The following is a 61,050-nucleotide window of genomic DNA, read 5'->3' on the forward strand; positions in this document are numbered from 1 at the left end:
ACCGAAACCAGTTAAGTGACTAACTTAAAGTTATTGGATTTTCAGTTATTGGATGTGTGTTTAATATGTAAAACCCTTTAGCCCAATTCATTATTATTTATGGGCTAATAATGGATTGATTTCCTATATAAGGGAAGACCCCCAAGGGTTTAGGGGATCATATCTTGAGCTAGTTTCTTGTTCCCTATTGACAAGAAACTTTTTTGCACCATCACCCCTAAGCCCCTTGGAAGACCTTCCTTTGCACTGCTTCTTCTTTGACAGATATCAAGTCGACAATGCTAAAGACAAGGATATGACTCTTCAATTAGGTTCTTTGTCATTTTTTTTTGTTTATTCTTATATATTATGTCATGTTTTTGAAAAATAAATCATGTCTTGTGTTTTCTCTGTAGGATCGGAAAAAACGTTAGGGAGGGGGGGGGGGGAGGGATAAATAGTGATCATTGAAAATCGAAAGAGAATTAAAACTAAGTTACATAGCGAAAGAGAGATAAACCAATACTAACAAACCGAGTTTTACTTGGTTCAGAGCTTTCGACGACTTCTACTCCAAGGCCCGCACTCATCGAGTGCTTTCGTTGGACAATTCACTATCAGTTTGTAAAAAGTTTACAAGAGTTAAGTACAAGAACTGGAAATAATAGGTACCAACAATAACAAAATGGGAAAGTCTTGGTCGTCGGTTGTTGAAGGAACTTCAAGTGTCGCAGGAGCATTTTCGGAGCACCGAGCAAGAGAGAAACTTGTCATCGTTGTTGTTTTGAAGTTCTGGGTCGAAGGTCTTTAAATAGGTCCATTTTGGGCGCCTGGAACTCCTCCGGGTGCCTGGACCACGTGGCTCGGCCAATCGACGCGCTCTATGTCAGCTTGTGAATAATTTTATGGTTCCAGGCGCTTAGACTGAGTCCGGGTACCCAGATCGCCTAGGCGCCCTAGGTGACCCTGCTCCAGCCGCCCAGACCAGCTCCGGGCGCCCAGAGTCTAGGTACCCAGATCCCTTCCGAGCGCCCGGATCCCTTTCGGGCACCCGGAGTCCTTTTCTTCAGCATTCTTCTCCCTACAAGAAAAGATTACTCCAAGCAATAAAAATTATATCTATCCTGCAAAACATAGTTATCACAACATAGCAGATAGGGTAGTAATTCGATCTTGTCTCCTCGAGACCAGAATCTAGTCAAGATCTCAACTTAGGTTTCCCAAATCTAGTCAAGGAGACATCATCAACCTAAATAATTAAGACACAGATTCCTTCTATAATCAACAACACACCATATAAATAGTACTATTTCTCAACTCATCGGGCCTATTGATTTAACGAATAAATCTCGTTCATTGATAAGTTAAAGAAATAAATACTAAGTATACGTGCTTGTTATTATATAGGAATTAAGAGGACGCACATCTATAATAACAGAGGTTTTGTTCTTTTATGTAGTCAGTACAAATCGAACAACCTCAAACGATCTTGCTCAATGCACACATAGTGTATTAGTGTAATTTTATAGCTAAAACAGACTAATATCAAATTATACTACAACTATTCCAATGGTTTGCCCCAATCTATCTTGGTTGTGAGCTACTATTTATAATTTATAAGGAATCAATAACATGATCTTCTGTATGGCACCAAACACTATGTTATCTACAATATAAATTAAATGGATAACTGCATTGACATATATATAAATATAAAATACAGACATTTGACCAAAGTGATTCTCATTTCAAAATATTTCAAAATAGATGTTCATACAAAAGCTAGGCTTATAGTTTACATCTCAACAGTATCCTCGTCGGATGAAGAACCACTGGTCGATGTTAGTTTTGAGGTACACCTCCATTCACTTCCTCAAATATGAATAGTCATCTCCGTTGAAGAGCGGGGCCGAATGGTGCTATATCCTTCGTTTTGGGTCATTTGATAAAAGGACCTTGCACACAAAAAGAAATAACCAGAAAACTCCCAAGGCTATGTCTTAGATTAGTAGTGTGGGAGATAAAGAAAGATATGGCTCGAATGGTATTGCACCAATATCGAGCAATTCGAAGAAATCATAATGAAAAATTATTTGAAGATGTATACCAATTCAGATGGATTCGAAAAAACTTAAAATCGGAAAAAAATGAAATGAAAGAAAGAAAAAAAATAATCCCCCTGCTCAATTGGTGGTCACACCAATTCAGAGTGAATAGAGTTCTAATACCACTTGTAAGATCGTTGCACCTGAGAGGGGGAGGGGGTGAATCACGTGTATTTAAAATATAATTTTAACTTTTTTAATCAAAGTGCAGCGGAAACTAGAAACAATAAAAACAAGCGATGAACACAAGGTCGGTTTACTTGGTTCGGAGCCTTTGACAACTGCTACTCAAGACCCACAATCCCTTGGACCATATCAATGGACAATCTACTAAAAACCATTTCTAGAACTGTCAGAAGAGTAAATCGAGTACAAAAATGAAGAGAAGTGTAACAACCCTACACTTCTCTTTTGCAAGTATAATTAAAAGCAAAAATAAATTGTTACCAACATTTTAGAAGTCGTGAACTTGATCAGGCTCATGTATTGGTGTCGGTCTACTGGCAACAGTTGGATGTCTCGGAGTAGTGGCACAATAGTAGTACAACGTGTTTGGAATAGCAGAAGAATTGTTGAAGCTTGTAGAAGAGTTGTGTTTAATGCATTGTTCGACAACTTCTTTTATAGGTGATTTGAGGTGTCTCCTTCCCTTAGAGGCGCCTTCGGTTGATCTGATTTCCATCGAAGGCAGCGGCTCTTATTTGCACAGAGGTGCCTCCTTCCCATTGGAGGCACTCAGTTCACCGAGGCTCTATCCTTCACAGTCGTAATCCTTATTAGCACGGGGAGGGGCCTTCTTCCTCATGAGGTGCCTCTGCGCCTCCAACCCAGAGGCTTTGGCTAGCTGCTTCGAGGTGCCCCCAAACCAATTTGAGGCACCTAGGGTGAACAATATCTTAGCCTTCTTTTGCTTCTAACTCCCGCAGAGATATATTAGTGCAAAAAAAACTAATAGAATCTGCAAAATAGAGTTAGCACAATAAGCATTATTAATTAGATCCTGTCCTCTAGATCAAGACCTAATCTTGGTCTCAACTTAAACTTCTAAAATGGAACTAAGCTGGACCAACATCTAAAGTCCTTAATTGGAACTCGTTCTCATGGATCACTCTCCTCTAGTGACTTACCTCACTTACCATGTAGAATCACTTGACTCTCATTTGACCCACTAGGTCTTCTCACCAGTTGTCATATTCGCAGACCCAACTGGATTTCAGTTAGCTGTAAGGTCCCGCAGACCCAGTCAGGCTTTCCATCAGATATCAGGTCATTTCTTAACCTATTTGGACTTTTCACTAGCTATCAAGTCAAACAGACCTAACTAGATTTTAGTCTGGTATTAGGTCCTCCAAACCCATCAAGTCCTGCACACTTGATAATAAGGTTATATAACACAATGTCTAACTTTAATGCATTTATCATTAATGAAAACCTAAGTTTGATCATTGGTACTTACTACACCAATAATATCTCACTTTTTAATGCAATGATAACTTGAGTTAAAGTTTACAAAATTTTCAAGAAAAAGAAATATAATCATGTTTTAAGAGAATACAATTAGTTTAACTTTTTATTTATTCTCTGGATCATTTTAGGGTTAAAATTTATAAGGAATTCTTTTTTTTTCTTACTTAAACTTTTACCCTCTTCCTTTAGTATTCATCAAAACTAGACATGTAACTAAGTTCCACTACATGTATAAAACATGTAAATGAACCAAGTAAACTTATAAAATAATAAAGGTTTAGGGAGAGTTTGCCGTTATTTTCAAAACGTTTTACAAGTATTGTTCATAAAATTTATAAATAGATCTTTGCAAAATATTTTTTTAACTATTTTTAAAGACATTTTTCAATGTAATTTTCCAAAGACTTTTCAAAGTGATTTTCAAAAGATCTTCCAAATAATTAATTTTGAAAGTAATGTTTTATAAAAAAAATTTCATGTAATTTTGAAATATTTTCAAAGTAATTTTTAAAATAAATTTTAAAGTAATTTCAAAGTATTTTAAAAATATTTTTAAAGAAACTTTTAAAGTAATTTCAATGTTTAAAGACTTTTAAAGCATTTTTTTAAGTAATTTTAAAGTATTCTTTAAAGATTATCAAAGCAATTTTTAGAGTTATTTCAAAACACTTTTTGGTCATAAAGCAATTTACAAAGGATTTTTCAAAGCAATAATTTTCAAGGACATTTTTAGAGTTATTTCAAAATACTTTTTTTTTGGTCATAAAGCAATTTGCAAAGTATTTTTCAAAGCAATATTTTTCAAAGCAATTTCTAGAATTATTTCCTCAAAATATTTCAAGTAATGTTCATAAATACTTGGAAAATGATTTTCAAAACACTTTTCAAAATAATTAATTTTTAAATCAATGGTTTTCAAAGTAAACAGATTTCAAAAGTCTTCAAATATTTTCAAAGTGATTTAAATTTTTTTAAAAACATCTTTTAAAAAAAATAAAGGTAATTTTAACTAGCTTTTAAAATAAATACTCCCCCTTAATTTGATATCAAAAAATAATCATCTAAAAATTTATTCTTAAATGTCTAACCTTTAGTTACTAACTAACTACCATAAGATAGTAGTGTTCACTTGGTTAGTCAAGTTAAGTACGTCTATATAGCTTTTTGTTCACTTAAAAGGAATACTTAACTTAATCAATATATTTTGGTATTTAATGCTGAGACTTATATTGATGTACTAAAATAAGCATCTGAAGTCCAGTCAATATTCTATGCATTTCACACCTTTCTATATTTTTTTAATCCACAAACAAGATAGTCCTAATGTACTTGTGAGATGTTGGTTACCTAAAAACTATAGAATCATGCTAACTAAGGGAAAACCTAAGCTAAGTCGATAACATATTTTGAAACTAGAAAAATGGGGTTTTTTAAAAAATAGGGGTAGAATTTGAAAATTGTTTATTAGTAAAAAAGAAGTAACAAAATTAAATTCTAATCTATCATGCACATTCCTAGCTATCAGAGTAAACTACTAAATTCGGATTCAAAGAGTGGTTTAGTAAGGATGTCAGCTAGATTTGACTTGAACTCAATGTAGTTGAGTTCAATATTTACTTTAACAACATGATCCTTGATAAAGTGATATTTAATTTCAATATGTTTGATTCTTGAATGATGCACTATATTTTTTGTTAGGTTAATTGAGCTGATGTTATCAATAAATATTTTTACATTTTTATAATTTAGATCGCAGTCTTTTAAAATGTACATTATCCATAATAATTGGGCTACACACTCACCTATTACTATATAGTTTACTTCAGTAGTAGATAAAGCAACACAATGTTATTTTCTACTAAATTAGTTGATAAGTGATGCTCCAAGAAGTTGTCATCCACTACTTATACTTTTTCAATTTAATTTATGTCCGACATAATCTGAGTCAAAATAACTTATATATTCAAAACTAGGTGTTGTACGGTACCAAATTCCTACATTGAGTGTGCCTTTTAAATCATTACAAGAAAATTGTTTATTTGCAGCGCGCTATTAACTGCACACATTAAAAGCACACCGTTAATAGTATTATTAATGGTGTGCATGTTGATGTGCGTTGTTAATAGTATAAATTTGAAGAAAAAATAATTATGTTTAGGTATTAACGATGCACATTAAAAGAATGCCATTAATACTATTTAATAATGGTGTGCATGATAACATACGTGGTAAATATTTAATAATAATAACGACATATAAAAATAGATATACCATGAATGTTTTCATTTATTATCAACCGTACGTGGTGCGCTGGGAATGAAACTATAATAAAATGAGATCTACCTCGATAAAAAACTAAGCCATGTAAAAAGTGCCAAATAACAGGTTAAAAAATGCAACATAAAAAAACAAAATAAGTTAAACAAACGCAACATAAAAGAAACAGAGCAACTTAAAAAAAAAAACTGCATAAAAAAATGCCAAGTTTATTTCTCTTGGTTAAAAAAATATGCGCAGAAAAAATTAAATAAAAAAAACACGGAGTAGATTAAAAAAATACCACATAGGTTAAAAAAAATACTGACCTAGCTTAGTTAAAAAAAAGGGTAAAGAAGATTAAATAAAAAAACAGAGCATTAAAAAAATGGCGTGTTATTGCCACCAAATAGCAAGTTAATTAACAAAAACAAGTAAAAAAACACGGAGCATTAAAAAAAACTCAACGTAGGTTAAAAAAAAACGCCAAACTCGTGTTCGGCATTCCCTTGCCGCACGTTTTGTCTCCGCAACATAGTTCTCTACCTCTCCGTATTGCTTCTTCATACTCATCGTCGTCGGCCACAGGACTCCTCTCTGCTTCTCCACGCTCATCGTCGTCGGCCGTAGAACTCTCCATCTCTCCACATTGCAAGACTACAGTACAAATAAACAAATCTTCTCCTGACCACTTCACACTCCATATCAAGTTAAAAGTTCAAAGTCAAAGATAATCTTAATCTCTAAGTCTATTTGGGCTACACTGCTTGACACTAACTTTTGTGCTTCTGATCTAAAATTTATAATTTGTGTTTCTGATCTAAAATTGTAATCTCTGATGAGTAATTTGTACTTCCAATTTCACAATCTGACAATTAGACTGTTTCATTATTGAGTGATATCATTTGACTTTTTCTGAGTAATAGTTTAGCAATTGGTCCATCATTTGGTGTTTAAGCTTATCTAACTTTTTGGTTCTTCTTGATTGCATGTTGAATTTTGTGACTATTTTTACATTGTATTCTCAGCTTGATGTGACATGATTTTTCAGAGGCTCTACTATATCATGCGTGTTTTGTTAAATTGTTTTTGGGATTTTTTTATATCAAAAGTTCTAGCTGATGTATTTAGAAGCCGGCTGCCTTTGGTTCCTGATCTCCTCATCAGTTCCTTATCTTTTTGTCCTTAACTGCCGATCCTATCTAAGAGATGAAGAGATAGCGTGTTGATGATGATGACTTGATCATTGACGTAGAGAATATCTTTTAGCTTTGAGAAGACAATTTCCTTCGGATCTTACGTACAATCAGATGATTCAACAAAACGTTAGTGACTAAAAATTAAGGAAATGATCCCTGACAAGGCCCTCTGACCCTTAAGTCAGTACGATCTCTAGTGAGTGAGATAAAGAACGGTAGTGGATCTGCGAGAGCGTAGGTTTTAGATGCAAATGATGCGTACCTCACCAACGGAAAGGATCCCTCTTTATATACCACCTCTCACAACCTTCGTGATCATGAGATGACCTCATGCGTTAGAGTTTGTCAGGTGATGAAAAAAGTACAGTCTAGATGATATGCAGTAACAGTTCAAGGAATATTTTTTTTACCCTCAGATGTATCTCTTTTGTCGTTTATGGCTTAAACCCTTGATGAAATTGTCGAATAAGTATGATGTCATAACTAACTTTCGCAAGAAGTACCCAAGGAATATTCCCCGACAACCCTGATAGGCTGTTAAAATATTATCTACTACTTGTTTGTTGAGTATATTTTGGCCGGTCCTTAAGCTAACTTGCTTGTTTAGCTGATGTACTTTGCGCTGAATATTCCTTGGCTTGTCCTTAAGCTGACCTCTTTTATTGAACCATTCAATTATACTCTGTATTTTCCTATGTCAGATTAAGCTGCTCAATTACATTTTACTCCACATTAATATACTTGTTGGAGAATGATAGATTATATCGGGTTCCGCATAAATCCATTTGATGAGTGTTGTATGCTCGATCATGCTTGACCGGGCATATGTGCGCTTTGGTCGGGCATACCTTCAACCCGGTCGGTCTTTATCTAACCGATCACGCATATGGGAACTGATAAGGCTAAGCAACTTTATCTCAGCGGGGCATTATCCGACCAGTTACACATATGGAAACTGATGAGACTAAGCGTCTTTATCTTGGCTGGGTGTTATCCGACCGGTTACACATATGAGAATTGATGAGGCTAAGCGTCTTTATCTTGGCTGGTCTTTATCTGACCGGTCACACGTATGGGAACTGATGAGGCTAAGCGCCTTTATCTTGTCCGGTCTTTATCCAATCGGTCACGCATATAGGAACTGATGAGGCTAAGTGCCTTTGTCTCGATCGATCTTTATTTGATCGGTCACGAATATGAGAACTGATGAGGATAAGTGTCTTTATCTTGGCCAGGCGTTATTCGACTGGTTGCATATATGAGAACTGATGAGGTTGGGCACCTTTATCTCGGTCGGGCATTATCAGACCTGTCAGAGCATACTGTTGGAACCCCAAGGTGTTTTGATGTGATCAAACAAGTTAAGTTAGGTCCTGTTTTGTTTAACCCTTGTGTCTAAGTATGCAGGAGCTTAGGAACACAAGAAGTCGAGCGACTAGCGAGAAGGACGGCACGGGGAGAGAGCCGATGGGCTCGGTGCGTTCGAGGGACGAGGTGACCGCGGAAGAGTACACTGGTGGACGAGAAGAAGTACGCGACATTCGAGGGACGAGAAACCGGGGAGGAAGGCTGCTCAAAGAGAAGGTCGGAAGTTGGGTTCGGGTGAGCCCTATTCCAGATGGTCGAGATCATCCAAGCTAGCGGAGCCGGAGCGGAAGACCTGGACCAAAGCGAGCAACACCAGAGCAGAAGCCCCGGACCAGAAAGTCAACTGGGTTGACTTAGTGGTCCGGGCGCTCGGATTCATTCCAGACGTTCGGACCATCCTAGTGCTCGGAACCATTCCTGGAGCCTGGAGTCAGATTTTTGACCAGATCGTGTCAAGCACGATCCGTTGCATTGGGGATAAAGTTTTATCCCCCCCAGGTCGCCCGGAACCCCTTCGGGGCGCCCGGACCAAGGCTATAAATATAGCCTTGGTTCAAAAGCTTTTAATCAATCACAAGTAATTCAATTCTAGCACTTGTACACTCCATTTTAGAGTTAAGCTTCTATTTCTTGAGCCTCAATGTTGTAAGAGGCTTCTCCGCCCAGAGGAGACTTTTTAGTACGCTTTTCATCTACCTTGGATTAACAACCTCTCCGGTTGTAACCAAGTAAATTGTGAGCCTTGTTTTCTTTATTCTATTTTGTTTACTTTGTTTATGCAAGTGTTTTAGTTGAAAATTCGAGAAAGGTCAAATTTATTTTTTCAGGGCAATTCACCTCTCCCCTCTTGTCGGCCTCCAAAGGGACCAACAAGTGGTATCAGAGCAAGGACGCTTCAGAAGGACTAACCGTCGACCGAAGCAAGGAACCAATGGTCGGACCAAGCATCGTTCCACCAAAATTCGAGGGGGACTTCGCACACTGGAAGAGTCGTATGGAGGTATTTCTGAAAACCGATTTCGAAATTCGTTTAATAATAAAGTACGATTTTGTAGCTCCGACAAATCAAAATGGAGAGGAAAAAGAAGAGAATCTTTGGACGAAGAAGGAGCAGAATGATTCCGTAGCAAATAATTGAGCGGAGTATCACTTGCTGAGCGTGCTGCCATCTCAAGAAGTCTACCGCATCGGAAGCTACTCGTCGGCCAAAGAATTCTGGAAAAAATTTTTGGAGCTTCATGAAGGCACATCCGAAGCCAAACTCGCAAGGAGAGATATACTTCGGAAAAAACTAACGAACATCCGTCTGGAAAGAGGTGAGAAAGTAGTCGATCTACATGCAAAGGTAAAAGAGTTAATTACTGGACTCAAGAATCTCGGTGAAACGGTAACCAACCGGGACACCATACGCTATGCATTCAACGCTTTTCCCAGAACTCCAGAATGGACGTCAATCATCGACGCCTACTACATTTCGAAGGACCTGGAGGTAAGTACACTCGAGGAGTTATTTTCTATTCTTGAATTACATGAAACCAGATGTGCAGGAACAACAAAGGAATCAAGTCAGATAATGGCGCTAAATGCAATCAAGAAGGATGAACCCGAGTCAGACTCAGAAGAAGATCAAGAAGCATATATGGTAAGAAATTTTAAAAAAGTTCTTTCGATCTAATAAATTTAAAGAAATGCAGAATAAGAAGAATCCAAGAAATAGAAGAAGGGTTTGTTGCTACCAGTGTCAAAAGGAAACTTAAAAGAGGCTACCCAGAACTCAAGAAGGACAAAGTGAAGATACCCAAGAAGCACAAGAATCTAAAAGCTACTTGGGACGACACTTCATCATCTGAATTTGAAGTACAAGAATATGCCGGACTAGCACTGATGGCGAGCTATGAAGGACAAAGTACATCGAAACCCAGCATCGATGAAGGGGGAGCGACCTCAAATGAATGCAGCGAAGCAGGAGGAGAGTCAGGCTTCAAGTCTGATATGGTAAGTGAGGTATGTCTCTTACCTCCTGATCAATTTTATTTCGGTATTAAGGCTATGGCAAAGTCTATGTATAAATTAAAAAGTGAAAATACTAAATTTAAAAATAAAAACTTAGAAATAAAAAGAACTTTAGCAAAATCATGTCTGATAGAGGATTTTGATAAAAATTAAACTTGAAAAATGAAAAATTAAAAGAAGATAAGAAAAATTGAAAAACTCTACCTGTTCAAATTTTTCTGCTTTTAGAAATTATAAGGGATTAAACTGGTACTATAGGTTTCATAAAAGTCAGATTAGAAAAATATCAAAAGATTATGTATCTAGAAAATACCTAATTAACCCTGTAGGATGGAATCTATATTGGGTTCCAAAGTTGTGTTTAACTTGAACTATTAATTAAATTTAGTGCTTTTCAGCGAGAAAATTAAATAGTGAATTTCTTTATAAGGCTTTGTCTAAGGAAGTGGTTGTTGCTCCAATAACCAAGAAGTTCTAGTGTCTCGCCACGACCTGGAAGCCAATATATTGAAATAAAATATTTAATTAACTTTCTGACAAAGCATTAAGGTTGAAATCTAATAATGCTTTAAAAAGTCTTTTAAACATTTTTTCTTAGAAAATATTTTCAAACGGTTTGACCTTATGAAACAAGGCTACATCTGCTCGAATACTTTTAATGATAAGATCTCTTATCGGGCACTCCGTCTATTTGACCTGGCTATCGGCGGGACGCTTGATCAGCTGAAGGAAGGCGGCTACCTCCCCTCAAGGTCATCAGTCGAGACAAGTTGACTGAGTCACTGTCAGACGATGTTTTAGATTTTTTGGAGTGAGCTTGTGAGTTTTGCTTCTGTACAATTTTCTCAAAGTATCAATGAATGCACATTCGTCGAGCAAACTGCTATTTTTCTTTGTCTCTTTTCTGGTCGCTCGGCTTTTTCGACTTGTATTGCCGCATAAACTGTAAGTGTGGCCTTGTGTTTCTCCGATTGGCAACGGATTATCTTTTTCTTAAGCGGTCAATCAGTTCCGGCTTTAAGCTCTCTGCTCGACCATTTCGTGGTATAGTTTTAAGGTCGTTGCTCAACCGCTGATGAAGACATAAGTTTAAGGTCGCCGCTCAACTGCTGATGAAAACATGAGTTTAAGGTCATTGCTCGACCGCTGATGAAAACATGAGTTTAAGGTCGTCGCTCGACCGCTGGTGAAGACATGAGTTTAAGGTTGTCGCTCGACCGCTGATGAAGACATGAATTTAAGGTCGTCGCTCGACTGCTGATGAAGGCATGAGTTTAAGGTCGCCGCTTGACCATTGGTGAAAACAAGAGTTTAAGGTCGTCACTCGACCGTTGGTGAAGACAAGGGTTTAAGGTCGCTGCTCGACCGTTGATAAGTGAAAAACTTCGATTTTATTCTTGTTTGTCCTGCATACAGAAGGTAAATACCCAAATACATCTTCATTTGCTCTCGCACCTCTCATCCGGGTCTGTAGGATTGGAGGTGATTCACGCTCCACGGCCACTCAAGTCGTCTGTCGTCTTCGTCCTCCAAGTAGTAGGCCCCCGAACGGAGCTTCTGTATGACCTTGTAAGGTCCTATCCATGGAGCTTCGAGTTTGGTGACGTCGATGTCCGGCTTTTTATTTTTCCACACTAGATCACCGACCTGGAAGGACCTTGAGATCACCCTTCGGTTGTAGTTCTGCTTTATCCGCTATCGGTATGCAATAAGCCGAACAACAGCCTTGTCTCGTGCCTCGTCGACCAAGTCTAGCTCTATCAATCTCTATTCGTCGTTCTCCTTGTCATAGTGTTGAACTCAGTCGGACTCCACCCCAACTTCCACCGGGACTAGTGGTTCACTACCGTACACCAGATGGAATGGTGTCACACTAGTCACCTCCTTTGGGGTCGTGCACATGGCCCACAGGACGCTTGGGAGTTCATCGACCTAGCTGCCTCCTGCGTGGTCGAGTCGAGCTCTCAATCCTCTGAGTATCTCCCGATTGGCGACTTCCGTTTGACCATTGCTTTGGGGGTAGGCCACTAAGATGAAGGCTTGCTGGATTCCGTAACCTTCGCACCATTCTTTGAGCTTCCGACCAGCAAATTGCCTCTCGTTATCTGAGACAAGCCGGCGGGGGATGCCGAACCAACACAGGATGTTTTGCCAGATGAATTTGATAACCATTTGCTCACTTATTCTTACTAGCTGCTCGGCCTCCACCCACTTTGAGAAGTAGTCCGCAACGACGAGCAAGAACCTCCATTGGCTGGTCGCCATGGGGAATGGATGTCTTCATCTCCTCGATTGGTCGATGCGGGATGTTGTGGTACCTTTGACAGGATAGACAGGTGACAACTATCCGAGTGGCATCCTCTTGGAGAGTTGGCCAAAAAAAATCTAGCAGGAGGATCTTTCGAGTCAGGGAACGACCACCTGGATGGCTTTCGCAGGATCCTTGATGCATTTCCTATAGGATGTACTATGTGCCCTCTGATCAAATGCACTTGAGTAAGGGTCTGGAGAAGGCACTCTTATAAAGTTAATCTCCGATCAAGGTGAACCATCCGACCCTTTTTTTAATAGTTGCGTTGCTTCTTGGTCGGTCAGTATGGTACCCGCTCGGAGGAATTCAATCAGTGGTGATCTCCAGTCACTTGAGTAAACTACTCTCTCCATCCGGTCGATGTTCGCCACTAGGAAGACCTGTTCGATCGGCTGGTTGATCACGACTAGTGATAGTGAACTGGCTAACTTAGTCAATTCATCTGCTACTTGATTGTCCAACAGGGGGATCTTTTGTATAATGACCTCCTAAAAATTTACCTTTACCTTCTCGAAGGCTTCTACATACAACTTGAGTCGGGAGCTACTAATCTCAAAAGTCCCTAACAGCTGCTGGGCGGCCAACTGAGAATCTGAGTGAATGAGGACTTTTGTGGCTCCGACATGTCATGCTGCCTGTAAGTCGGCTATCAAGGCTTAATATTCAGCTTCGTTGTTAGTGGCCCGATAATCCAGCCGAACGGAGAGCTGTATTCGATCTTCCCTTGGTGAGATCAATAGTATGCCGATCTCGCCCCCTTGACGAGTGGAAAAACCATCCACATATATTCTCCAGGTTGCTTCTAGTTCCGCGTTCTGGACTTCTGTGACAAAATCAACTAAGGCATGTTCTTTGATCGCCGTTCGAGGTTGATATTGACTATCAAACTTGCTTAATTCTGTGGTCCATTTGATCAGCCGCTCGGACGTCTTTGGGTTGAGGAGGACTTTTCCTAAGGTACTATTGGTCTTGACGATGATCGAGTGAACAAGAAATTAAGGGCAGAGTCTCCGAGCGGCAAGCACTAGTGCGTAAGTTAACTTTTCCAAACTAGTATAGCGAAATTCGACATCTTTCAATATATGACTTAAAAAATATACAGGCTGTTGTTCGCGGTCATTCTGCTTGACTAATGCCGAGCCGACCGCATGCTCGGTGGATGACAGATAGATCCAGAGAGGCTCTCCTACGCTCAGCTTAGCTAGCACAGGCAAAGAGTTAAGATACTCCTTAAGCTCTTCCAAATCCCGGTTGCACTCTGCATCCCATTGGAATTTTGTAGCTCGACGCTGTTGAGATGTATACTATAAAGCCTAGCTTTTGTGTGAATATTTATTTTGAAATGAGAATTACTTTGGTCAAATGTTTATATTTTATATTTATATATATGTTAATGCAGTTGTCCATTTAATTTATATTATAGATAACATAGTGTGTGGTGCCACACAGAAGATCATGTTATCAGTTCCTTATAAATTATAAATAGTAGCTCACAACCAAGATGGATTGGGATAAATCATTGGAACGGTTGTAGTGTAATTTGGTATTAGTCTGTCTTGACTATAAAATTACACTAGTACACTATATGTGTATTGAGCAGGACCGTTTGAGGTTGTTTGATTTATAATGACTACATAAAATAACAGAACCTCTATTATTATGGATGTACGTCCTCTTATAATCCATATATAATAACAAGCACGTATACTTAGTATTTATTTCTTTAACTTATCGATGTGTGAGATTTATTCGTTAAATCAATAGACCCGATGAGTTGGGAGATAGTACTATTTATATGGTGTGTTGTTGATTATAGAAGGAATCTGTGTCCTAATTATTTATGCTGATGATGTCCCCTTGAGGAGCTCATAAGGATTATCATGTAAACCCTGCAGATGGACTTAGTCCGGCATGATAATAAAGTTGAGTGGTACTACTCTTGGAATCAGATGTTAATTAATTGAGTTGTCAATAACTCATTTAATTAACAGACATACGATATCTTAAACGCAGGGAGATTAACACACTCATGATAAGAAGGAGCACATATTGTAATATGGGATTGGTGCAACAGTTCAATAATAACCCTTTAGTGGTATGGGTTATTATTGATAGACTTGAGTTGGGTATTCGGGCCGAACACAGAAAGCCCAAGCCCATCAAGAGGTCTAAACAAATTCCTCCTCTAAGTCCCTGTTGTAGCCTCTATATAAATTCTCGCATCCACCCCAGCAGAATTCTGTTAATTCTTTCTTTCCTTATAGCCGGCGGCAAGGGTTATAAAAAGGAGTAGGTGGCGGCCCCTAAACCTAACTTTCCATAATTCTCGTTCACCCATTGCAAGGGTCGGATGCACCCCTTGCCTAGAATCCCCTAGAGTCGACGACTTGGAAACAAAGAGGGAGCCTTGCTAGGGTCGGCGCCCCTTGCTTAGAATCCTTTGTGGTCGGCGGCTTGGAGGAGAGGAAGAAGAGGAGAAGGCGCCCCATCCTAGAGCTCCTTTTGGTGGCCGGCGGTTTGGAAACAAAGAAGAGAAGTAGGGTGATTTTTGTCTTGGTAGATCAACTCCCACACGACGTCCAAGAAGAGAAGAGGAATACAACAGAAGATCAAGAGGTCTTTGGCTATAAGGAAAGGTAAAACTAGTTCTTTAATTTCGTTGCGTAATTAGTTTAGTTTTCTTTGTATGGATCCTGAATACCAACACAAGAGGCCAGCGATCTTGTGCTTCGATCAAGGTGTACTTTGATCAATCAAGAACTTGCTTGATTGATCAAACACATGTCTGATCGGACATGTGGATTGCTAGGAAAAGTTCTGTACTTGTATAATTTTGGTACAGGGGAAATTAAAATAGAACAGAACTCCAGCGCCTTCAGGCGCAGCACTTTGAAGAATGGCAAACTTCGATTGGACATCTTATAGATGAACTTTGAGAGTACGGTGATCCGTCCGGTCAGTCGTTGGACCTCCTTCATATTGCGAGGTAGATGCGTGTCTTGCAGGACCTTCACCTTACTTGGATTTGCCTCGATCCCCCGCTCGGTTACGATATACCCGAGAAAACAATCGCTCCTCGTGCCGAATAGGCATTTGCTAGGGTTCAGCTTCATTCCATAGATTCTTAGTATTTGGCTTGTTTCCTCAACGTCCATACAGAGGTCGGCCGCTCGGAGTGATTTTATCAGTATGTCATCGATATAGACCTCCATGTTATGGCCGATTTGCTTATGGAACACTTTATTCATCAGCCTTTGATAGGTTGCTCCAGCATTCTTCATTCCGAACGGTATGACGTTGTAGCAATAGGTTCCATCGGTCGTGATGAAACTGACATTCTCTTGATTTTCTCGGGCGAGCGGCACTTGATGGTTGTCCTGGTATGCATCGAGCATGCATATTAATTCGCAGTCTACTGTGGAGTCCACCATTTGATCTATCTGAGGCAGCGGATAGAAGTCCTTCGGGCATTCCTTATTTAAGTCACGAAAGTCGATGCAGACCCATCATTTATTGCCTGACTTAGAGACTAGTACCATGTTGCGAGCCAACTTGGGAATTGGACTTCCCGTATATGGCCTGCCTCCAATAATTTCTCTATCTCCGCTCGGATGATCAAATTCTATTTCAGGTTAAAGTCTCTCTTTTTCTGTTTAACTGGTCGAGAGTCCGGTCAGACATGTAGCTCGTGCTGAGCCACTCTTGGAGAAAAGCAAGACAATTCATGTGTTAACCAGGCGAACACGTCATAGTTTCATCTGATGCAGGCGACCAATTCTATTTTCTTCTCGCTTTCCAGATCGGTGGCAATAAAGGTTGTTGCCTCTGCTCGATTAGAATGTATCTGGACCTTCTCCTTTTCATCGTAGAATAGAGCAGGAGACTTCTCCGTGATAGTGTTCACCTCCAGGCGAGGTGTCTTCCAAGCGGCTCGTGCTTTTGTTCTGACTATCTCGACGTAACAACACCGAGCAGCCAACTGATCACCTCTGACCTCGCCCACCTTGTCACCCACCGGTTGTTAGGATGTATACTAAAAGCCTAGCTTTTGGTATAAACATTTATCTAGAAATAAGAATCACATTGGTCAAATGACTACATTTATGATAAATGTAGTTGTTCAATTAATTTATATTGTAGATAACATGGTGTGTGGTGTCACACACAGAAGATCATGTTATCAGTACCTTATAAATTATAAATAGTAGCTCACGACCAAGATGGAAAGGAACAGACCATTAGAAGGTCGTAGTGTAATTAGGTATTAGTTTATCTTAACTATATAATTACACTAGTACACTTAGAGTGTATTGAGTAGGACCATTAGAGGTCGTTTCTTTTATACTGACTTTATAAAGGAACAAAGACCTCGGTTATTATGGAAGTGTGTGCTCTTAATCCTAATATAATAACAAGCATATATATTTGATATTTATTTCTTTAATTTATCAATGGGTGAGATTTAGTTCGATAAATCAATAAGCCCGATAAGTTGGGAAATGATATCACTTATAGTGTGTGTTGTTGATTATAGAAGGAAACTGTGTCCTAGTAATCTAGGTTGAGAATGTCCTCAAGAGGAGCTCATAAGGATTGTCATGTTAAGCCCTGCATGTGGACTTAGTCCGACATGACGATGAAGTTGAGTGGTACTACTCTTGGAGCTAGATATTAATTAAGTGAGTTGTCAGTAACTTACTTAATTAGTGGACATTTGTTATCTTAAACACAGGGAGACTGACACACTCATAATAAGAAGGAGCCCAAAATGTAATTTGGGATTGGTGCGGTAGTTCAATAATAGTTCTTTAGTGGAATGAATTATTATTGATGAAATTAAGTTGTGTGTTCGGGGCGAACACGGGATGCTTAATTTCATCGGGAGACCAAAACAAATTCCTCCTCTCGGTCTCTATCGTAGCCTCTAGTATATAGAGATTTATACCCACTGCATACCCACCTTCTTACCCATCCAATAGGGCCGGCCAAGCTAGCTTGGAACCCAAGCTAGGGCCGGCCAAGACCAAGTGGATGAGCCATGTAGGTGGCCGGCCAAAGCTTGGGTCCCAAGCTTAGGTGGCCGGCCACTAGAATATTAAAGAGGATTTTTATTAAAATTATTTCTTATGTGGATATCATGATTTTAAAAATTAAAAATTTCCTTTTATAGCTTTCTACAAAAGATTAAGAGAAGAGATTAATCTCTTTCCTTATTTGTAGTTTAAAAAGGATGGTTTTAATTTTTGGTAAAAACTTTCCTTATTTGTAAATCATCTACATGTTTAAAAGAGAGTTTAAAATTTAAAATCTTTCCTTATTTGTTGATTAAAGGAGGATTTTAAATTTTAAGAAAACTTTCCTTTTTAACCATGTTCATGATTTAAAAGAGAGTTTAAAATTAAATATTCTCTTTTATAAGTTTCTGCAAAAGATTAAGAAAAGATTTGATATCTTTCCTTATTTGTAGATTAAAAGAGATTTTAATTTATAGAGATAACTTTCTTTTTATCCACATGTTTAAAAGAAAGATTTTAATTTATTAAATTTCCTTTTTATAAACCAATCATGAAGGGATAAAATTATTGGAGAAATTTTTATAAATTTCCGGAAGCAAATAAGGAAGTTTTAATTGGTGTTTAAAATTTTATTTGCTTGGAGATATTATTTGTTATGGCCGGCCATTGTAATTTGAAAAGAGAAAATTATTTTAATTAAATAAATTTTCCTTTTCAATGGCAAAAGTATTAAGGAAGTTTTTATTAAATTTTCCTTATTTGCCAAGACCAAGGATTATAAAAGAGGGGTAAAGGAGGCTTCAATAGATTGACTCTATTCTATTTTTCTCCCTCTTTTCCTTGGTGTGGTGGTCGGCCCTTCCCTTTCTCTTCTCGCCTCTTGTTGTGGCCGAAATCTATCATCTCTTGGAGCTTGGAGGATGTGGTCGGATCAAGGAAGGAGAAGAAGGAGAGAAAGCATGCATCCCTTGGAGCTTGGTTGGTGGAAAATTCTTCATCCTTTGGAAGTTCTTGTGCTTGGTCGAAACTTGAAGGAAGAAGGAAGAAGGTGCCTAGGTGGTTCTCATCTTGGAAGATCGTTGCCCACACAACGTCCGAGGTTAGAAGAGGAATACGGTAGAAGATCAAGAGATCTTTCTAAAAGGTATAACTAGTAATTTTTCTTTCCGCATCATACTAGTTATTTTTGGAAATAATACTAAATACAAGAGGCATACGATTCTAGTGTTTCGAATTTGTTTTTGATATAGTGTTCTTTTGTTTTTCTTTTCCTTGTGATTTGATTGTTCTTTTCGGTTGACCTAAAGTTATTTTAGGAAATTAAATATTAGCTTTCCTTAAAAGGTTTTGTCTAGTCGGTGGTGGTTGCTCCCATATCCAAGAAGGCTATGTGCCTCGCCACGTCAGTACTGGGAACCAATTTTGAAAATTAATATTTAATGGAATTAATAACTTAGGTGATTTGGATCAAACGTGTTAAGTTCCGCAGGAGATCCAAGTCAAAACCTAAAAGAACAAATAGATTAAGTTTTGGATCAAACGTGTTAAGTTCCGCAGGCGATCCAAAATTTAATTTAAAAGAACACATGGTAGCTATGAAAAGGTTCAGACCTTTGTACAAAATTTTTGTACAGTGGAACCTCTAGGTTTTCCGAGTAGCAACCAACACCGGTAACTTGATATTTTGGCAAAAAGTGGATACCACCGCTCGAAAATCATTCAGTGCTGGTCGGTCCAGAATGGCGTTGTAGGTTTAAGGCACATCCACCACAATGAAATTGGTCATCCGTGTCATCTTCAGCGGTTCTTCCCTGAGCGAGACGGTCAAGCGCAGTTGGCTGATCGGCAATACTTCATTGTCGATGAACTCGTAGAGTGGAGTCATCATGGACAGTAAGTCGTTCCGGTCAATTTGTAGCTGGTCAAATGCTTTCTTAAAGATGATGCCCACTGAGATTCCTGTGTCAACAAAGGTATGGTGAATAACTTAATTAACTATTACTGCTCGGATAATCAGGGCGTCGTCATGGGGGATCTCTACCCCCTCCAAATCTTTTAAACTGAAGCTGATCTCAAGTCCCTCGATCTTCTCCTTACTGCAGCCTACTGCATGAATTTGAAGTCGCCGAGCATGCAACTTTCTCGCTCTATTGAAATCACCGTCGGTCGGCCCTCCGGCGATCATTTCTATCTCTCTCCGAGTTGCGTTGCTCCTATTTTCTTCCTCCCGAGCCGAGGGTTGTCTTCGTTCGGCTTGCTCCCCAACTTGACTCGGATTGCTTCGTTGTTAAGCTGGATTGCGACATAGTTCGACCTCTGTCCTTTCACCTTCCCTCCGCCCAACTGATCAGCGCCTATATCTCCGATCGGGTGACGGTGTTTGATGATACCGCCTTCTCGGGCCAGTCTATTAGCTAGGTAACAGTCCCGAGTATTATGAGTCATCCACTGATGAAAGGAGCAAAACATTGGTGTCCATATTTTGCCCCTGGAGGTGCTTGGGCGTCTGAATCCAACATGTTGCACGACATGCGTCCTCCACTCATGTTGTTGAGTTCCTCCTGATCAGGGCCCTTTAGGAGGTTGATGGATGCTCGATTGACGCCGCTTGGACACCGTCGTTGGTTCAGCGTGTACCTCTTTATTCTTGATAGCCTGGACTTCTTCTACATTGATGTATTCATTGGCCCTTTTCTGTAGATGGTCAAAGTCCTTCGACGGCTTCCGGATGAGTGACCGGAAGAATTCTCCATCAGCAAGCCCCTGAGTGAAAGTGCTTACCAATACATCCGAGGAGATCATCGGAATGTCCATTGCCACCTGATTGAAGCACTGGATATATATCCTCAAGGCCTCTCGCGACCCTTGCTTCAGTGAGAATAAGTTCACGCTTGTCTTCTAGTGGCGGCAACTGCTAGCAAAATGATGTAAGAAGGCCGCTCAGAAGTCTTTGAAGCTATGCATCGAGCCGGTCGGCAAACGCTTGAACCAGTGTTGCACTGATTCGGACAACGTGGTAAGGAAAACTTGACATTTTACCCCATCCGTGCATTGGTGTAGCGTTGCCACGTTATCAAACTTGGTCAAGTGGTCATCGGGATCGGTCGTCCCATTATATTCTCCAATCGTCAATGGGGTGTAGTGCTTTGGCAGAAGGTCATTTAGAATCTCCTCTAAAAACTGTCGGTTGACTTGTTCGGGCGAGTCATCCTCCCTAGGTTTCCTTTGCTTGTGTTTCGAATGGGTGCCTCATCAGAGGATGATCCCCGATCTCTATCATCCTGGCCTCTCCCTTCTGCCTAGGTCCAAAACGGGCTCGTCGTAGGGGGGCTGGCACATGAGGTTCTTCCCTATAGGTGTCGATCGGCCTCTTTCCATTTGGGTCCCGATTGGAAATATGTCCCATTCGGTTTTCTTGTTCAGCCCGGTGACCTTCCGCGGAAGCTGCAGGCTCTTGTACTCTTCGTTTGATCGACGCATATTGCTGCTATTCCAATATCTTCGCCACTTGAGTCTGTATTAATGAGTCAAGATCCTCTCGCATCAACGTCATTGTGGTGAGTCGTCCAGCGTCTTCCATCTTCTTACTCGGATATAGGCTCTGTTCCCACATACGACGCCAAAATGATCCTATCCGAAGGCACGAAGCTAGAAAGCCGGGGAGGTGGGATTTCCGCTGACAGGATGAAGACCTCACTATCTGTAAAACAAAACCAAGACCAGGGAAGGGGTCCCTACGTTGGCCCTCCAACGCTCAAGTCAGAAATAGGAGAGGAAAAAGTGAGTAGTAAGGATCAAGAATTTTTCTCATGCCTTTCATCATACCTGGCATCCCCTTTTTATACCTTTTCGGGCGACTTTCTATATTCTCCTATTTAATATTATTGATTACCGACAAAAGATATCTTTGTCTTGTATTCATTCCATTTAATGATAAATAGAGTGTTTTATTTGGTTTTCTCCTCCCATTAATTATTCGTTATTTCCTCTCCTATCATTTTATCGATTCATTATATATAATGTCAATGCCTTTCTTCAAAGCTGGACAGGTGCCCCGCTCGTCTCGGGCTCCCGACCCACTTATCTTATTTTCTTGCCGACCGGTTAACTGTACTCGCTTACTTAGATGGCAGATCAAACAAGGGAACTTCCGATCGGCCGATGAACTACTTCCCCGATGCAGCTAAGCTTCGCTCAAGCCCTGGTATTGACCGCCTTAACTCTGACCTACACCGTGATGATTAACTCATGCCGGGTAGGCTCTTATCACCGTATCATAAGGGCTTAATTTAGGGTTAAGGACCAAGTAAATAACATGATATTAGGGTTAAGACCAACTCTTTATCTAAAAAATAATTAATTAATTAACATTGAATCTGAGATGAATATGATTCTATAAAAAAAAAAAATCACAGACAATATAAATAAATAAATAAAAATATACATAAAAACATCATGACTGTCAAAATTATAAATAAGCCAACTCGTTATCTAGAATTAACGGCACAGAAACACATAAAGTCAAAACAATGTCGACATATTAATGCTATTCCTCTTTTATTAATATTTTACCCGTCACCTAACTTTTATCAATTACCAAAAACAGGTATATCACTGAGGATAAATTTGATTCAAGTTTTAGTACATTTGATTCAAGTTATCATGTATAATTTTGATTATGTGATTATTAAATAATCACATAATTAAGATTATGGAGAATAAAATATAATCAAATATTGTTTGGTTCAACATAAGTTATGCAACAAAAACTTATTTGTTTGAAAATTTTAATGAATAACCTAGTTTAATATTTTACTATATTATCCTTAGTTACAAAACCAACTATATATATATTATTATTTTTATTTTTATTTTTATTTATTACTATTATTATTATTATTTAAACTTTATATTTTTTTTTTATTTTTTTCATGCTTTTCTTTATTTTTATGTTTTTTTTTATTTTTTTATTTCTTTTCGTTTTTTTATTTTTTTACAAAAAAATATTTTTTTATTTTTATGTTTTTTTATTTTTTTCCCTATTTTTTATGTTTTTATTTTTTTGTATTTTTATATATATATTTTTGTACATTTTTTATTATTTTTTAAAAAAAATTACATTTTTTTCTATTTTTTATGTTTTTTCTCATTTTTTACGTTTTTTTCCTAAAGCATCAAAAACTTATTTGTTTGAATATTTTAATGAATAACCTATTTTAATATTTTACTATATTATCCTTAGTTACAAAACCAACTATATATATATATTATTATTTTTATTTTTCTTTATTTTTATTATTATTGTTATTATTATTATTTAAACTTTATGTTTTTTGTTTTTTGTTTTTTGTTTTTTGTTTTTTGTTTTTTATGTTTTTCTTTTTTCCCTATTTTTTATGTTTTTTATTTTTTCCTATTTTTTAATATTTTTTACATTTTTTATTATTTTTTAAAAAAATTTACATTTTTTCTATTTTTTATGTTTTTTTTCTCATTTTTTTAACTTTTTTTCCTATTTTTTTTTATTATTTTTTTTTAAGTTTTTAATTTTATTTTTTATATTTTTCCTTTTTCCTTTACATTTTTATTTTTTATCACATTTTTCTCTTATTCGAGGGTATTTTGCGTACAAAAATTTCGTTAACCCCGGAATTAAGAAAAATCTCAGTTTTCCGAAGTTTTCTGATTCCGGGTTACATGTCCCTTTTACTGAGAATGATCGATTACATAGTAGGGTTTTGTTGATAACCTTGGATAGATAATCAAGGTTATCAAGGATAACCCTGAACTAAACGCACGCTAAAAATAAAGCCCTAAACTTTTTTTTATAGCACCAGCCATATATAGATTTTCTTGGTTTTTTTTATAAATTAATTAGTTAAATTAATATATTAATATTGTTCTATTAGGATAAAAAAACAAATTTACACTTTTAATTTAAAAAAAAAATATTCAAAAATATGCTCTAATTGAGGATCTTAACTCATCACAATGTTCACTTTATTCCATCTTTATATAATAACTGTTTAAAAAAATATAAATCCAGTTAATCATAGGTGATTACGATTCTATATAATTTTTTCATCAATAATCAGAATAAATCAAGAAGTACTCACAGTGGACAATAGACGAAGTTTATTTTAGAAGTTCAACATCTATTAATTATGCACCCTTTTAAAGAAAAAATTGAGAGTAGCTTGTTTATAATATCCCTTAATTGGTGTAATGGTCGACTAGTTATATCCCAGAAGTAAAAAAGGATCCTAATCACCCAACGTCACCACACTAGTTCAAACTTTGAAGAAAAAAATAATAATTTAATCGGTGAAATTGTTAATGGGTGCAATCGAGCTACGAAGATTTTCGCTATCACTGATCTCCATCCATGGGCGGAGCTAGCACAGGCCCAGTGTGGGCAGCTGCCCACACTGAGTCAGGACCCACTTAAAAAATATTATTAACACAACTTAGGAAAAAAAATAGATGATGCAGATGACACAAAAAAAGAATAAGCGCTTGTTCATTTTGTCTTGTTACAACAATATTTGATGCATGTTAATAACATTTTTTGCAATCCCAAATTCTTTATAAAATTTCATTGCACTTCAAATACATTATTGAACAAAAACATTAATTTTTTACATTTTTTTTCTATTGCAGGACCTAGACACCGAAACCACCCTTAATTTTATGATTCTCTCATCTAGTATTTGTTTTTTTCCTAACTAAACAGCATAACAAACATATGTAGTATGCCGAAAGCAAGATACATGTTAATACACTTCTTTTCTTGTTGTGTTTTCCATACAAGTATAAGAAAAAAAATTAGGCAGATGATGCAAAAAAAAAAAAATTAGCCAGATGATGCAAAAAGTTTTTAGTAAGATACACGACAACATGACTTGTAATGTGGAGAGCTTTAGTTGTATTGGGTTGCTGTCGAAACTGGACGAGGCACCCTCCGCAACATGTCCGTCAATGGTAGTTGCAATTGCCTACACTAAATTGATATCCTAGCTCCGCCCTTGTCTCCATCGACGTTGGCAGTGATGCTTTTACCAATTCATGAATCAATTAATCGATGAGGGCAGTTGAACTTAATAACAAATTAAAAGAGATAATGGATCGTAAAACTCTTTGTTAAAGGGCAAAGTATGCAACGCCATACATAATTCACGTCACAACATGTGCACTAACCAAACTGCTAAAATTAGGAAGAGTCTCTAAGCCCACTTGGCAAGAAGTGACATCAATCTTGCTCCCAGTAGTAAGGCAAAATTGATCATGACCTGAAGTTTTACGTTACTCTGCACTTTAGGGTTCATAAAATCAGCAGTAAGGAGATCGACAAGCGCCATGTAGATCAAAATTCCAGCAGCTACAGAATCTAGTATTCCTTGAGTGATCAAGGACGAGGGACTATTCTCATTGTAAACGGACGATATTCCAATGCCTATCACGACCCCGGCCGACGTCGTGAGAGAAAAGAAGAGTCCCATTGTTAGCATTGATCTCACCTTGAACCTTGCCTGTGTATATATATGATGAAATACAGTGTGGATTAATGTTGTCACCTTAACATTATAATAGAAAAAAATGAAACACAAACAAAAGTAGTATACTTATTGCATGATTCAATCAAACATTGATACTTGTAAATAATTGCTCTCTTATAACATTTGATTGAACCAACCAATTTACCACTTTATAACTCAAAAATTATAATGGGTTGAACTAGTTCGAGCCAATATAATCCCTTCTGGGTTTGAAAACATTGGAACTCAAAGCCAAGAACTAGATGATAAATCATAATGGTAAGTAGGCATGCTATTATTAATTCATTACTATTTTTATACACTATGAATTTTAATAGTAAACTTGCAAACAAACATAATGGATGAACAATTATTGCATCTACCAATCATAGAAATGAAAAAATGCATTCACTATGAGTTTAATTCATTTCAACAAAAGTAAAGAACTAGATGTGCAAGTTAGGCTCACTATTTTTTTCATGGTACGATTGATTGGTCATCACATTTAAGCTATGGAGTTTAATGGTAAATTCAACTTTTAAATGAATTATAAGGAAAATAAATAAATTGATTACACAGGTAACTAAACATTCATAGCTGAGAACAATGTGTACCTGAGAAATGCATCCTCCGAGTCCCATGCCCTCGAGGAACTGGTGAAAAATTAGGGCAACCAAGAGAGGTTTTAGGGTTGATGGAGAGTTAGATACACCCAATGAAATCCCTATGATCATGGAATGTACTAGAATTCCCAACTCCAGAACCTGTCCATTAGTTTTAAAAAAAATAATCAAATTATTAAGAAAGATATGGAAATAATATAATTTTGAAAAATGAATGTAATTGCAAGCGATAATTCGATGGCGAATTAGTTGAGTCTTTGATGATGAGTCATCCGTCCGCTTCTCTTCGCCGTAGTCGCATCCCTACATATGTGAAGCATAGGTAATTAAAGAATAGTTAGGTAATTAAACTTACTTGAAACTCTAGTACCGATGGAAAAATAAAGAGTGGAGAAAATATTTTTAGGGCCGACGACAATGAATATCGGTGGAGAAATAAAGGGTGGGGGAAATTTTTTAAGGGCCGATGACAATGAATATCGGTGGAGAAATAAAGGGTGGGGGAAATCTTTTTAGGACCGGCAGCAATGAATATAGGTGGAGAAATAAAGGGTGGGGGAAATCTTTTTAGGGTCGGCAGCAATGAATATAATGAATATCCCACATTGTGTTCTAGGTGAGCATTTTTATATAATGTGGAGGCATTAATTTTATCTAAATTCTATCACTATGTCATATAAATCTTATTATATTTATATTCAATTTGATATTGGATAAAATTTCCTATATATATCCATATCTATATCATATATATATATACATAGTAATATTTAATTCACATATTAAAATTTATCATACATATGTTTTTTATATAATTTATATTACATATTACATATACATATTTATAAAATATATTTATGATACTACAGTCATCATATAAAATATGGATATCCATATTTTATTTCCACATATTATAATTTATTAGACATACCTTTATATTACATATTAGTTATATATTTTATTTCTATATTCATCTTTAAAATTTCTATATATTAAATTTTATTCCTAAATGCTAAGTTCTTTAATTTCTATATATAATTTTATATAAAACCTCATACTAAATTTTTATCTCTATCCTTTATCCACATCATAATTATATAATTTTCCATATATGCATATATAATATATAATTTGTATGTGATGAAATCTTGAAATTCATTGGTTATGTGTTTACACGTGAGGCATGTAAGTTGGCATATAAATTCATTGATGGAGAGGCATGTAAGTTGGTATATAAATTCATATATTTTTATTTACTTACTAATTACATAATTCTATTTAATATATATATATATATATATACATGATAATATTTTTAATTCATATTTGAGTTTATTAATACTAAGTCATTAATTTAATATTGAATCAAATTATATATTTCCATATTATAGTTTTCATATTATTTAATTTAATTTAATATTTCATTAATTAACATATTATAGTTTTCTAAAAAATACACGTTCATTACATTTACTTTATATATATAATATATTATTTATATTAGTTATTAATTTAATATTGAATCAAATCTCTTATATATGAACATTTACTTTATATATATAATATATTATTTATATTAATTATTAATTTAATATTGAATCAAATCTCTTATATCTGTCCATATATATCTTATACATAATTTAGATATATCCATATCTTCAATTAAAATCTCATATATATATATATATATATATATTTATATATATATATGAGGATTGATATGCTGTGCGTCTGTACAGTGCGTGACTATGCGCACAGCATATCAATCGATGTTTTTTTATTTTTTTTATTAATTTTTAAATTAAAAAATTTCACATTTCCTTATATAAATTTCTAATACCTTAATATATCCCCTTAACATATTACAATACTCAATAAATGCTTAAATTAATTTTATTTTAATTTTTTTAAAAAACCAAACACTATAACCTAATTGGGAAGCCTAAACCCCAGAGGTAAAATCTAAAAAAAAAAATAGCTTTAACACTATAACCAAAGCCTGAACCCTAGAAATAAACTCTTAAAAAAATATTTTATTTTTTATTTATTTTTAATTCATAAATTTAAAAAAAAAACAGTTGTTATCATGCGCGGCGTGCACAGTCGCGCACTGTGACATCGCGCAGGATAACAAATCCTTTTATATATATATATATATATATATATATATATATATATATATTCTTATTTCTATTATTTATGCTATATACTTTATATTTCCTATATATATATATATATATATATATATATATAATATTCTCATATTAAATGTTTTAGTTATTATCTACACATTTCTTATATACATATTATATTACATACAATATTAAACATTTATAATTCCTATATACATATATTATAATTTCTTATATACACGTTTTATATCATATATTTTATATTATACATAATATATTATTATATATAATTGATTAATCCATAATTATATGTTAACTTAATTAATTTAAATCTATCTATATTAATAAATTATTAATTCAATTGAACGAACCCTCTTAATTAACCATTGGTTTGTGGATGAGGATATTATAGTATGTATTTGAATATGGATTGTTTTGTCTCTGATTGTAACTCAAGATGGCATCACATTGCTCAAGTTGATTAATTTGTACAGAAATAACTCCTAAAGGACATGAGTCTTGAATATGTGTTTGAATTTTCTGGATCTTTTCTGAATTATCCATTCTTTGAGTTAACACCTTTAATTCTTGCTTCATTTCGTTTTGACTTAAAATGAGCTCTTCAATCATTTACTCCAATATAGAAATTTGATTGTTCTGAGAAGGTTATTGTTGAAAATTTTGTTGCCCAGGCTGGAAACTTGGTCTAGCCCCGATAGATGTCCTTGTTCTTGATTATTTCTATAAGAGAATTTTGGATGATTCTTCCACCCAGGATTGTATGGGTAACGTCCCTAGTTTTTTTTCCTTTTTTTTTATAATACATAAACTGTTGACGCCACATACTTATACTTCCATAGCGATTCTTGGTTCAAATAATATTACATAAATGACTTGAAGAAAAATAAACATAACTAAATATGGAATTAATCTAGAAGACCTTCGGGTTGTACTTCCCTTATTCCGAGCTGGCTCACTGGTCAATGCCTCCTATCTCATTCGTCTCATTGTCTGGAAAAAAAAAAGATATAAACTGTGAGTCGAGAGACTCAACATGTTCAAAATAATATTATGCATTAGTTAGCGTCTATAATCTAGTGTACTAAGGGAAAGCACATCAAAGGTAACTTAAGACCTCTCTACTTACATACTATGAACACAAGCATAGGCAATGACATAAGCATGACAACATAAAGGTAAGCATGGTAGATGAACTAAGCATAATGATAAACTAGATCATGAGCATGTCCATAGGCACAGGCATAACATGAACATAATAATAAACATTATCATAAACGTAGACCAAAACATGAACATAAACATAAACGTAAACATAACATAAACATAAACGTAAACATAAGCATACGCATAAACATAAATATGACTTGAACATACTTACATGCGTACTTATAAACATACTGTTGTGGTGGCCTAGTTGCACTTACCAGTACTATGACATAAGTTGTTGATCAGACAACTACCCTAGCGCTAGGTCGGTAGGGGTCCGAACTTAGGACCGGAGTCCCTCTTTATTTTGGCGCCCTCACCGGGTTTAGGTCCCCGGATCATACTACTATCTTAGAACATATCTTGTTTGATTCTGACGCGCTCACCGTGCTTAGGTCCTTGGATCATACCACCATCCCAGAACATATCTTGTTTGATTCTAGCGCGCTCACTGGGCTTAGGTCCCCGGATCATATCACCATCCCAGAATATGATTTGGCAAGCTCCCCTGGCTTAGATCCCCGGTTCATGACTTAACCCATAACAAGATTTGGTATGCTTTCCCGAGCTTAGGTCCTCGAGTACAACTAACCACATGTATCTCATAAGCATAGACATAAGTGTAATTATAAACATAAGGATGATCACTATACAGCCATGAATATAAACATGTACATGCGCATAATAAGTAAGAAGGTTCATTTCAGGAACAATTAAAGTTATCATGATGAGAAGAGGAAACATTAGCCTAACTATACTAAATACAACCCTTTTTCTAAACTAGAATCCGAAAGTCACAGGTAGCATATAAAATTGATGACAAGTAAGAATAAACATAAACTTTCCTATATTAGAAATCTAAAAATACATGTAACATGTAAAATTATCATAATATCAAGTAAGAAGAAAACATAAGCTTTCCTAATTTAGTATTTCCAAAAATACATGTAGTATGAAAAATTATCATGATATCAAATAAGAAAAAAATATAAGCTTTCTTTTAGAATTTCTAAAAATATATGTAGCATGTAAAATTATCATGATATCAAGCAAGAAGAAAACATAAGTTTTCCTAATTTAAAATTCCAAAAATACATGTAGCATGAAAAATTATCATAAGTGGGATCATTCATCAGTATTCAAGGTTATCATAATAAGAAACAAGAAGCAACATGAACTTACCTAATCTAGAGATTCGAAACCTAACTCAAAAACGTAAAATGAGTAGGAATAAAAAAATAAATCTAGATACTGGACAAAACAATTGTGTAAATCCAAGCTGGGGAAAATATTACATGAAAGTAATTATTCCATTTAACAAAGCAAATCACAAGCGGGTTACTCACTTATTACTTTATTCAATTTGTTTTAAAGACATGCATGAAAACAAACCTGATTTACAAATTTTAAACTAATCTTTTCTTTATGGTGAGTGACACATCTCCTTGTTGGCTAAGCATTAAAATTTAATTTAAGACAAGGTTGATTTATAACAAATCATAATTACGAAAGTTATGATATATATTTTGAATTATAATTCTAAATATGAAATTGTGCACATTTATCTCTCGGTAATAGAGGTAAAGAAGAAACATTAAGATGTTTTTAAAAAAAATTACTTGTACATACTCTGCACTTTGACATGGTATTTACCTATTATAAACCCTCTTCAAAAACTTAAAGCCAACCCATACAAGCATATCTATTCTTTTATAGAGCACTATTAACACACTTAAGCATAAAGCACATATGCATATAATTTCATAAAATATCATAAACAGTATAAAATCTAGAAGCCAAAACCATACATGCACTTACTCACCCTTAACATATTAAAGTATAGCAACAAATATGTATATTATCATTAAAACATGATTGAACCTATCCCTATAGTCCATGATTAAATTATACTATAATAGCTTAATCAAACATTTATCATATATATAAGAAAAAACCATAACAAGCATGGTCATGAGACATTGTTGTCCGTATGTATCATCAAGTAATTTTCCACACCTACTACAAGTCTATAAATGGCGTACAAATCTTAAAAAGAAACTCAAGAAGAGAACTTAAACTAGGACATCAAATATCAATCCTTAGTATCCAAAATTCATAAATCATAGAAATTAACTAGAGCATTATAAGTTAGAGAACATGCCTTAAGTACTTAGCTATTATTCCTTGTCTTACCTTGAAACTCTAGTACCGGTGGAGAAACAAAGGGCGGGGAAAATCTTTTTAGGACCGGCGGCATGTATATTGGCATATAAATTCATATATTTTTATTTACTTACTAGTTAGATTTCTAAATGATAAGTCCTATATATTATTCTTATAGATCTTGATATAAATCTATATCATGGTTATATAATTTTATTTAATAAATCCATATATATATTAGCTATACATGATAATATTTTTAATTCATATTAGAATTTATTAATACTAAATTATTAATTTGATATTGAATCAAATTATATATTTTCATATCATGTATACATAATAATTAACATATTATAATTTTCTAAAATATACAAGTTCATTACATTTACTTTATATAAATAATATATCATTTATGAGGAGTGATCTCCTGCGAGTTCGCACAGTCGTGCAGTGCACGACTGTGCACGCAGGAGATCACTCAGTTTTTTTTTTTAATTTTTTTAATATTTTAAATTAAAAAAATCAATTAAAAAAATTAACATTTTCTCATATAAATTTCTAATATATTAATATATCTCCTCAACATATTATAATACTCAATAAATACTTAAATTTATTTTATTTTAAATTTTTTTAAACCAAACACTATAATCTAATTAGGAAGCCTGAACCTTAGAGATAAAATCTAAAAAAATAGCTTAAAAATTATAATCCAAAGTCTGAATCCTAGAAATAAAAATTTTAAAAAATATTTTAATTATTTTTTTTAATTCAAAAATTAAAAAAATTAAAACAGTGATATCTTCTACGTACGCACAATCGTGCACTGTGCGCACAAGGACGCGCAAGATATCAAAATTTTATCATTTATATTAATCATTAATTTAATATTGAATCAAATCTCTTATATCTGTCCATATATATCATATACATAATTTTATGTTCATATATATATCATATACATAGTTTTATGTTGAAAATATATTCATATCTCCAATTAAAATTTGGAGATAGGACGATAACTATAACAGGCGCCATGTGGATGAGAAGGAAATATTAAACTTGGAGAGAAATCAACTTTGCCTCCTATTTGTTTTTAAATTTTATTTCAATTTCATATGTTTGTAAAATTGGAACGTTACCTCTCAAATCTATTCCATTTCCTAGCCAAAGTGTTTTTGCAAATATTATAATAGGAGAAATGAAATTTCCAAAAACTTAGAGGGTCGGAGAGTGAGATTTCTGATTTACACGTAAACTTTAAAAGTATGTGATGTAATTAATACGTTTTAACAGAATTTCAAGTTTGTATATAGAACCATGCAAGTTTATTTTTGAGACTTAATATTTCTTTAAAATTTTATAAGGGCTAATTAAGAAAATTCAGTTTCGCAAAAGTTAAAAGGGCATCTATAATTATAAAAAAATTAAAAAAAATAATACCTTACTATATTTTTCATACAAGATATCCCTATTCTAGTACTATTACAGCAACTAAAATAAATTAAAAATAAAAATTTGATTAAAAAAACTATACATAGGGTATTTTTTATATCAATTTTCTACCAAATTGGTTAAAATTAGTCAAATTTATTAAAATCATTTAAACACGGTCAAAGTTATCATAAAATTGTTGTAATAATTAATTAGCCATTATAACATTGTAATAATATTGTTAAAGGATTTTGATAAGTTTGAGTAATTGTAATTATGTTGGTAAAAAAATTTTGATATAAAAGTCACTATGTTTAACATTATTAACCAAGTTGAATTATTATTTTTATATATTATAATAGTGGTACCAAAGTGAATATAACACCTATTAATACCAGACGAATAATAGGGAGAGAAAAAGAAATAATATGAGAGCGATAATAAATTTTATTGTTCATTAATATTTATCTTAAGGACAGTACCATATATAATATTTATGAAGTATTTTGTCAATTAATTAATTAATAAATAATAAAATTATTCTAAGAATTATTATAATAATTATAAAGATTTATTTTAATAATTCTAATATTAATTTGATTTGATGATTTGATTCGGATAATGACTTAGTAAAGATATTAGTAATTTAATATTCAATAAAAATATAAAAGATGAATAACTGTTAAGTTGTTACACGTTCATAAATAAAATAAAAATTAATTTTTATATATTTAATATGAGTATGAAAGATAAGATTAGCTGTAAGATATATTACTACAAAATAAAGGTATTTGAATATGAAAAATATGATAAAGTGTCATTTTTATAAAAAAAATAATAATCTTTTTGACTATTATAATTAAAGACATTCTTTTGATTTTGGCCATGATTTTTTTATACTTTTATTATTATTATTATTATTTGGCTTGTTTTAAAAAAATATATATTTATTCAACATTATAAAAAAAATTAAGATTAAAAAATGAAAAGGATTTTTTTTAAAAAAATCCTTCAAAATAATACTCCATACCAAAGATACTTTTATTCCAGCCAAATAATGTTAGTACGATATTAAAATAATAGCCTACGGATGTAGTCAAGTCGGTACTAGGCAGGATTTATCAGCATGAGGCATACTTCAATCCTGACATATCTAAATATCATTTTAGATTATCTTATATCCACTATTTAGAAAAATCACTTGGCTAAAGTTGAAAGCCCTTATAATTTATCCCTATAAGATCATAAGAAATCGTTAAGATAATGATTTCACTTTTATACCACCAGTTATAATGTATAATAGTTAATTAATGATTCTTATTTTGATTAAATTCAAATAATTTTAATTAAGTTGATAAAATATTTTTTTATATAACAGTTTTTTTATATAATTTTTTAAACCAAATTAAATTAATTTATTTTTATACGTTAGAGTAGCTATTTAATAATTATTAGCTGATATATTAGATTGGATATCCTTTAATTTTGTTTTTTTAATTGACGATTATGATAATTAGGTAAATTTTGCAAACTTATAATATGACAACTAAATTTGATATTAGGAAAAGAGAGGTGAAAAAAAAATCATCTATTTTTTTCTTCCAAACCATAGCTCTCTACTTTGATTTTTTTTTATTATTTTTTTTTAATGAAAGGGTCCTATCTTTTAACCAACACATATATAATTATTCTTATTATTATATCTTATATATATATTTACCATCTAAATCCTGCACTAGTGGAGAGGTGTAGCCCCTATGATTTTATAATTATTATAACGTAAATGATAGAGGAATAGAATTATATCAGTATTATAGTAACTATAAAATTTTAGTTTATATATATAACATACCTATTTAGAATTCAGTAAAATAAAGAGAAATAATAATAAAAATAATATAATAAAGAACAGTTAGATAATTAAACTTATACATGAATTATTAATGAGGTGTAGCGCTCTTTTAATAAAAACTTAAAGTGATATGTTCTGATTTGAAAAAAAAAAACATATAAGAGTATAGTGAAAGACCCGGGAGAGTTTAACTTAATATCAATAACATTAGCGGAATAAATTATTTTAGGGGAAGAGCATACTAAGATGATCTCATCTAAGGCATGAAGTTGGAAAGTCAAAGAGGTGTCTGAGGCATGAAGTTGGAAAGTCAAAGAGGTGACAATTCTACTAACAAGATGAAAACTTTGCTATCTACAAAACAAATCTAAGACCAGGGAAAGAGTCCGTGGTATTGATCTTCCGACGCTTAAGTAAGAAACAGGAGAGGAAAAAGTGAGTACTAAGGATCAAGAATTTTTCTCATGTCTTTCATCATATATGCCATCCCTTTTTTATACCTTTTCAGGCGACCTTCCATATTCTCCTGTTTAATGTTATTGATTACCGATAAAGGATGTCTTTGTCTTGTCTTCTTCTCATTTAATGATAGATAGAGTGTTTTATTTGATTTTCTCCTCCCATTAATTATCCGTTGTTTCCTCTCCTATCATTTTATTGATTCATTGTATATAATGCCAACGCCCTTCTTTTGAGTCGGACGGGTGCCCCTCTCAGCTCGGGCTCCCAGCCCGCTTATCTTATTTTCCTGCCGACCGGGTTAACTGTACTCACTTACTCAGATGGCCGATCGGACAAGAGAACCTCTGATCGGCCAATGAACCGCTTCCCCGATGCAGTTGAGCCTCGCTTAAGCGCTGGTGCTGACCGCCTTGACTCTGACCTACACCATGGCGATTGACTCGTGTCATGTAGGCTCTTATCGCCGTATCACAAGTCTCCCCTTCAAGTCTAGTCGAAGGAGGCTGCAAGTTTGACTGACTGGACAAGATGTGTCTTAGGCGACTATAAATCCCGTGTGACCCAAATGCTATAGTATCCGAAGAGACTATGCTTGATCTATAATTACTAGGTGACCCACAAGCCAATGCCACTCAGCTGCATTTTGCTGTTGTTGGGTTCAGCTTGGTGGCTCGTTCATTGTGCTGATCGGGATCATTCCTTGTGTCGATCGGGCTCGTTCCTGGTGCCGATCGATAAGATGAGCAACAATACTTGACAAATTATCTTCCGTTATGTATTTCCTAGGGCGAGTCTGGTCGCGACTAACGTCATCCAAATTCCTTGAAGATCATACAAATCCTTGCTAATTATGAACAAGCACGCGGTCATACCTGTTGGAGCACTTACAATGGTCCGTGGGACCATGTGTTTTGGTGTTTGGACAAAGGGTTTAAGTTAGGTTCACTCTTGTTATTTGATATGTGTACTTGAGTTGTGCAAGACTGCAGGATATACATGTGACTCAGGTTGACGGCTTCGGGTCCGGTGAAGGATGGAGCATCCGAGGGACCGTGGACAAGGCAGCGAGGACAAGGGCCGAGGGAAACGACTTTGAGGCATACGCGAAGAATGACATTGGGGACGAGCCGCGGGCTTGAATGCATCTGAGGGACGAGAGCCAAAGGAAGTAGGCTTGAAGGTAAGAGGTCAAGGCTGCAAAGAAGCATCAAGTGAGTCATAAGGGTGAGGGTACGAGTGCACGAGAGATTGTACTCGGAGTAAAATCCTAGTTTTAGGGTTTTACTGCAGTGTTACTATAGCAGTAATGTAGCGCTACTGTAGCAGTCGAGTGCATGTTTTAGCAGTCGACTGATGTAGTCGACCGCGCAGTCGACTAGGTGCGAACAGAATGGTTCTGTTCGTTCAGTCAGTGTGGATTAGTCGACCGCATGTTTTGGCAGTCGACTGCACTAGTCGACTGCAAGTTTTAGCAGTCGACTGGTATCGAGCTGTTGGGATGTAATGGTCAAATTTCCACAGAGGGCAGTCGACTGCATGTTTTGGCAGTTGACTGGTAGGCGGGGTTTTCAACCCGTGACCTATATAACCAAAGCTTGGGAGCTTGGTTATAGTTGACGAAATAGAGGTGGTTAATCTCTATTAGTAGTCTACCTGTGCCCTAGCTTGTAAAGAGTCCTTGGTGAGAGTTGTGGTGAGGTTTCTCCACCCACAAGGAGCTACGTGAGCTAGCCGGAGGTCTTCCGAGGAGTAATCCACCGACGGATAGGGATCGTCCACCTCAAGGACACGACGTGGAGTGGGAGCTTTATCTCCGAACCACATAAATGATCATGTAGCTTGATTTGCATTCTTTCTTGTCTTTAGTTTAAATTTCCTTTAGCTTGTTTGTTTTAGTATTATTCCGCTGCGTAAGCTAACATCGTAGGAGAAGCGATCAATTTGGGGGCGCCATCTATCCAACCCCCTTCAAGCCGGCCGGCCGATCCCCTACAAGTGGTATCAGAGCGAGGCCGCTCTCTGTCAGACTAACCGCCGAGGAAGCAAAGATGACCGGCTTGATAGAACCGTCAAAGTTTGATAGCGGAGTCTTATGGGACTTCACATATTGGATGATGAAGATGGAGGTCTTCTTCAACACGGATTGACACACCATGATGGTGATCAAAGAGCCGTTCGAAGTTCTGAAGGACAAGAAGGGAAAGAGACTCCGACCGCGTCATTGGACGGAGGAGCAAACCTCACGGTCAAAGGCAAATTCAAAGGTAATATCGATTTTAATTGATATTTTACCTAATGACATGATGAGTCGTATAGGTGAATATGAGAACGCCCATGATTTATGTAGCAAGATAAAGAAGGTTCCATGGGAAGAACCTTTGTCTACACAAGAGGAGGAAAAATCCGAAGAAACGGATGAAGAAGCTCAAGTAGAGAAGGATCAATCGGATGTTGAGACCAATTCAACATCAAAAGAAGAAGAGGAAGTGAATTTGGTCACATTTGAGGAAAAGGATAAAGAAAGGTCATCCATAAGTGTGGATGAGAAAGATATAGCATCTACATCCTCAAAGGTTGAAGAATAATCCAAGACAAGTGAAGAAGAAGAAATCTTGGAAGAAGTCAACATAGTGAGCACCTCCACCGAAGCAAAGTCAAAAGATCACATTGTGTGCTTCGGATGCAATGAAAGGGGGCATTACAAAAGTAGATGTCCAATGGGTAAGAAGGTAACTCCTAAACCCACTCAAATTATTTTAGATACTAATTCGGGTTGTAGGAATGATGGTGCTAAGAAGAAGAAGGAGAAGAAACACATCATATATTTCACATGTGGAGAGAAGGGTCACTACCACACCAAATGCCCCAAAAAAGGGAAAATCAAGAAGCTTGCACAATTGAAGAAATGGGAGAAAGAGAAGAAGAAGAAAAGATTAAGTCAAGGGGGAGCTTCAAGGGTAAGGGAGATATACCCTAATTTGAATTGTTATTCAAATTTTCATTCTTCCAAGCATGCTAGGAAAAATAATGATTATCATTATATAGCAATGAAAAATTTTGGGTTCAAGTATCATGATAGAAGTAGGGTTAATGTAGATCCAAACCCTAAGACACCTACTCATGATAAAATTAGAAATGGTAGACCTAAGGAGATCCAAGACATTAATCCCAACAAAGGGAGACATATGTCTAGAAAGGGTAGGTCTAGGAATGTCCATAGTGGACATGTTGACTATAGGTTTAGGAACCTAGAAAGGGAAAATCAAGTTTTGAAGGCAAAACTTGATAAGTTGGAGAAAATCCTAGAAAGATTCAATGTTGGATCTAAGGGTTTAGGTATGATGTTGGGTAACCAAAGACCCAACAATCATAGATCGGGTTTGGGATACCGATATAGTGTCTCCAATGCTAAAGGAAAGTGATATGCTAGGGTTGCATATGACTATAGCAAGGAGAAGCCAATAAATGATAAGGGAAAGTCATTTAATGACAAGGTTAAATTAACCAAGGATAATGTGTCCAAGGTTAAGAAAGTCATTTGTAGGTCAAGTGTCACCGGAGGTGCACCGATGTGGCCTAGCTATTGTGGATGAGCCACCTAGAGAGGTGGTTAAGGTTAAGAGCTCTAGGGGGAGCTCTAAGAGTCAATTTGGGATCCATGGCCAATGGATCTCAAGTGGGGTTTACTTGGGAGTCTAGGTTGGGTCATGGATTGTGCCAAGTAATTTGGAGACAGACTTGAATCTAAAACCTAGGGATTTGGCACAATTGGGTTGTGTTTCATACAAAGAAATATGACATTGGGGGCATATAGCATGATAATTGATTTTGGATGTATAGATGTCATACAAACCAATGCTAAGGATGCATTGTGGGTTAGTATGGGCAAATACATCTAGAGGAAGCCAAAACTAGGACTTTAGGTCAAGGTTCTATTGAACCATTTAAGCTAGTTTTCGATTTTGTGTCAATCTTGGGATTGGTGATAGATACATTTTTTAATGTATTTTTCTCAAGTAGACATGGGTAAAACAGACCTCTCCACAAAATTTAGGGATTTTTGGAGGTCTGTGAAATTATTGGTGCATTTCTGAAATTGGGTCAGAAATGCTGAAAAAGTGTGGCAGTCGACTGCTAGTTTTAGCAGTCGACTGCACCAGTCGACTGCATGTTTTAGCAGTCGACTCACATCGAACAGAAGTATTCTGTTCGCTCAGCTAATAGCGACCAGTCGACTGGTACTTCTTGCAGTCGACTGGTACTTCTTGCAGTCGACTGGTACTTCTTGCAGTCGACTGATATCAGTCTGAAATTATTTTCAGCATTGGATTTTGACCGAGTCAACTCGTACAAGTGTATAAAATCCATGGGGGATTAATACATGAGTTTAGGATCAATTTGGATGACAAGTTTTCAACAATTGGGATATTGTTGGAGAACTTTTTGGATGTTAGGCAAAAGGGGAGAAGTAAGGTTAAGTTGGGAAAACCTTAGTGTCTTTGCGTAGGGTGAGCCTTATAGGTTCTTAAAAAGTCCTGTGATAAAATCCTAGCTCAATTGGGATCTTAGGTGAAGGGGGAGCCTTAAGATAGGTCCTTAAAAAGTCTGTGGTAAAATCCTAGCTCAATGGGGAGCATAGGTGTAGGGGGAGCCTTGGGATAGGTTCCAATGCATGATGCATTGTTTCAGCGGTGTAAGTCCAAGTGTGTAGCCTTGGCAACGTAAGTCCATTCGGTGGTGTAAGTTCAAATGTGTAGCCTTAGCAACGTAAGTCCATTTGTTTTAGCATGTTTATTTGCTATTATGCCCTAACTTAAACGTATTGCCAAACATCAAAAAGGGGGAGATTGTTGGTGTTAGGACCAAAAGTAGCTAGAGGGGGGGTGAATAGCTCGTCGCGTTCGCTCGGTGCGCTTCGTTGCTTGGCGTTGCTTGTTTCTTCTTGGATGTGCAGCGGAAAATACAGAAACAAACACCAAACGCTAACACTAGGATTTTACTTGGTATCCACCTCCAAAGGAGGTGACTAATCCAAGGATCCACACCACGCACGCACCCTCCACTATGAAACACTCCTTTTCGGTAACTACCGAGGGCGGAGAAGCCCTACAAGACTCTCAGTACAAGAAGAAGAAAGGGAAATACAAGTTAAGCAAAAGCTTACAAGATGTGTAGTAAAAACCCTAACCCTAACTTCTTCCTCTTGCAATAGATCCGCCTCTTGACTTGGAAAGCCTCCAAGAACCTTCAAGAACTGGCGATCACATGCTTGTAGAGAGCTGTGGAGGAGCTGGAATGAATCTGAGAAGAGCTCGTGAAGAGATGCCGAAGACCACGCTCGGGCCTTTAAACGCCGACGGTCGGATCCCGATCGATTCAAATGTTCCGAATCGATCGGGAGGCTGGATCGATCACGGATCGATCCAGCGCTTATTACGCGAAAGCGCTGGATCGATCCACGGATCGATCCGGCTATTCCAATCGATCCGTCGATCGGTGATCGATCGGGACCTCTGATCGATCCACGGATCGATCCGAGCTTCTGACCGGGAAGAATGCGGATCGATCCACATCTGGATCGATCCGGATCGATCCAGACTTGGTTTTGCCCAAAACCAAGTCCCAAACCTCTAACCAACATCCGGTCAACCTTGACTGTTGGTACATCATGCCTCGCATCTGGTCACTTGACTGCCGGACTCCCCACCAAGTGTCGGTCAATCCCTTTGACCCACTTGGACTTTTACTCGTCGTGCAAGTATCCGGTCACTCCATTGACCTACTTGGACTTACCAGATGTCCGGTCAACCTTGACCCATCTGGACTTCCTTCCTTGCCAAGTATCCGGTCAATCCCTTTGACCTACTTGGACCTCCCAACACCGGATGTCCGATCATCCTTGATCCATCTGGATTTCTTCCTTGCCCGGCTTCACTCACGGGACTTTCACCTAGCTTCACTCACTAGGGTTTTCCATCCGCTAGCTTCACTCACTAGGACTTTCACCGGCTTCACTCACGATTTTCCTACCTAGCTTCACTCACTAGGACTTTCACCTGGCTTCACTCACCAGGATTTCCTTCTGCCTAGCTTCACTCACTAGGACTTTCACCTGGCTTCACTCACCAGGATTTCCTTCTGCCTAGCTTCACTCACTAGGACTTCCTTCTGCCTAACTTGCCAGTTAGGACTTCCCAGTCAAGTATCCAGTCAACCTTGACCTACTTGACTCTTCTTCAATCAATATCTTATTGTCAAACATCTAAACCCTAACCAAGACTCAGCTTGGTTAACCAGGTCACCCTTGACCTGAGGGATATTGCACCAACAATCTCCCCCTTTTTGATGTTTGACAATACCACAATAACACTTACAATCCCACATGTAAGTTAGGCTAATCCTATAGCCTCCTTCTTCATGCCACTAGGTAATGAACCCATAAATTAAGCTTTTCATTCTCCCCCTAAGAGGGCAAACTCCCTCTAGGTAATGAAAACCTAACTTACTTCCTTTCATTCTCCCCCTATTGGCACACATCAACCCCTTACAAAAAAACATCAACCCGTCTTTGGACACACATCAACCTATGCTCCAATTTTGGGCACACTTCAACAACTCCATTTGTTGAAGACTCTCCCCCTGAAGAGTTGCTCATCGTGATCACAATTTCACTCATGTGATCAACTCAATATTGAAGGTCTCATACCCTTCATTATCCTTAACTTCTCCCTCAATGTTGACAAATACCCAACCTTGAGCATTTTCAACCACTTGAGTTGCCACTTGAAATGATGAGGATATCCACTCCCCATTTATCCCCATTTCAAGTTTAAATGCTCAACCTTGAGCAAGTTCACAACAGAAGGTTAACCACCTTCCAAGGTTCATGAAAAATAATTTTCATGTCTTTAAAGAGTCCCTCCCCCTAAAGACATGGTGGTAACTTCTGTCATTGCACCAACAATGACTTGGAATCCCTAAACCTTTAGGAAACCCAGATTTAGAAGTTTTGAGGTTCAAATGTTCAAAATTTGAAACAAACCTCAACCTAAACTTCAATGAAGTCTTCCTTTACCATTCCATCCTTGTTTTCAACACGAAAACACCCTTTTTATGTATACAAATGTATTTTAAGGGTTTGGAATGGTTACCTAAACTAAAATAGGTTCAAAGTGCTGAAATCAGGCTTTCCTAGCCAAAATCAGCAACTTAGATCGATTGGAGTTGGGTTCCAATCGATTGAACCTTTCTGAATCGATCCACTGATCGATTCAGACTACCTGGATCGATCGGCTGATCGATCCAGAAGCCGGCTATAGATTTGCCAATCGATCCATGGATCGATTCAGGCACTCAATCGATCCATGGATCGATCAGACTCGATAGTTGCTGAAATTCCATTTCGGTCAACTTCGAAACCCTAGAAAATTCTACAAAATCCAAAAATTATGAAATTTCGTGTAGGCGTTGTTTAGGGCATATATTATCAAGGAAAAATAGTTTTCTATGAAAATACATCATATTTTCAAAGATTGACACAAACTTGAAAACTTACAAAAACTTTAGTGTTTTCTTCAAGTTTGTGTCTAACTATTCAATGGTGATTACTATCAAAAGATAGCCTTCACCAAGGTTTTCCAAAAACATTTTAAAAACATTTTCAAAACCAATATCCCATCATGTTCCTTGGGCATAATGCACATGACTTGTACATTAGCTTTTCCAATGATGGGAAAACACATAACTATGTGTTTTGATGAACCTAAAACTCAAAAGAATGCACTAAATCAACATTTTGAGTTTTGTTCATCTTCCTAACATCTCACTTGTATCTGATGTGCACTAAAACACATACAAGTCATCTTATAGTCCTTGTGAGATGTAAGATTTTGGTTTTGCCCTATTCTAGGGATCATGCATATCTATCTAGGCATTTTAGATATATACTAGACATCCACCAAGGATGGCACTTGTTAATAATTGTTGTTAAATGCCTTTTGTCCTTAATTACAAGGAATTGAACTAATGCATGATAATGTTATGGCATACATCAAAAGGAAATAACTTTCAAAAGAAAATATCCTATAACTACATGATGTATGAATGTCATGACATGGTATTTTTGTATTTTTCATAATAAGTCATGAATGCAAAAGTAGACATGATGTCATGGCATATGATGGGCAAACAATCATGGCAAGATTTAGCATAAATAAAGTATACCTAGATTAACTATCTAAGTATCCTTAAAACCTTAGCTAAACTTACAACTTAAACCTAGATTGCCCTAAAGTGCTTCAAGAAACTGTCAAAGCCTAAATTGGCATTTCTAATTCCCTTGATTAATTTATGCCAGTCGAAATTAAGCATATCCTCAAATGTTGGCATATTTCATTTTTCCACAAGAGTAGCACTTCAACATAAGGCTTCAATTTCCTTTAATTTTCTAAGAACATATCAAAATCCCAACTTGGTAGCTCTTATGAATTTCCCAATATGTGCCTTTTAAGATTAAAATCAAAATTTTCACCACTAGGCACATTTTACTCTTTCAAGGAGTAAATAATAGTTCCATTTCATTTTCAAAGGTTAACAAAAACCTTGAAAATGCTCCTTGAGTGTCAATTTCCTCAAAGTTGGGTTAACTACCCTTCTAATTGGAGTTGACACTCTCTAACCCATTTATGGGGTAGAGAAGATGCTCCTAGGAACCCAACACCTATTGGTGCTCCTTGGATGCTCTAGGTACTCACTAGGGATAACTTCCCTAGATACCTTCCTAGTGACCTTGTTGGGCTTCTTAGAAGCCTTGGTCACATTTTCTAGGTCAACCCTAGGGATAGCCTCCCTTGTGACCTTGTTAGTGACTTTCTTAGACTTCTTAGAAGTCTTAGTCACTTTGGTTGCAAAAATACTCTTAGGGATGACTTCCCTAGTATCCTTGACTTGACCACTAAACCTAGGGTTTGTTCCATAACTATATGGAACCCTATGATAACTAGGCACATCCTTCTTAGCCTTTGGTTTGTATCCCAAACCTCTATGGCTATTTGATGGCTTTGACTTTCCTAGCCCTAGGTTTTGCTCATTTTGCCCTTTTAGGATATTTTCCATCCTTTTTAGGGTCTTTTCCATTTTATCAAGTCTTGATCTCAAGACTTGATTTTCTATCATTAAATCCTTAGAATTTGGTTTTTCATTAAGTCCATGAGCATTTTGGTTTCTAGGCTTGTATCTAAAATCCTTAGAGTTATTGCCTAGACTTTTACCTACATTCCTAACCCTAGGAGTGATAGTCTTAGCATGTAGGGCCACATGCTTTTCTTTAAAGCCCTCATGCTTTCTATTCTTATGGTAAATTGCATTAAAATGATAAAAGTTAGACCTATCATGTTTTTTACCATAATGTAAAGGAGTAGGCTCAATAAATGTTACCTTCTTCTTTACCTTGGAGGCTCCCCCTTGACTAGTGCCTCCTTGAGCCTTGATCTTCTTCTTCCCCTTGGGGCATTGACTACGATAATGCCCCTTTTGATTGCAAGAGAAGCATATAATATGCTCCTTGCTCTTCTTTGTGTTGGGGATGGTCTCCTTGGGCTTCACCTTGCCCTTTTGTGCCACTTGGCCCTTTTTCTTGGCTAATTTAGGGCACTTGCTCTTGTAGTGCCCATGTTCCCTACATTCAAAGCATATAATATGATTTTTATTATTAATTGAAATATTTATACCTTTGCTTGTAGGGGTGGCATCTTTTTCTTTGGATCCGGAGGTAGAGACTTCCTCTTGATCGGACCTTGATTCTCCTCCATTTGATTTTTCTTGACTTGTGGAGGTAGAATCTTCTTCCTCCTCTTCATCTCTTGACCCGGATGTAGAAGCTTCTCCTTCTTCTTGATCCGGCGTCACCAAGGATTGCTCCCCCTCAATCCTAGAGGTGGAGGCTTCATCATCTTGAATATTAAACAAGGAGTATGCTTTCTCCTTGTTCCCTTCGTTGCATTCCCTTGAGGATGAAGCTTCTTGGATTTCTTCTTCTTCGGAGGTTGAGCATTTTTCAACCTCGGAATCCTCCTCTTGGTCTTGCTCCAAAGAGTCACCCTCTCTGGATTCTTCTTGATCTTGTACAGTGGAGGGGATCTCTTCATGAAGCTTGGCCAATTTACTCCAAAGCTCCTTGGCATCTTCGAATTCTCCAACTTGAGCCAAGATGTGGCTAGGCAATAAGTTGACCAAAAGCTTGGTCACTTTGTCATTTGCCTCGCCCCTTTGAATTTGCTCCGAGCTCCATCTGCTTTTCTTTAGAAGCTTGCCCTTGGAGTTCGTTGGAGCTTTGAAGCCTTCCATTAGAGCAAACCATTGCTCTATCTCCATCATAAGAAAGTTTTCGATTCTTGATCTCCAAGAATCAAAACTCGTAGAAGTGTATGGTGGAGCTACCCTTGTGTCAAATCCAAGTCCATCTTGGAATTGCATCTTGAAGTTGAGCTTGATAAAGTCTTGAACTTGAAGAATTTGCTACAACTTCTTCACCCTCTAGCTTTTCTTGATATGCTTGACCCTTCCGGCGATGATTCCGGTGAAGAGCGGCCTCGCTCTGATACCACTTGTTAGGACCAAAAGTAGCTAGAGGGGGGGGTGAATAGCTCGTCGCGTTCGCTCGGTGCGCTTCGTTGCTTGGCGTTGCTTGTTTCTTCTTGGATGTGCAGCGGAAAATACAGAAACAAACACCAAACGCTAACACTAGGATTTTACTTGGTATCCACCTCCAAAGGAGGTGACTAATCCAAGGATCCACACCACGCACGCACCCTCCACTATGAAACACTCCTTTTCGGTAACTACCGAGGGCGGAGAAGCCCTACAAGACTCTCAGTACAAGAAGAAGAAAGGGAAATACAAGTTAAGCAAAAGCTTACAAGATGTGCAGTAAAAACCCTAACCCTAACTTCTTCCTCTTGCAATAGATCCGCCTCTTGACTTGGAAAGCCTCCAAGAACCTTCAAGAACTGGCGATCACGTGCTTGTAGAGAGCTGTGGAGGAGCTGGAATGAATCTGAGAAGAGCTCGTGAAGAGATGCCGAAGACCACGCTCGCCTGCGGCTTTAAACCCGACGCAACGGTCGGATCCCGATCGATTCGAATCGATGGAGGCTGGATCGATCACGGATCGATCCAGGCGCCTGCTCGAAAGCGCTGGATCGATCCACGGATCGATCCGGCGCTTATCAGCAGCATCGTCCCGATCGATCGGTGATCGATCGGGACCTGAATCGATCCACGGATCGATCCGAGCTTCTGTCGTGAACAGAAGGATTGGGGATCGATCCACGGATCGATCGAACGGGTTTTGCCCAAACCAAGTCCCAAACCTCTAACCAACATCCGGTCAACCTTGACCTGTTGGTACATCATGCCTCGCATCTGGTCACTCCCTTGACCTGCTAGGACTCCCCACCAAGTGTCCGGTCAATCCCTTTGACCCACTTGGACTTTTACTCGTCGTGCCAAGTATCCGGTCACTCCATTGACCTACTTGGACTTCCACCAGATGTCTGGTCAACCTTGACCCATCTGGACTTCCTTCCTTGCCAAGTATCCAGTCAATCCTTTGACCTACTTGGACTTCCCAACACCAGATGTCCGATCATCCTTGATCCATCTGGATTTCCTTCCTTGCCTGGCTTCACTCACCAGGACTTTCACCTAGCTTCACTCACTAGGGTTTTCCATCTGCCTAGCTTCACTCACTAGGACTTTCACCTAGCTTCACTCACTAGGGTTTTCCTTCTGCCTAGCTTCACTCACTAGGACTTTCACCTGGCTTCACTCACCAGGATTTCCTTCTGCCTAGCTTCACTCACTAGGACTTTCACCTGGCTTCACTTACCAGGATTTCCTTCTGCCTAGCTTCACTCACTAGGACTTCCTTCTGCCTAACTTGCCAGTTAGGACTTCCCAGTCAAGTATCCAGTCATCCTTGACCTACTTGACTCTTCTTCAATCAATATCTTATTGTCAAACATCTAAACCCTAACCAAGACTCAGCTTGGTTAACCAGGTCACCCTTGACCTGAGGGATATTGCACCAACAGTTGGAGCACTCCCAATGGTCCGTGGGACCATGTGTTTTGGTGTTTGGGCAAAGGGTTTAAGTTAGGTTCACTCTTGTTATTTGATATGTGTACTTGAGTTGTACAGGACTGCAGGATACACATGTGACTCAGATTGACGGCTTCGGGTCCGGTGAAGGATGGAGCATCCGAGGGACCGTGGACAAGGCAGCGAGGACAAGGGCCAAGGGAAGCGACTTTGAGGCATACGCGAAGGATGACATTGGGGATGAGCCGCGGGATTGAATGCATCCGAGGGACGAGAGCCAAAGGAAGTAGGCTTGAAGGCAAGAGGTCAAGGCTGCAAAGAAGCATCAAGTGAGTCATAAGGGTGAGGGTACGAGTGCACGAGAGATTGTACTCGGAGTAAAATCCTAGTTTTAGGGTTTTACTGTAGCATTAATGTAGCAGTAATGTAGCGCTACTGCAGCAGTCGAGTGTATGTTTTAGCAGTCGACTGATGCAGTCGACCGCGCAGTCGACTAGGTGCAAACAAAATGGTTCTGTTCGTTCTGTCAGTGTGGATCAGTCGATCGCATGTTTTGGCAGCCGACTGCACCAGTCGACTGTAAGTTTTAGCAGTCGACTTGTATCGAGCCGTTGGGATGTAATGGTCGAATTTCTACAGAGGCAGTCGACTGCATGTTTTGGCAGTCGACTGGTAGGCGGGGTTTTCAACCCGTGACCTATATAACCAAAGCTTGGGAGCTTGGTTATAGTTGACGAAATAGAGGTGGTTAATCTCTATTAGTAGTCTACCTGTGCCCTAGCTTGTAAAGAGTCCTTGGTGAGAGTTATGGTGAGGTTTCTCCACCCACAAGGAGCTATGTGAGCTAGCCGGAGGTCTTCCGGGGAGTAATCCACCGACGGATAGAGATCGTCCACCTCAAGGACACGCCGTGGAGTAGGAGCTTTATCTCCGAACCACGTAAATGATCGTGTAGCTTGGTTTGCATTCTTTCTTGTCTTTAGTTTAAATTTCCTTTAGCTTGTTTGTTTTAGTATTATTCCGCTGTGTAAGCTAACATCGTAGGAGAAGCGATCAATTTGGGGGTGCCGTCTATCCAACCCCCTTCAAGCCGACCGACCGATCCCCTACAATACCCTTTTAATTAATTGCATTAAATGTTATCCGGTGATCGCAAGACACGTGTCCCTTGTTGCCGCCACATGCTCGATGTGACAGGCGGACATTCACTTGTAACGAGATGTGTGACTTTTGTAACCTTGGATTAGACGGCTGAGGTCGATTGGCTACGAGGTTTATAAACTTCGCATGCTTCATCCTCTTCCTCACTTTTGCGTCTTCGTCTTCGTCTATGAGCATCTTGGTGACACCGCGCTCTTCGATCCTTCTCCAATAATCTTCACGTTCTCTCTATTAAGCCATCATCTCCTTATAATCGAAGCTGTTCATCGCTCTTAGTGTTCTCTTTTCCAGTCGAGTTTCTTCGTGTCCTCTGTGATTTCTAATGGCAAGCTCTTTTCAATCTCCAGTCTCCGTCCCCGGGCTCTGGTATACGTCCATTAAGTCCCGGTTCGACGAAGACGATGCTGAGAATTTGAGAGCTACCTTTGAGATCCCATTCGAGTATCAAATTGGTCTTCCTTCGGATTTTAACAGCCTGAACGAGCCGCCTCCGGGTTTTGTATGTTTTTTAGGGACCAATTTACTGTCGATCTACAGTTCTCGATCCACCCTTTTTTTTGGTCATTTGTATATATTTTCGCATTTCTCTTCATCAACTGGAGTCGAACTCCTTTCGATTGTCGTGCGGGGTCGTTGTTTTGTTCCGCCTGCATGACATTCCTCTTACTCTTCGGCTCTTCCACTATTTCTATTATCCCAAATTGTTCGAGCCGGGGACTTTTCTTTTTCAGGCCCGAGTGAACTTAGTCTTTTTTAATAAGATGTCGTCCTCCAACAAACATTGGAAGGGCTACTACTTTTTCGTTCGATTTCCCTAGCGGTCGGACTTCTTGACCAGGTGACAATTAGAGGTGTTGAACCCTCCAGAGCTCAAGAGATACAAGAATTGCTCGGACTATCTCCATGTAGCTTCCTGCTTGGTCGGTCAAAAATATCATATACACAAGTTAATGCTGGAGGGTGTCTTCTATGTGTTCGGCCTGAGCCCGATTCGCACCAGGCTTCCGTCCAGCTTAGGTACGCTCTTTCTTGGTCTAACTTTTGAATCTAACTTATTTTTCCTTTTCTTTTACAGCCCAAGTCATGTTGCATGCTCGTCTGGCTGGCAAAGCCAAGCTCGCGACGCTGATATCAATGCGGCGGCCGTGGTCAAATTGTAAAGTCGAGGTTTGCATCCGGTCAGTCCTCAGGAAGATCCACTCAGAGAGAGCGCAGGAGCCCCAGCTCAAGGGAGCGAAGGGGTAGCCAATTGTACGATCGATGATGTAGTGGTTATTGCAACAAATCCCCCACCCGAGCAATGTTTAGCAATTCCAATTGCCGATGCCTCAGAATCGGCTTCTTCAAGGGAGCCTTTGATAAGCCAGAAAAGGCACCGCACAGAGATAACTGCTCGGGCAACAACCTCTGATACACAAACTCCAACCAGGACAAGCCCACATTTGTCATCTGAGCGGGGTGAAACCTCCACACCTGTGCCTGAGCAAGTGACGGTCATCCCCCATACTTCTCTTTTATCCGATCGGACGTCATCCTTATCCGGTCTACCACAAGGAACCATCTTTATGCCACCAGTCGCTTACCTACCACCATCGAAGACCCAGAAGTCTCACATCTGCCCAATATTATCATCTCAGTCGGGTGGCAGAGCAACCTCGGCCCCGTCTGCTCCGAGTGGCCAGCGCCACATAACGGCGATCATCCTTTTGCCGACGGATGAGTGGCGCGATTCGGACAGCGCTGGAGCCTAGGCCCCAAAGCACCAGATAATCATCTAGGGTCCGATCGAACAGATATAGGCCGATGCATAGGTCCGTGCGGTGGTCATGCCTCTAGAGGAGCTTGCCGATAGTCATACCTAGATGTCAACTGGGGTAAGTATTTTATATATTACTATTCACCGCTCGACCCTAAGAACTTTTTGCTTCCTCGCAGTATTGGGTAGAGAATCTAGCCATGTGTCAAAAGCTGATATTTTTGGAGCAACAAGTTAAGTAACTACAGGCCCCGAGTGGCCAATCATCTGCTTCCCAAGCGCAGTTGGAGTAGATGAGTTCTAAGAAGGCTCAACTAAGAGCCAATCTGAGTGTGAGCGCCAAGCAACTGGAGGCGGAGAAGAGCAAAGGAGTCGAGCGGGCTGACCAATTGGCTCATCTTAATAAGCAGGTCAACTCCTTCGAGTCCAAGCTTAATTTGGTGAACACTAGAAAGCTCCGAGCCATCGAGGATTTGGAGATCAAAAATAAAGAATTTCGGGTGTTGGCCTAAAACCTAAAGGATACTGAGGTCATTTTGAAGACCGAGCGAGATGGGCGATCGGCAGACCAGATGGTGGCGAAGACCTAGCTCGCCGAAAAAGATGAAGAGCTGGCCCAATTGAAGGAAAAGCTAAAGGCTTCCCGCATGGCCTTAGAGACTTAGCAGGGAGCCGAGTCGAGTCGGTTTGACCTTATGAAACAAGGCTACATCCGCTCAGATACTTTTAATGATAAGATCTCTTATCGGGCACTCCGTCTATTTGACCTGGCTATCGACGGGACGCTTGATCAGCTGAAGGAAAGCGGCTACCTCCCCTCAAGGTCATCAGTCGAGACAAGTTGACTGAGTCACTGTCCGACGATGTTTTAGATTTTTTGGAGTGAGCTTGTGAGTTTTGCTTCTGTACAATTTTCTCAAAGTATCAATGAATGCATGTTCATCCAGCAAACTTCTATTTTTCTTTGTCTCTTTTCTGGTCGCTCGGCTTTTTCGACTTGTATTGCCGCATAAACTGTAAGTGTGGCCTTGTGTTTCTCTGATTGGCAACGGATTATCTTTTTCTTAAGTGGTCAATCAGTTCCGGCTTTAAGCTCTCTGCTCGACCATTTCGTGGTATAGTTTTAAGGTCGTCGCTTGACCGCTGATGAAGACATAAGTTTAAGGTCGCCGCTCAACCGCTGATGAAAACATGAGTTTAAGGTCACTGCTCGACCGCTGATGAAAACATGAGTTTAAGGTCTTCGCTTGACCGCTGATGAAGACATGAGTTTAAGGTCGACGCTCGACCGCTGGTGAAGACATGAGTTTAAGGTCGTTGCTCGACCGCTGATGAAGATATGGATTTAAAGTCGCCGCTTGACCATTGGTGAAAACAAGAGTTTAAGGTCGCCACTCGACCGTTGGTGAAGACAAGGGTTTAAGGTCGCCGCTCGACCGTTGATAAGTGAAAAACTTCGATTTTATTCTTGTTTGTCCTGCATACAGAAGGTAAATACCCAAATACATCTTCATTTGCTCTCGCACCTCTCATCCGGGTCTGTAGGATTGGAGGTGATTCACGCTCCACGGCCACTCAAGTCGTCTGTCGTCTTCGTCCTCCAAGTAGTAGGCCCCCTAACGAAGCTTCTGTACGACCTTGTAAGGTCCTACCCATGGAGCTTCGAGTTTGGTGACGTCGTCGTCTGGCTTTTTCTTTTTCCACACTAGATCACCGACCTGGAAGGACCTTGAGATCACCCTTCGGTTGTAGTTCTTCTTTATCCGCTGTCTGTATGCAATAAGCCGAACAACAGCCTTGTCTCGTGCCTCGTCGACCAAGTCTAGCTCTATCAATCTCTATTCGTCCTTCTCCTTGTCATAGTGCTAAACTCGGTCGGACTCCACCCCAACTTCCACCGGGACTAGTGGTTTACTACCGTACACCAGATGGAATGGTGTCACACTAGTCACCTCCTTTGGGGTCGTGCACATGGCCCACAGGACGCTTGGGAGTTCATCGACCTAGCTGCCTCCTACGTGGTCGAGTCGAGCTCTCAATCCTCTGAGTATCTCCCAATTGACGACTTCCGTTTGACCATTGCTTTGGGGGTAGGCCACTAAGATGAAGGCTTGCTGGATTCCGTAACCTTCGCACCATTCTTTGAGCTTCCGATCAGCGAATTGCCTCTCGTTATCTAAGACAAGCCAGCGGGGGATGCTGAACCAACACAGGATGTTTTGCCAGATGAATTTGATAACCATTTGCTCACTTATTCTTACTAGCTACTCGGCCTCCACCCACTTTGAGAAGTAGTCCGCAACAATGAGCAAGAACCTTCGTTGACTGGTTGCCATGGGGAATGGATGTCTTCATCTCCTCGATTGGTCAATGCGGGATGTTGTGGTACCTTTGACAGGATAGACAGGTGGCAACTGTCCGAGTGGCATCCTCTTGGAGAGTTGGCAAAAAAAATCCAGCAGGAGGATCTTTCGAGTCAGGGAACGACCACCCGGATGGCTTCCACAGGATCCTTGATGCATTTCCTGTAGGATGTCCTATGCGTCCTCTGATCAAACACACTTGAGTAAGGGTTTGGAGAAGACTCTCTTATAAAGTTGATCCCCGATCAAGGTGAACCATCCGGCCCTTTTTTTAATAGTTGCGTTGCTTCTTGGTCGGTCGGCATGGTACCCGCTCGGAGGAATTCGATCAGTGGCGATCTCCAGTCACTTGAGTAAACTACTCCCTCCATCCGGTCGATGTTCGCCACTAGGAAGACCTGTTTGATCGGCTGGTTGATCACGACTAGTGATAGTGAACTGGCTAACTTAGCCAATTCATCTGCTACTTGATTGTCCAACCGGGAGATCTTCTGTATAATGACCTCCTAAAAATTTACCTTTACCTTCTCGAAGGCTTCTACATACAACTTGAGTTGGGAGCTACTAATCTCAAAAGTCCCTAACAGCTGCTGGGCGGCCAACTGAGAATCTGAGTGAATGAGGACTTTTGTGGCTCCGACATGTTATGCTACCTGTAAGTCGGCTATCAAGACTTAATACTCAGCTTCGTTGTTGGTGGCCTGATAATCTAGCCGAACGGAGAGCTGTATTCGATCTTCCCTTGGTGAGATCAATAGTATGCCGATCTCGCCCCCCCTTGACGAGTGGAAAAACAGTTCACATATATTCTATAGGTTGCTTCTAGTTCCGCGTTCTGGACTTCTATGACAAAATCAACTAAGGCATGTGCTTTGATCGCCGTTCGAGGTTGATATTGACTATCAAACTTGCTTAATTCCATGGTCCATTTGATCAACCGCTCGGGCGTCTTTGGGTTGAGGAGGACTTTTCCTAAGGTACTATTGGTCTTGACGATGATCAGGTGAACAAGAAAGTAAGGGCGGAGTCTCCGAGCGGCAAGCACTAGTGCGTAAGTTAACTTTTCCAGACTAGTGTAGCGAAATTTGACATCTTTCAATATATGACTTAAAAAATATACAGGCTGTTGTTCGCGGTCATTCTGCTTGACTAATGTCGAGCCGACCGCATGCTCGGTGGATGGCAGATAGATCCAGAGAGACTCTCCTACGCTCAGCTTAGCTAGCACAGGCAAAGAGTTAAGATACTCCTTAAGCTCTTCCAAATCCTGGTCGCACTCTGCATCCCATTGGAATTTCGTAGCTCGATGCTGTTGAGATGTATACTATAAAGCCTAGCTTTTGTGTGAACATTTATTTTGAAATGAGAATCACTTTGCTCAAATATTTGCATTTTATATTTATATATATATTAATGCAGTTGTTCATTTAATTTATATTATAGATAACATGGTGTGTGGTGCCACACAGAAGATCATGTTATTAGTTTCTTATAAATTATAAATAGTGACTCACAACTAAGATGGATTAGGATAAATCATTGGAATGGTTGTAGTGTAATTTGGTATTAGTCTGTCTTGACTATAAAATTACACTAGTACACTATGTGTGTATTGAGCAGGACCGTTTGAGGTTGTTTGATTTATAATGACTACATAAAAGAACAGAACCTTTATTATTATGGATGTGCGTCCTCTTAATCTATATATAATAACAAACACGTATACTTAGTATTTATTTCTTTAACTTATCGATGGGTAAGATTTATTGGTTAAATCAATAGGCCCGATGAGTTGGGAGATAGTACTGTTTATATGGTGTGTTGTTGATTATAGAAGGAATCTGTGTCCTAATTATTTAGGCTGATGATGTCCCCTTGAGAAGCTCATAAGGATTATCATGTAAACCCTGCAGATGGACTTAGTCCGGCATGATAATAAAGTTGAGTGGTACTACTCTTGGAATCAGATGTTAATTAATTGAGTTATCAATAACTCATTTAATTAACGGACATACGATATCTTAAACGCAGGGAAATTAACGCACTCATGATAAGAAGGAGCCCATATTGTAATATGGGATTGGTGCGGTAGTTCAATAATAACCTTTTAGTGGTATGGATTATTATTGATAAACTTGAGTTGAGTATTCGGGCTGAACACAGAAAGCCCAAGCCCATCAGGAGGCCTAAACAAATTCCTCCTCTAGGTCCCTGTTGTAGCCTCTATATAAATTCTCGCATCCACCCCAACAGAATTCTATTAATTCTTTCTTTCCTTATAGCCGGCGGCAAGAGTTATAAAAAGGAGTTGGTAGCGCTAAACCTAACTTTCCATAATTCTCTTTCACCCATTGCTAGGGTCTGATGCACCCCTTGCCTAGAATCCCCTAGGGTCGGCGGCTTGGAAACAAAGAGGGAACCTTGCTAGGGTCGGCGCCTCTTGCTTAGAATCCTTTGTGGCCGGCGGCTTGGAGGAGAGGAAGAAGAGGAGAAGGCGCCCCATCCTAGAGCTCCTTTTGGTTGCCGGCGGTTTGGAAACAATGAAGAGAAGTAGGGTGGTTTTTGTCTTGGTAGATCGTCTCCCACACGACGTCTAAGAAGAGGAGAGGAATACAACAGAAAATCAAGAGATCTTTGGCTATAAGGAAAGGTACAACTAGTTCTTTAATTCCGCTGCGTAATTAGTTTAGTTTTCTTTGTATGAATCCTGAATACCAACACAAGAGACCAGCAATCTTGTGCTTCGATCAAGGTGTGCTTTGATCAATCAAGAACTTGCTTGATTGATCAAACACATGTCTGATCGGACATGTGGATTGCTAGGAAAAGTTCTGTACTTGTACAATTTTGGTACAGGGGAAATTGAAATAGAACGGAACTCCAGCGCCTTCAGGCGCAACATTTTAAAGAATGGAAAACTTCAATTGGACATCTTATAGATGAACCTTGAGAGTACAGTGATCCGTCCGGTCAGTCGTTGGACCTCCTTCATATTAAGAGGTAGATGCGTGTCTTGCAGGACCTTCACCTTACTTGGATTTGCCTCGATCCCCGCTCGGTCACAATATACCCGAGAAAACGACCGCTCCTCGTGCTGAATAGGCATTTGCTAGGGTTCAGCTTCATTTCATAGATTCTTAGTATTTGGCATGTTTCCTCAACGTCCATACAGAGGTCGGCCGCTCGGAGTGATTTTATCAGTATGTCATCGATATAGACCTCCATGTTATGGTCGATTTGCTTATGGAACACTTTATCCATCAGCCTTTGATAGGTTGCTCCAATATTCTTCAGTCCGAACGGAATGATGTTGTAGCAATAGGTTCCATCGGTCGTGATGAAACTGACCTTCTCTTGATCTTCTCAGGTGAGCGACACTTGATGATTGCCCTGGTATACATCGAGTGTTGGTGCAATATCCTTTAGGTCAAGGTTGACCTGGTTGACCAAGCTTGAGTCTTGGTTTGGGTTTCGATGTTTGACAATATATTGGGTTTAGATGATATGGACAATGCAGGTGCAGTTGTTCATTTGGGGAGATTGTTGATACAATTCCCGCTTGGTCAAGGTTGACCAGTTGAGATGTGAAGGAAAGTCAAGTAGGTCAAGGTTGACTGGATACTTGACTGGAAAGTCCTGGTGAGTGAAGCCAGGCAGAAGAAAGTCCTAGTAAGTGAAGCTATGCAGAGGAAAGTCCTGGTGAGTGAAGCCAGACAGAAGAAAGTCCTAGTGAGTGAAGCTAGGCAGAAGGAAAGTCCTGGTGAGTGAAGCCAGGCAGTTGGAAAGTCCTAGTGAGTGAAGCTGGGCAAATGGAAATCCTAGTGAGTGAAGCTAGGTGAAAGTCCTGGTGAGTGAAGCTAGATAGTTGGAAAGTCCTAGTGAGTGAAGCTGGGCAAATGGAAATCCTAGTGAGTGAAGCTAGGTGAAAGTCCTGGTGAGTGAAGCCAGGCAGTTGGAAAGTCCTAGTGAGTGAAGCTGGGCAAATGGAAATCCTAGTGAGTGAAGCTAGATGAAAGTTCTGGTGAGTGAAGCCAGGCAAGGGGAATCCAGATGGGTCAAGGTTGACCAGACATCTGGTGGAAGTCCAAGTAGGTCAAAGGGATTGACTGGATACTTGGCACAGGGAAATCCAGATGGGTCAAGGTTGACCAGACATCTGGTGAAAGTCCAAGTAGGTCAAAGGGATTGACCAGACACTTGGTGAGAGAGTCCTAGCCGGTCAAGGGTAACCAGATGCTAGGTTTTATGTATCAACAAGTCATGGTTGACTGGATGTTGGTTTCGGGGGATTTGGACTTGGTTTGGGCGAAAACCAAGATCTGGATCGATCAGCTGATCGATTGGATCATGCCCAATCAATTGGTCGATCGATCGGGTGAGTTCCCGCGACAAAGCTCCTCCCAATCGATCAGTGGATCGATTGGGGAGAAGCATCGCGCGAATAGAACGCCTCTGGATCGATCGGCCGATCGATCCAGAGCCCCCAATCGATCAGTGGATCGATTGGGAGGCACGACTTCGCGCGATAAGCCCTGGATCGATCAGCCGATCGATCCAGGCATTTTTCCATAGCACAGAGGCGCTCTGGATCGATCAGCCGATCGATCCAAAGCCTCCCCGATCGATTAGGAGCAATCCAATCGATCGGGATTCGACCGTTGGCGTCGTATTTAGCTGCAGGCGTTCGATTCCTTCAAGAGAACTCTTGGCCACTCCTCCTGATCTTCACAGGCGACTTCACAGCTTCTCCACAGAGCTCTCCACGCCAGATCTTGAAGATTCTTGGAAGTTTTGTCCAAGTCAAGAGGCGAAGAAGAGAAGTTAGGGTTAGGGCTTTTACTGCACTTCTTGTAAGTTTTTTCTTGTTCTTTACTGCCCTTTCTTTCTTCTTATATTGAGAGTCTTGTAGGGCTTCTCCGCCTTTGGTAGTTACCATAAAGGAGTGTTATTCATAGTGGAGGGTGCGTGAGTGTGTGGATCCTTGGATTAGTCACCTCTTGTGAGGTGGATACCAAGTAAAATCTATTTGTTAGCGTTGTTGTAGTTGTTTCTTGTATTTCCGCTGCATATCCTTGAAGAAACAAGCAATGTCGACCACGAAGATCGCACCGAGCTATTCACCCCCCCCTCTAGCTCCATATTTGGTCCCAACATCGAGCATGCATATTAATTCGCAGTCTACTGTGGAGTCCACCATTTGATCTATCTGAGGCAGCAGATAGAAGTCCTTCGGGCATACCTTATTTAAGTCACGAAAGTCGATGCAGACCCATCATTTATTGTCTGACTTGGAGACTAGTACCATGTTGCGAGCCAACTTGGGAATTGGACTTCCCGTATATGGCCTGCCTCCAATAATTTCTCTATCTCCGCTCGGATGATCAAATTTTGTTTCAAGTTGAAGTCTCTTTTTTTTTTTTTTCTGTTTAACTGGTCGAGAGTCCGGTCGGACATGTAGCTCGTGCTGAGCCACGCTTAGAGAAAAGCAAGACAATTCATGTGTTGACCAGGCGAACACGTCATAGTTTCGTCTGAGGCAGGCGACCAATTATGTTTTCTTCTTGCTTTCCAGATCGGTGGCAATAAAGGTTGTTGCCTCTGCTCGATTAGGATGTATCTGGACCTTCTCCTTTTCATCGTAGACTAGAGCAGGAGACTTCTCCGTGATAGCCTTCACCTCCAGGCGAGGTGTCTTCCAAGCGGCTCGTGCTTCTGTTCTGACTATCTCGATGTAACAACACCGAGCAGCCAACTGATCACCTCTAACCTCGCCCACCTTGTCACCCACCGGTAACTTGAAATTTTGGCAAAAAGTGGATACCACCGCTCGAAAATCATTCAGCGCCGGTCGGTCCAGAATGACGTTGTAGGCTGAAGGCGCATCCACCACGATGAAATTGGTCATCCGTGTCCTCTTCAGCGGTTCTTCCCTGAGCAAGATGGCCAAGCGCAGTTGGCTGATCGGCAATACTTCATTGCCGATGAACTCGTAGAGTGGAGTCATCATGGGCAGTAAGTCGTTTCGGTCAATTTGCAACTGGTCAAATGCTTTTTTAAAGATGATGTCCACTGAGCTTCCTGTGTTAACAAAGGTATGGTGAATAACTTAATTAACTATTACTGCTCGGTTAATCAGGGCGTCGTCATGGGGGATCTCTACCCCCTCCAAATCTTTTGAACCGAAGTTGATCTCAAGTCCCTCGGTCTTCCCCTTACTGCAGTCTACTGCATGAATTTGAAGTCGCCGAGCATGCAACTTTCTCGCCCTATTGGAATCACCGTCGGTCGGCCCTCCGGCGATCATTTCTATCTCCCTCCGAGTAGCGTTGCTCCTATTTTCTTCCTCCCGAGTCGAGGGTCGTCTTCGTTCAGCTTGCTCCCGAACTAGACTCGGATAGCTTCGTTGTTAAGCTGGATTGCGACGTAATTCTACCTCTGTCCTTTCACCTTCCCTCCGCCCAACGGATCAGCGCCTATATCTCTGATCGGGTTACGGTGTTTGATGATACCGCCTTCTCGGGCTAGTCTATTAGCTAGGTAATAATCCCGAGTATTATGAGTCGCCGACTGATGAAAGAAGTAAAACATTGGTGTCCATATTTTTACCCTAGAGGTGCTTGGGCGTCCGAATCCAACATGTTGCACGACATGCGTCCTCCGCTCATGTTGTTGAGTTCCTCCTTATCGGGGCCCTTTAGGAGGTTGATGGATGCTCAATTGACGCCGCTTGGACACCGTCATTGGTTCAACGTGTACCTCTTTATTCTTAATAGCCTGGACTTCTTCTACATTGATGTATTCATTGGCCCTTTTCTGTAGATGGTCAAAGTCCTTCGACGGCTTCCGGATGAGTGACCTGAAGAATTCTCCATCAGCAAGCCCCTGAGTGAAAGTGCTTACCAATACATCCGAGGAGATCATCGGAATATCCATTGCCACCTGATTGAAGCACTGGATATATATCCTCAAGGCCTCTCGCGACCCTTGCTTCAGTGAGAATAAGTTCACGCTTGTCTTCTAGTGGCGGCAACTGCTAGCAAAATGATGTAGGAAGGCCGCTCAGAAGTCTTTGAAGCTATGTATCGAGCCGCTCGGCAAACGCTTGAACCAGTGTTGCACTGATCCGGACAACGTGGTAAGGAAAACTCGACATTTTACCCCATCCGTGCATTGGTGCAATGTTGCCACGTTATCAAACTTGGCCAAGTGGTCATCGGGGTCGGTCGTCCCATTATATTCTCCAATCGTCAATGGGGTGTAGTGCTTTGGTAGAAGGTCATTTAGAATCCCCTCTGAAAACTGTTGGTTGACTTGTTCGGGCGAGTCATCCTCCCTAGGTTTCCTTTGCTTGTGTTTCGAATGGGTGCCTCATTAGAGGATGATCCCCGATCTCTTTCATCCTGGCCTCTCCCTTCTGCCTGGGTCCAAAACGGGCTCGTCGTAGGGGGGCTGGCACATGAGGTTCTTCCCCATAGGCGTCGATCGACCTCTTTCCATTTGGGTCCCGATTGGAAAGATGTCCCATTCGGTTTTCTTGTTCAGCCCGGTGACCTTCCGCGGAAGCTGTAGGCTCTTGTACTCTTCGTTTGATCGATGCATATTGCTGTTATTCTAATATCTTTGCCACTTGAGTCTGTATTAATGAGTCAAGATCCTCTCGCATCAACGTCATTGTGGTGAGTCGTCCAGCGTCTTCCATCTTCTTACTCAGATATAGGCTACGTTCCCACATACGACGCCAAAATGATCCTATCCGAAGGCACGAAGCTGGAAAGCCGGGGAGGTGACATTTCCGCTGACAGGATGAAGACCTCACTATCTGTAAAACAAAACCAAGACCATGGAAGTGGTCCCTACGTTGGCCCTCCGACGCTCAAGTCAGAAATAGGAGAGGAAAAAGTGAGTAGTAAGGATCAAGAATTTTTCTCATGCCTTTCATCATACCTGGTGATCCTGTCCGAAAGCTGAGTCGGACGGAGGCTGGTCGCGACGGCCTGGTTGTTGACGGAAAGTCGTGGGTAATCTGGCTCCCACGGGCGGCTGACGATGTTGCAGGCCCCTGCACACACTCAGACGATCTCCCCCCCCCCCCCCCTCTCACGTTAGAGACCAGAACCCAGGGAAAAAGTCCCCGGATCAGGCCCTCCGACGCTCAAGTCAGGTACTTTTTCCCCAGAAAACGCAAAGAGCAGAAAGAAACTGACTGAAAGTGAAAAGTTGTGAAAAAAAAGTGATGAGAGAGCGTACCCGCGTCTGAAGAAGCCTCCACCTTTTATGCATCGCCCCGCTTCTAGAACCTACAAGCCTGTCAGAAAGCGTTAGACGCTAGGCTTTATCGTGTAGTCCCCGACACCTGTCGTGCTGCTATTGGTTGTGAAAGCATCTTCTTGTTTAGGAACCTCCGCCTTTACACATAGGTTTTGTCTTGTAATGAAGGACATCTGGTAGGCTGCTATTGGTTATGAGGGCATCTTTTCGTTTGGAAACCTCCGCCTTCGCACATATCGCCAGTATGTAATGATTATTG

At 39.1% G+C, this 61,050-nt stretch overlaps 1 protein-coding gene across 1 annotated transcript; it reads right to left on the reverse strand.

Annotated features, from left to right (window-relative positions):
- Positions 1-24,936: 24,936 nt before the first annotated feature.
- On the reverse strand, positions 24,937-49,902 carry LOC121986762 (zinc transporter 8-like). The gene is made up of 4 exons (XM_042540703.1): positions 49,726-49,902; positions 26,098-26,174; positions 25,863-26,016; positions 24,937-25,242 (listed from the first exon to the last, which is right to left on the reverse strand). The coding sequence occupies exons 1-4, from the start codon at positions 49,900-49,902 to the stop codon at positions 24,937-24,939; spliced, it is 714 nt and encodes a 237-aa protein (XP_042396637.1).
- Between the last annotated feature and the right edge of the window lie 11,148 nt (positions 49,903-61,050).

The sequence above is a fragment of the Zingiber officinale genome, chromosome 5B (assembly GCF_018446385.1).
Source record: "Zingiber officinale cultivar Zhangliang chromosome 5B, Zo_v1.1, whole genome shotgun sequence".
NCBI lineage: Eukaryota > Viridiplantae > Streptophyta > Magnoliopsida > Zingiberales > Zingiberaceae > Zingiber > Zingiber officinale.

Coding starts and splice junctions, on each gene's coding strand:
- LOC121986762 (XM_042540703.1), bottom strand. CDS start 49,902: ATGACCGTCACTTGCTCAGGCACAGGTGTGGAGGTTTCACCCCGCTCA. Junction 26,175..49,725: donor AAGCCGATTCTGAGGCATCG/GCAATTGGAATT, acceptor TCACATATGTAG/GGATGCGACTACGGCGAAGA. Junction 25,243..25,862: donor TCGGAGGATGCATTTCTCAG/GTACACATTGTT, acceptor ATATATACACAG/GCAAGGTTCAAGGTGAGATC.